Here is a 72,089-nt window from a genome sequence, read left to right as displayed (position 1 = left end):
CCTCCATTATCTTATAAAAAGAGCACTCCTAGGGGTAATATTTTAGGTTTAAGATAGCAATATGACTGAATCGACATTATCAGGTAATGGTATTATAGCTGATGAGATTTAGCATGTTATCCCTGTTAAGGACATGTGTTTTCCATCTAAAGTATAAAGTAAATGCAAAGAGACCAAAAGGGGTGGATGATGCTGTATGTTCCTCATTTGCCCTTTCAAATCCACTTCACACACTTTTCCATCACTATTCTGTGCCCCAAAAAACTGACTTCTAAGAATTGTGGCAATTTGCCTCCCTTATCCTATTGATTCCTATTGGGTTCTTCTAACATGAATCAAAGACCAACCAGTTGAGAATTGTTGGCAGAAGATTGGAGGGTGGATGGAGAGAGCTTGAGTATTAATCCCCCTGTATTTTTTCTGGGTCACAATTTGGCGATGGCTACTTTCTTTCAGTGAAAACTATAGCTGTGATTGGGAGGCCATGTGACTGAATGCTATAGCTTTTGCCAATTCTAACAGCAGCCTCTTCCTTTGCCTCTTCTGATCTAGGAAGCTTCCCACTGTTGCTGCCCCAGGGTACTTCGCCATCCTTCATTGGTTTCTCTTAACTCTGCCCACACCTTTATAAATAGAGCTGTTATTAAGCTCTATCCCTTTTTTATGAATCATCTGTTTCATGTTGAGACCATGACCAATTCAGGAACAGTGACTCATTAGGAGTTTTATGAACAAGTTTGATTTCCTTTCCATTCAGAAAATATATACAATTTAAGTTATGTTTATGAATTATTTATAATAGTTTATTATAAAATTTGTTTTATAACAAATAAAAATTTGTTTTGCATTTTAGTTGTATATCATAAAACTCTTAAGGGCAGGGATTTTATCTATCTTGCTCACTGCTCTATCCCTAGCACCTAGATGAGTACATAGTTCATAAAAGGAACTCAATAAATACTTGCTGAATTGCATGTATGAGCTATAACATGAAATCTAACTGACCATTCTTTTCATAAAGACACAAGCTAAAGAACATTTAAATATAACAAATCACAGCCAGAGTTAATTTTTACAACCATATCAAGTTCTAAAAATCTCTGTATGAATGAGATGATCATAGTCTCTCCTTTCCCACTCATCCCAACTCCTTGGGCATTAGAGTTTCAAGGATATTTAAATCTCTTACCAACCCATTCAATATGCAGCTGGCAACACTAAGGTCAAGAAGGATTTATGTGACCCACCAAAGCCATTGAATGACTCTCTAAGTCAATGACTTCAGTGACTTTAAGAGCTCAAGTCAAGATGCACAGCTCTATGCGGGCCATGGTAGCTCAGTAGGCAGAGTTCTTACCTGCCTTGCCGGACACCTGGGTTTGATTCCCGGTGCCTGTCCATGCCCCCCCCCCCAAAAAAAAAAAGAAGAAGAAAAAGATGCACAGCTTTTAGGAATTTTCCTAAAAAGGGAAACTGACAAAACTTGTTCCTCTACGGAACATATTTTGATAGAACAAGAGGAGAGAAAGAGGGAGGGAGTGTGGGAGTTGATGACCTTCTCTGGTGAGGTGCTTTCAAGGAGGACATGTAAAAACATTGGGAATGTTGAATACAACTTTCTCCAACTAACAACTCTTGCTGAAGGCTATCCCTGAACTTTACCTCTCATCTTCCTCAAGCCAGTGAATGAGTGGGGCCGCTCTCTGCTTAGCCTCTTTAGATCCATCAAAACCTGGCTCTTGACCAACTGGAAGCTTGCAAGTAAATTATTTCATCCCTGCTTCCTGCCTTCCAAATCCAGGCTGATGGTACTCAGGGTACCATAGAGCATCTCAGAGGGGATTAATTAGGTTTGCAGAATGACTCTTACTATTTTTAAAGCTTGACTTTCAGTTGACTTTAAAGCAAAATAGTTGGCAAAAATGCCATATTTGGTTTTGAGAAGCTGGCATGAGTTGGCCCAGAGAGGCCTTTTTTGATACAGCTTTCCTCAAATGGAGAAAGCCTTGGACCACTGTGAGTACCTGATTTCTTGAGCTTCATTCCTATGTCCCTTTGAGACTTGAATTCTGACCTGGGAAGGTACCTGCCAAGACTTGGGTTTCAAAGACTCCATCTGTGTATATGTCTCCTTCTTTTAATCTTTTCCAGAAAGATGGTCCCTGGAGTTTTTGTTCCTCTTCGGCTATCTTGGGCTTTTCTCTGGGTTCCCTAGATTTAATAAGTTCTTTTTGGTTGATGTCTATAGCTAATTCATTTAAAGTGATAATGATGAAAAATTAGTAAAACATGAGAAAAACATATTATATTTAAAAAAGTCAGTGTATAAACTGATCAAATACATGAGATGATCACAACCATGTGAAATATGCTCAGGAAATGCTAGCAACAATACTAGCCTGTGGAAAGTAGGAAATTTTTTACTTTTTATATTTTAGAAATAATTTTTATAAAGAGTAGTATAACATGTATAGTAGAAAAATTAACTTCATTTAAAATATACAAATAAAATAGATCTAGCATTTCATTTGCAATTGCATAGTTTGTGCACTGCTTAGGGCACCTGTTGAAAGGGGTGGACTGGGGCTGAAATCTAGACTTGTGGGCTGAGGCAAGTGGGTGTTCCTTCCAGGGGACTACCTCTTTCTTTCTTTCTAATTTTTCTGCCCAGAGAGGTACCTTTTCTAATTCCCACAGAGACTCCAAAAAGGCTACTGGAATCTCTGGATATGGAGCCAGTGAGTAAGCTGATTAGTCTCATAATGGGGAGCTTGGGAGCCTTGGGTAATTTCTCTTATTGGGACAATTGCATTTTATTTGTCCCCCATTTACAGACGTCATTGAGAAGCCCAGAATGACTACTGGATGACTGTGCTTTATTGGTTCCAAATAGACCTGAGAGGTTCAAATCCAATCCCCTCTGCTGGAATGTTACGCCAAACTCATTGGCATCTTGAGCTTGATTTCAGCAAAATGACGTAGGTGTTCTTGACTCATTCGGCTAAAGATTCCCTGAGTAAGTGTTGTTCTCAGAAGGAAGTAAGGTTGATTCCTATCTGGTGCAAGTTAATCACAAATTTCTTAGCCCTGGTTTCTCAAACCGAGTCCTGAAAGATGTTGGTGTGTTTCATACACACACACACACACACACACACACACGCACGCACAAAAATGATGTAATTATAATTGATTCTAAAGTTTATATAATGAAATATTAAATAAAATGTTTCTTATTTTGTTTGGGATCCTAAAGGTCAAGGACAACACAGTAGTTCCTAAGTACTCCCACATGCTAAAGGGATGGAATTCTAGGGATGTAAACACATATCTCCTTGTTTTAGCCCAATATCCCTTGCAGCTTTGGTATTAGTGAATGTGGGTTAGGTAAAAGGCATTGAAGAGTGAAGGCTTTTCAGAGAAAGAACTTCAGTGAGCTGTGAAGCCCCACTTCCCTCTCCACCATAGAGCAGGGTCATGCTTCCCCCACATCACCAACCAAGTGAGCAAGCCTTCAAGAGGACATTTGGAGAACTTGACATCCATTCCCTGGAGTTGAGGGATACAGAGCCTGGTATCTGACTCACATTTGAAAAGTCTGAAGATGAGAGCTGGAGCTGGAGTTTCCCCACATGGTGGCCAAGAATGGAAAGCTACTCTGGAAATGGCTTGCATTTCTAGAGTTTTGTGGCGCAGGGTTGTGCGCATGTCTCTGGAGGGTTGGATGCGGCCACCTAGGAAGAGAGTCTTGCTTGGGAATCTTAAAAGGGACTCTCCCGCAAAATACCACCTAGTAGAGGGCAGTAAGGTGACCAAAATAGAGGAGATGGCCAACAGAAACGGAAACAGAGGCAAAAGTTGTCAAGAGAAGCCCCAGTGACCCAAGAATTTTATTAAGAACCTACAAAGTTACCCAAAGAAAGAGTCGCTTTTGGACATCCGTTTGTCTGTAGGGCTACCATATGAAGCTCAAACAGTACTTGTCAGACCAGAGATTCTTACCTCTCAAAGCTACAGAGGTTTCAAACAACAGCTGGTGAGCAGTGGAAAAGATAGTGTAAAGTGAAGAAATAGGACAAAAAAACTGCATTTCCCTTATCATCTCGGTTCTTCAGCCTAAGGTAGATCTGAGCTGGTGGCTCAGATCGTCTAAAATTTGGAGTTTACTTCTAATACCAGAGGAAAGACTCTTTGTTAATAACAGAGTTAGGAAACTATGAGACCTGCCTGAGATTTCATTCAGAGACAAGGAGGAAGTAGTCAGGATCAGAGGCTCAAAGGAAAAGTGGTATGAAAGAACACAGTGAGTTTCTGCTTGAATTTTACTAAGTTCAGTTTGTTCGATTGACTGGTTATGGATATCTAAGTGTAAAAGCAATCTGAATTTATACTTCCATTAGCACACTGTTATAGAATAACCCCTCACCATTCTGGTTGCTAGATATTATTTCATGTCAAAATGTCTCCCTCTAGTCAGTTCTCAGCTTTTTCCATGGTATTGCAACAGTCATGTGGAAGAATACGTTCCTCTGTTCCCTCCACCCCTTTCCAATATTCTTCTTGTTATTTTCTTGCCTTTTCTGTTGTTGGGTCTGCTGCTTCCTTTTCTGTTGTTGGGTCTGCTGCTTCCTCTGAGATTGATGCTAATGAACCCCCCCCCCGCCCCCAACCTCAGGGAAAATAAACCATTTTCATCACAGCTAAAGTAAGTATCCCTCTTGGATATTCTTTTGGCTTCTCGGGGACAAGAAATTAGATCCCTTGCTTGAAACAAGGGATCTATTTCAGAAACTCACCACTTCTTTATGCCTCTGGCTCCAGTACTGTCTCCAGTTGAGAATTCCAGCAAAAACAGATGCCCCATAGAACCACTTCTACCTAACTGTCCCCACGCATCCAGGCACCATGCACCTCAACCATCTGGAGAATTCCAGCCCTCCCACAGCTCCATTCTCCACATCCCCAGAGAGGGAGAAGTCCCTCCTTTCTCTATTCCAGACCCACTTCATTTCCTGACCTGGGCTTAGCTACTTCCCCAGGATAGCCAGCAAGGAAAATGTTAATTCCCTTCAGGAGAATGCCCCACCACTAGACACTACTGGGTAACTGGCCCTGTGAACCTAGCAAGACAATTACAAAATTTATTAGGGTTTAGATGATCTGTGATCACTTCTTCACATAAGAAAATGTTAAATATGTGGAAGAGGACAGTCTGAACATGGCCTGCTTCCCCTTCCTGTGACCCACACAGAAACCCTCTGCTCAGAACTAGACGTGTCAGCCTGGTAACTAGGACAGATGATGGATGTGGGCTGACTTTGGTGCATTCCTTCCCCTCCTGTCCTAAATATTTAAGGAGAGGGCTTTGGGTAAGTGTGTGTGTGTATATGGAATATGGCACCTAGTGAACCCACTGCTCCATCTGTCCCCTTTGGGCAGGGAGCAGGGTCCTTCCACTTGCAATATAAGAAGGATACACATTTACCCCCTTCCTGCCTTGGCTGCAGATAGGAACCCACGGGTCATGGAAGACCAACAGTGCGCATATCGTCTTTGTTATGCATATTGTCTCATAAGAGCAACACGTTTTTGTGACAATATTCAAATTTTATTGCATATAAATATTTATATGACTCCAATTTATTCCCCATGGAACTGTGGCAGAAAGAAGGAAGCTTTGAACTAACAGTGGAGTCTCATGTTCCTCAAACTGTGTCTGAATCAAACAAACAAAGACAGACTGCTCTTCCAAGTAAATCAGACAATTGCACTCTGTCACCTCCCAGCCCCTGTTGGCATTCCATCAATGCACAAAAGTTGTGACAGTGTTCAAACTGTCAAATGGCTTAACAGGTTTGGGAAATATTGCATTATCAGATTGGAGGGGGTGCCAATAAGTCAGGAGTAGAGTAGGTGGGGGATGGCTAAGTTGTCTAAAAAGTCATGTGCCCAAGGGGCCTCTGCCTGCTAGGATCTGAGTGGCAGAGAGAATGAGCAATTAGAGTTTGCCTTAGCAGTTAAGAGTGTAGGAGTTTCAGGAGGTGCCACAAAAGACTGTCATTTATCTTGCTGCCCAGGAGGTGTGGACAGAGTTCCAGTGACCTGCAGGGAATGAGTTATGTTTGTCTTTCTGCCTGAAGGCTCCCATCAATTATGGGCTCTATAAATGTAAACTAGGCACCCTGCTGGGGAGAAGGTGAAAGGGCTTCAGGAATTTCTCTCTGTGTTCTTGCTTATTAGTGAGGATGTAGCAGGCCCAGTCTGGATGGGAGACAATCCTATAAGGCAGTCAAGAAAAAATAGATTTAAAGGAGGCAGAGGAGGAATTAAAACCAGTGTCTTGAGGTTGCCTAGAGAAAGAGTGCAGTGGAGAAGAGTGAATGAAGGAGAAAGCTTTGAACCTGGAGTGCTGGCAGGTCTGAAGCTCTACTTGCAGAAGCTAAAACTGTTCCTTCTGAGAGAGCTACTGCACTCTTGCTTGGATAACAGTAAAGGAGTAGGTTCAAGGAGGTTTGCAGGTTGGTCCAGGTCTTGAGCTCTATGTGGGTGGCTGTAACGGGGATTGGATGTGCCTGATCTGGTGATGAGCTGAATTCCTGCAGTGACTGAGCACCTGCCAAGAGGTGTTAGACCCAGCGATCCCTACCCACTTCTCCAAGGAAGTATGGGCAAAATTGATCCAACCTTAAGCAGTCTGAAATATATTTCTGGTATTAATACTTTGATGTCTGGAGAAGAAGACAGAAACCCTTAAGATGCAGGATATTGACATTTTTTTTCCCACTAAAGGATGATAATTAGAACAGAAAAGAAGATGTGGGAAGTGAACCTTATAAAAAATTAAAAAGAGAAAAACAAAACAAAACGAAAACCAGGTCGTGGCCTTCTGGACTGTGTTTTGAAGTACTAGAATAACGAGCTAGTTAATGCTGGAGGCTACTGGAAAGAAAGGGTTTTGTTAAAAGGAAATTTGCTCCTTGGATCAAGGGGGCTTTAAACTGAAATTTGAGAGGGATGTAAAAAGGTCTCAGACAAAAGTATACATCAGGAAACTGTGCGAAATGAAGGGCATGCTCTAGAACAGTTATTACCAAATGCAAAGGGCTTCAATTTTCCATGAGGTTAATTGATGTTCAGCTAAAAAGGAATTCTGTAATCAAGGGAGAGTGGGAAACCCAAGTTACCCAAACCTAATCAGGTTTCTTTAGGGAAGGACTTCTCATGCCAGCATGTGGGTTGAATCTTTGAGAGGGGGTTAGAGAACAAAGTGTTTCATAACTTTTTTGACCATGGCATCTTTTTCCACTGACACCTTCAAACATATCACATACACATACTTGCAAGCTAGTGACCGATAGGGTCAGTGGAAACATTGACCTGGAAGAACGTTAACAGTGCTTTAGAACCCTGTCTACTCCAACATTCCACAATTTTACAAATCTCTGTGTAGTTTTATTGGTATCTGAGAAGGGTCAATAAATAAAGGTCACTGCTTTGCCAGAGTTAGGAGTGCATTTAGAGATGAACAGAGATGTCAAAGAGATGGCCATCCATTAACACCTGTATTACCAATCAAACCTGAGTGGAGAACAAGACTTCAGACTTTTCAGCTTTGTGGGCTTGCTCAGCTAAGTGTGAACTCAACCCACTCAGTCATAAGGAGGTCTAGAACAGTGGACCCCTGGGCCATTGTCTACTGCATGGCCAAGAACTTACCAGAACCCATGCAGGTGAGCAAGTCTGCCATACAGGTTAAGTATGCTTTCCCAAACTCAACAATTAAATATGCCTCACCTCCTTCAGGGTGAGAAGAGTAAAACTATAGAAGGAAGCAACAGGAGTGGAAGAAAACTTCTCTCATAAAGTTCCCATCACCCAAAGAAAAATTTAAAATAGTGGGGAAGAATTTGGAACAACATTGATATCCTATGTGCTGTGTCCTGTGTGACCATGGGAATGACACCATGTGAACTGGAGACATTAAAATAGGAAAATGAGCAAGATCTCATGGGTGTCTGAAGCCCATCATAGTATCTGGTGCATTACATGGACTCAGTCAATATTTGCCAAGTGGGTAAATCCATGAGATTTATCTGTTTCTTCCAGTGTGGTCTGCAGATATTCTGATTAGCCTATTAAGGCCAGTGCACACTTCAGCGCACACTGGTTCATACCTATGGACCTCTGTTAATTACATATCCAGAGCTGCATGCAGAGAAGAGAAAACATTTGGTGAGCTAAGTATGTCCTTAGGAATAAATTGATGATCAGAAGTTCAGTGCAGATTCCAAGGACCCTCTGGGCAAGACAGTTGGGAATCATGGCCGTGATACTTGGGAAATTCTGGAACCTTTGCAATATTCTGCCATAATGTATTTTTCCTCTAACAGCTCTAGCCATTTTTCTTTGTTTCCATCATGGTGAATAGTAAAACTCATAAAAGTTGCATGAGTTTATTGTTGGAAGCATCCAGGAGGAGGGGAGCGAGGGAGATTCTTCCCATTCTTCAACCAACCTTGGGGAAAGGGACACAGGGATAGAGCTGGAGGTGGGATTAGAGGAAAGGAAGAGTGGAGTACAAAAGCTAGTCTGGGCCAGAGAAGGGGGCCTGGCCTTCAGCAAGGTTTCATGAGGGTGGGACTCCCACTAAATATGAAATATGAGGATGAAATTTGTTTAAGAGAAATAAGTCTGAAAGGTGGGTTTGTGGAAGAGCAGCTCCATCCAGATAATAACCCCCTGGGTGAAGAATTCAAGCTTGAACATGGAAGCCAGGGTTCTATCATAGGGAATTCCAAACTTTCTTATGCAACAGGTGTCTTCAAGATGCAAATTGACTATAAAACCATCAGTTACTTAATAGATAACAAAATTTGCATTTTACATACACCCACTATTGGTTATAAAACGATTGTGAATTAGTAAAGCATAGTAAAGCATAGTAAAAAAATCATTGCCAACATCCCCCACTCCCTTTTATTTTTTTAGGTCTGTGGTCTCTGGTCTTTTACCCAGGTATATGCTACATGTAAAACTGCAAGACTGTGGGCAAGGGAGTCTGTTGCAAATGAACGGCAAACAAAGCTGCACTGAGATTTTCTTTTGCAACATTTTCTTAACCAATTTATTATTTCTAGATTGCTTTTTTTGGAGGAAAAACAGCTTTGTTATTTTGACTCTAAAAGTCTATTCCAATTTACTTCTTTCCTAAATAAACAATTGTTCTCATACCACAATTTTCTGACAGAAGTTGTATTTTCTTGGGAATACAATTTTCAGGTTTTATAGAACAAAGAATCTCACAAGTCTGGTAATGCCTGAGGCTCCTCCTTTTCTGTTCTCCATCTTCCTGTGGTAGATATCTCTTCTCTGGGAAATTCTCCCCACCTCTCCTCTAAGGATGGACCCTCAGTCACACTGGGTTTTTATTGTGCATTTACATGTTGACCACTCCCTCCGGACTAGATTTCACACTCTTAAAGGCAGGGACAGCAGAGTGTTCACTGTTTACATTACACCAAGCACAATGAAGATTTTTCAATAAATACTTATAAAATGAGTGAATTGACAAAAGAGAGAATTTTGGTGATTTTAAAACGGTAAAGGAACAGATGAGAGATGGAAGACAATGGAAAGCCACTTCCACCTTTAGGAGGTAGAACTGGACAAAGCACAAAACCTAAGGAGCCAGCAGAAGCAACAAGTCCCCACCAATATACAAGAAATTGGGCAAAGAAGTCCAAACAATAAGCAGACATTTACCTCAGTTCCGTACAGCATGCCCTGCCAAACTAAAGAAATATAGCAGTCTAGAAAAGCTCATTTGGTCAAACCAAGTAGTGAAGTGTCTTCAAGTGATTTTGAAGAGATGCAAAGGTGGGGCCAGGGAAGGGGAGAGGAAGACAAGTTCCAATCAGAGGGAATGGCATGTAAAAAGCAAGGAGAGTAAAGACACAATGAACCCGGTTCTGCCAGAACAGGAATGAAATGTTCTTGAGAAACTGCATATGGTGAAAAAAATCACGTTATAAAACTATCATTTCAATGGGAAAAGAAGGTTAAGGCTTAGAGAATGGTAGACTCAAAATAACAGATGATGTGATTTCTATATAGATTTCAAAATCTGCAAAGAATTAAGATCTTATACCAGCGGGGATTTCAGCTAGGCAGACAGCTGCTGGAGGTCTAACTGTGAGAATATACTCACTGGTAAACTGTTGGAAGAGTCTAATGATCTTTTCATTTTTCAGATGCTGTGGTAAACAATAATGGGGATGTATACTGTGAAATTAACAGAGATGGATAAAGGACAAGTTAGTGATATAGAGGTAGGGAACTTTACTGGAGGCTTCCTCTTTCTCCCTCTCTTCTTCCCTCCTATTCTCCTATCTTCCTTCAGCTCTTACTGTGTGCAAGTGCCAGGGAAGTAAAGGTTAAGAATAATAACATTCCATTCATTTCTGTCCTCAAGGAGTCAAGGCTGGGGGAAGAGAGCTAACAAAACAAAACTGCAATGTAATATATGAAATAATGTCATAGGGGCTCAAATTGTGACGTTATAGACAAAAGTCAAGTGTGTATGGAGACACTGGCAAGTGGGCTGATTCCACTTTGAAATAGGTCTATTAGAATGTATCAGAGTTTCTACTTAGATAAGATAGGTGAAGAGATTTCACAAATTCCAAGTCGATGGGGACAGCTTAGGAGAGTTATGGAGACATGAAGGACATCATGGTGGATATGATGGAATGATGAATGGTGTGGCGTAGCTGAATTAAAAGGGATAAAGGAAGAAGCCTGACATTAGGCTGGAATTGTGCCTTCCCTTGTACATGGTGTCAGTGTTAGATACATGCGAGTTACATAATCAAACCAATGGAAGTATTTGAACAGGAATAGGAAAATGATGAGTTTTGCATTTTTAGCACAAACAAATGACTGAGTTGTTAATGGCATGGAAGGAAACATTGAACATAATAAAATAGTCTGTCTTACCCTTTAAGACCATTGATTTTGAAAAGGTTCAGAATAAAAGATAGGAAGGGTCTTGTATCTTCAGATGTGAAAAGAGATCGTTTGTTAGGAGATACTGCAAAATGAAGCTCTGAACACATTTTTTAATTCTTTTTTTTTTTGGCATGGGTAGGCTTTGGGAATCAAACCTGGTCTCTGGCATGGCAGGTGAGAATTCTGCCACTGAGCCACCATTGCACTGCCCTTTTTATTCATTTTTTCAGCAAGGTTTTACCAGGTAACAATAATTTGCAAGGGACTGCCCTAGTTTCTGGGGTTATGAACAAAATAACTTAATTCCTGCCTTTGTGCAGCCTACAGTCTAGAATTTAACACCTGTGGCCTGTTAGTTGGCTGTCAAAAGAATTGAAGCACAGGATTTAGCAGTAAATATTTAGTGAGGGAAGGAGGCAGGGAGGAAAGGGGGGAAGGTGGGAGAGAGGGAAGGAGGAAAGAACGGAGAGGGTCAGATAATCTCTGGCAGTGAGGCAAGGACATTCTTCCCCAAAGCAGAAAATAGCCAAAGAAACCTTTACATCTTTCAGTATATGTCTCTGTAGGCCGTTTTCTCTTATTTCCCAGCAAAACCGTGGCTGAAATGGCCCCTCCCTCCATCCCAGGGCAATCCCACAAGCTCCATTACATTCACTCCACGTGTGCAGCATGAGATGTAAAGGAAGACGGCCATTTCTGATGGAGCCACTTATTCCACTTTGTAGTCCAATAGAGGCCTAATGCAGCTTGGGAGGGAGAGAAGAGTTCATTACTTCCTAAATTAGTATTACTGGCTGGCTTTTCCTTTTAAGTCATAGGTCTGCTTAGTGATTTTTTTTTTAATCTATGGTTGGAATATATGAGCCAGACTCACTCTGTGATTTGGAGTCTATGCATGTGCAGGCCCACTGCATCCTCTTTCAGAAAATTCCTCTGCATCTCCCCTTTAGCAACCACCTTCCCTCCAGGCTAGATGAAAAGGGTGTTTCTTTTCATCCATGTGTGTAAGGCAAATGCAGGGAAACCAGTTGGACACTTTCATCAGTGCGAGGTCCTTGGGCAGTAGGCAGAGCTGGGGGTTGTTGCTGGCTCCAATAGGGAGGGAAAAGGCCGAGAAATAAGGATTGCCAGGCACAGATGCTGTGAAAGTGTTTTTTTTAAGAGGAAGGTGCAGAGCACACCCGAGCTGTTAGCAGAGGAGGTTCTGGCATTTTGTGAAGACAGTAAAAATATCCTCCTGGTGTTCAGGAGTCTCAGAGATCTGATTCCATCCTAGTGAGTTCATTTCAGCTCTCACCTCACCTCGGAGGTTCTCAGGAGGGCAGAGACGTCAGGGGAGGTGACCCAAGCTCTGAGAGTCAATTCCCTGCCGGGCTCTGTGCAAAGTGCTTTTAATCTGCAGGCTCGGCTAGTCCTAACAGCTCTGTGAGGAAAGCCTGATTAGGAAAGCTCAGGGCACTGAGGCCCCAAGAGGGAAATAACTTGAACCAGGTCATTGATTCATTTGACAAGTACGTATTGTCACCTTCTCTGTGTCAGGCTTCGGCTGAGCACAGGGGATGCAGTGGCTAACAAGACAGAAAAAGTTCCTGCCCTCAGAAAGCTTTGTGAGATTAAACAACTGGTTTCTAAACAAACAAACATAATTGAGAAAATGATGAGCGCCATGGAGACAGTGAATGGTGTAGTGGGACTGAGAATGACTGAGGATTATTTTAGATGCTGTGGGTAGGGAGAACCTCTCAGCAGAGGTGACATTTGAGCTGAGGATGCATAATGAGAAGATGCATGAGAGGACCTGGGAAAGGGTGTCTCAGACAGAAGGAGTGGAAACTCTGAAATACCCTCCAAGGGAATAAGCTTGCTTTGCTCAAGGAACAGAAAGAAGGCTCATGTGGCTGGAGCCTTTTGAGAAAGTCACAAGTCCCCTCACTTAGGGTTTGATCAGAGAAGCAGACATATTGCAAATGTGGGAGTTTGAATTTATGCAATTGTGGAAACTGGTAGTTGGGAATTGAATCATGTCCTTCAAGAAAAACATGTTTAATTCTTAATTATCGGTCCTACGGGTAAAACCTATTTGTAAAGAGAATCTTTGAAGTTGTTTTCATTAGTTAAGGTGTGCTCAAACTGAAGGAGAGAAGGCCTTAATCCAATATGGATGAAGTCCTTATAAGCAAAGGAAATTGGACCCAAAGAAGTAGAAACCAGGAGCAGGAGAAGCCAGAGAGAGAGACTGCCATCATCAGAATGCTACAGATTTGGAAGAAAGCATGGCCTTACCAACACCTTGATTTGGAACTTCTAGCCTCCAAAACCGTTAACCAACAAATTCCTGTTGTTTAAACCAACCGGTGCAGGATATTTGTCGTAGCAGCCATTGCAAACGAAGACACTGGTTCAACAGTCTATGTAAACCTGTTGCTTCTGCTTCTGAGCAGGCTTGAAGTCAGCAGAACAGGCTATGGGGAAGAAGAGATGAAATGAGGGAGGGCAGAGATTCATGTGACCTTTAGGAGAAGCTGGCATCTTTTCCTTAGGGATTATGTGCACTGCCTGGGATTTGGAATAGCTAGAAGAGGAGATCCAGCAGGAGCTAGAGCTGCTGCTGCTGCTGCTGCTGTGTCATTAGCAGTAGATCAGCAACAACGTATGTGTGAGCTGCAATAGGAAGTGGGCTCAGTACTAACCTTCAAGGCATTAATAAAAAGATGCTACTACTTTATTTCCATTTTCCTAATTGCATGCCTCTGGTGGCCAAAGTACCCTGGAACTATATAGAGAATTCTGGGAACCCTAGTTCTAGCTCAACCAGGTTGACACAATCCATTCCTTGTCAATTTGACATCCATGTATATTTCTTGCATCCATATTTAACTTCCCAATAAAGACAATAGCAAAATAATGCTTCCATCTAACATAAAGCCACTATCCTATATATATACGACCCAAACCACACTAACTCTTGCCCTATCCCACCCCCCTAAAGGATCTAAAGTCCTTTATCCATCTTTGGGTGATGTTCAATCTTTTTCTGCTAAAATGCATTTCCCCTTTGCTATGCTGTATCTCAAATATTGATTTCTCCAATGTAAACATGATACAGCTTAGGAGTAAGGACAAGGCTGATGCTTTTTGATATCTTAGATGGGGCTTTGCACATTGTAGGTGCTCAATGAATCAATGCTCCCAACATGGTGTCTTAGTATGTCTAGTGGACATTGCTCCTGTCCTAATTCATATCATGGACTCCTTAGGGAGAGGTACAAAAAATCTAGTCCATACCGTATACTTGCTGAATTGACACTGAATTTAAAAATATGTGAATATTCAATTTAGGCCAAGATGGAAAATCATAGGTATTCTCATTACAATCAAACACTTTATTTTTATTTCAACTTGATTCATTAACCACTCCTGGGTGCTTCCTCTGGGTCAAACATTGCTCCAGAAGCTCCATGGGCTCTAGGATATAGAAGAAGCACTCTTTGGCCTTCAGAAATGTATATGTCATGTGGAGGACTAAAAGGGACTATGACACATTATAAAGTAGCAATCAAAAATGTCTTAGGAATATAAATAATGAAGATTAACTCTATCTGAGGGATAATCAAGAAGAAGGGTCAGCAAAGATACTAAGGGAAGAGATGGGTAAAGGGGATTCGTGCTGGTATGAATCTGTCATGTACCTCAGAAAAGCCATGTTCCTTTAATCCATCCCTGTGGGTGCAGACCTATTGTGGGTGAGACCTGGTGCTTAGGTTGCTTCCAGGGAGATGTGACCCAACCCATTCGATGGGTCTTAACCCACTTGTTGGAGTCCTTTATGAGAGGATAAAAGGCTGAGACATTTACAGAAGAGCCTCGGGAGAAACAAGCAAGGAGACCACAGAAGACAAGAGACATTTTGGAGAGAAGGTTAATGTCACCTTAAACCTTCCCATGTGACAGAGGAACCCTGGATAAAAGAAGCCCTTCCCTAGAGAAGGTATCTTCCTCTTGATGTCTTAATTTGGACAATTGCATTGAGCTTCGAACTGTAAACTTATAAATAAATTCCCATTGAAAAAGTCAATCCATTTCTGGTATATTGCATTCTGGCAGCTTTAGAAAACTGAAACAGGGTATAACATGAATAAAGATCCTCAAGTGAGAATTACTGAGAATGTTTAAAGAAAAGAATATCAGAATGCCTGCGACTTTATGTATGCAAGGTGAAAGAAGAGCACATGTGTGAAAAGGGTAGAAATAGAATTTGAGACCAGGCCATGGACAGACAGAAATGCCATATTGGGAAACATGGACCTTTGCTGTGCAAGTGATGGGGAGCCACTAGGGAGCTGGGAAGGAGTGTAATGTGGTCAGATCTATACTTGGAATATTTCTCTTTCCTTCCTTCCTCTTCTCTATGTGGTCTCCCACTATATAGACTCTTCTATGTGCCAGCCAGCATGCTGAGCCGAGAGCATGCAGAGGTGAATAGCATGCAGCAAATGCCCTCAAGGAGCTCACAGTGTATATACAAACTATGAAGTATGATAGAGAAAAGAATTCCAGGCTCTCTGACTAAAATCTGTACAGGGTCCCACAGGGATCAGAGGAAGGGATGGCCCATTGTTCCTGGGAGCACGTCGGGGTCCATTCAAGGATAGAATGAAGGAGAGGTAAAGTGGAAGCAGAGGAGGACTGTTCATTCATTTATCTGGTGAGCACCTGTTGAGCATCAACAATGTGCCAGGTATTTTTGCGGATCCTAGAGATAGAGGTGCATGAGGCAGATAAAGCCTCCTGCTTTTATGGAAATTGCATCACAGTTGAAAGAAACACACTATAATATGAAAATCAAATAATAGCAATAACAATCTAATAGTAGTAATCAACATTTCTAGAGTTCTTATTATATTCCAGATACTGTTCTAAGTGCTTTGGATCTATTGACTTAATCTCATAAGAACTTGTGAGGTTGCTATTATTATTTTCCTCCTTTCACTGATGAGAAACTGAGGCTTAGAGGTAGAGGTTAAGTAATTTGCTCAGAGATATACAGCTAGTAAGTATAGAACTGGGAATTGAACATAGACAGCCTAACCCCAGAGACTGAAGCTTTACACAAACAGAGCCACCTTACCTCCCCACCAGTAGGATAAAGAATTTTCAATGAGTGTTATGAACTGCTATGAAGTGTCATGAAAGAAGAAACCAAAATAAGGTAATGGGGTGGGAGTGATAGGATGGGTTGAGGTGATGCCTTGGTAACAGGGTGCTTCTTGAGAATGTGATATTTGAGTGATCTCTGAATGATGGGGATGATTTGGCTGTGAAATGATCCCAGCAGGAGGTTCTAATAGCCTCCACCGCATCACTGAAAATGCAAAGAGGAAAAAAACAACACAAAATGCGGTTTGCCACCTGGTTGAATGTGAAGGAGTCAAGGCAGGGCTGAGATACTTTCAAAGGAGGCTTGAGCCTGAGTGGCATAGGGGAGGATGCCAGCACTCGCCTGCTTCCCCACATCTCCCAGACGCCTCCCTGTTGTGAAGTAGCTGCCCTGGACCCAGCCTCCTTTGAGTCCCACCATGTCCAAGGCCAATATTCATTGGCCAAGGGCTCTGGCTGTGAGCTTAACAATACACACAGGCAGTTTGGGCTGTGAGTGGGTAAACGAGCATTACCCAGTTCTGCCAGAGGTAGGAGCCAAGTCTTGGGGAGCAAATATGTAACTGGGTGTCTTTGGAGTGGACGAGGCTCTGGAGCCTGCTTTTTTGACAGCAGATGGTTAAGGCATTCTCTGGTGGTCAGAAGACCAGAAGCCTTTTCCAAAAGGCTGCAGGGGAGGCCAGGTCTTTGGAAGGAATTCTGGCTAAGTTTCTGATAAAGCAGATGGAAATAAAAATTGCACTTAGAGCCTTGGATCAGGAATTTGGAAATCTGAGTATTTACACTGTTTCTGCCACTGACTCCCTGTTTGATTTTGGCTGTCACGTTCTCTTTCTGGGACTTTATCGCCTCTGTAAAAATAAGGGCATTGGAATGAATGAAGTCTCAGGTTCCTGGCAAATGGCTCATCTCTGGGGGTCAAACAACCAGGATGCGGGCTGAGGGCAACTTCAAAATGCAGCTGAAATAAAAAACAGTGTTCCAAACAATTTGATATTCCAATAGATCAGCAAATGTACCCATTCCACTATCAGGAGGGAAAAATCATAACTTTGTGGGACTTCTTTAGTTTTATTTTGAGATTTAGTGCAGTTTTTGAAGGTAAGAAGTATGCACCAGGAGGTCTGGAAGTCCTGTCACCTTCCACTGCTGAGCATCTCTGAAGGTGCCAGCCCACCTTGCTTCCACCTGCTCTTGCCCTCACCCTTACCTGCCTGGCCAGGCTGCATGTTTTTGCCAAGAGGTTTAAAAAGCACGGCACTTAGGGATGGTACCCTGCCATGCCATTTGGCTGGAGGAATCCCCATGGAATTTTTGTTGTCGTTTCCCTCCCAAACCAGGCTCAGTACTCAAGATTCAGAGCCAAGCTTAAAGAACGGAATCGGAGAGTGGGCACGCTCTGACTCCCAGGGGATGTGCTAGCAGATGTTTTTACAGATCCTGCAATGCTCGCTGCATTTGTTCTTCCAACTTATAGGCCCCTACACAACCCAATTACAACTAATGTGATTCTTCAATTACAGGGGTTGATGGCCAATTGGCCACTTGGCTAATTAACTTCAGTCTTAGCAGACCAGGGGAGGGGTCAGTAGTGGAACCAGTCAGCGGGCCCATCATCAGCAGATCATTTCTCAGGGAACCGAAAATAGCTAGTTCAAATTTGGATGCTGTCTCCTTGGGCAGGGTGATGTAATATAATTTCCATGTAGAAAAATCATAAACGGTTAGTACAGCAGTAAAGCCCAGGTATGATCACACGTGGTAGGAAATTTACCAAATTTTAACTATAGTTTTAAACATTTACATGCCATTACTGACAAAAGCTAAAGGAACTTTTTTTTTTTTTTACCAACTCTTCATAAAAATGGTTTTGATCAACTAGAGAGAAGCCTGATTATCTGTCTACTTTTTCTATAGGATAATGCTCCACAATTGTGGCCACAGGGGGAAACGATCAGAGTTTGCTGCCAAAAGTTTAGGACGGAAAGAGTGCTGTAGACATGACCAGATAATTAGTAAAAACATCATGTTAATTAATACAAATACAACACATGGATTTGTAAACTGGGGCATCTCCAGTCCAGTATGTGGCACACAAAGATCGCTGTTAAATGATGAAATGATTTTATGGTGTTTTTATGTGTCCCTTCCTTTTAAAAAAACATTTTAAATTCCATTTTAAACCTACTGTTGCCCATTCCCCACCCCCTCCCACAGCCCGCATCCCCACCACCCACCAGACAGTCCCGGGTTGATCCAGTTCAAACCAGTGCACATACTATGGGGCTTACTTGGGACCAAATTCTGTGGATGTGGGAATGAAAAACAACAGATAAGAACAAGCCCCAGAGGAAGACAAAAAAAAACCAAAAAGGCAACGACTCAGTTTGAAGGAACTAAAGCCTCCTTAGTTACCCATAATAAGGATGACAGTAACGCTATAATTATCACTACTAGTAATTCTCGATGAGAAGAGCAATTGATTGTGAGTTCCGCAAAGGCAGAAGCTGTGCTGGTCTTGTAAACTTGGTGAATCTCCAGCATCTAGTCCAGCTACTGGCACATAGTAGGTCCTCAACAGATCACTTTTGAAGAAATGAAATAAACAATGGATGCTTACTATATGCCAGGAATTGTGAAAACAACTATTCATACCCCATTTCATTTAAACCTCACAACAATCCTATGAGGGAAGTGATGAAAGTATTCTGCTTCACAGATGTGGAAACTGAGGCAGGTGGTGGTTATGCCACTTGCTGGAGGCACCATATTGAGCAGTACTCCATTTTCCAGGATTGCTAAGCCTTGGTGAATTGCCTTCCCTTACTCATGACCTATCCCTGGCCAAATCCCAGCCAATTTGGCCGGAGCCTGGGAACCCAACTTCTCCTTCTGGTCTTTGGGCTAATCTTGGAACTTTCCTGCCTACAGATACAGGTATTCTGGAATGAGAACTGCTAGTTCCCAGGTGTGCAGTCATTGGTTGGGCTTACTACCTGGCCTGCCTCCTTGGCTGGCTGAGTAGGGTCTGAGCTTAGAGTTCGTCTGGCTGCCAAGAGTGAACCCATAGAGCATGGCCAAGCTGTTCTGCTTAACACTGCTAAATTCAGCTCCCTTGCCACCTGCCTGAGTGGGTTTCTCTTCATGTCCAGATTTCTCCTCCATCTTGCCCACCACTGCATCTTTAAAAGCTTGCTTATAGCACCGTACCCTTATAGCATCATCATCAGTGACTGGACTGTGAACTTGCAGAGGCAGGGGCTGTATGATATTTCTCCCTCCTGATTTCCTGTGCTCTGCATAGAATCCTATACATTCCCATAGTGCCAGCTCCTTTTTGGCTCAAATCATGGTTCTGCCCTTACTGGACATTGATCCTGACCTCTCTGGCCCCACCTATCAAAAGAGGGTAATACATTGTGTTACTGAGATACAACTCTATTAGATATGTAAAGCAGTGCCTGATGCAGAGTAAGGCTATACAAATGCAAATGGTTATTATTATTCTTACTGACCATACAATCAATACCTTCTTTCTTTCCTTTTTAGGGTGTTAATCCATGCAATACATTTTGCAATACAAAAACACTGTCTGGTGTTTATTTCTGACAGTTTCTTATTGGTAATTACTGTTGTCTGAATTACATTTTATAAACTTCCTAATCTTAAGGACTGTTAGCAAGGATGTTAGTGGCATTAAACTGGTTTGGGTTACAGACCTCTTCAAGAATCTGATGAAAATTATAGCTACCCCTGCCTTGCAAATGCATATGGGTCTATAGCCACAAAATATTACCTACCAATTTTAGGGGTTTCACAGATGGGCTATCAGCAAGGGCTCTCAGGTCAAGAGTCTCTGGCTTGAGCTCCAAGTCTGGCTCTGCCACTGCTATGCTGTGTATTAGAGGGTAAACAGCCGTCTCTCTCTGGGCTTTTGCACAATTAGGGAAACTAGAGGCTCTATAGATCTTTCCAACAGGTATATTCCACATTTTTCATCCTTTGCTTTGCCAAGCAATAATTTCCTTCTAAATTCCACTAGATTGTATTGGGAAAGAAATACCCCAGCTGATTGCATTGCAGCTAAAAGCTTCGTCTTCCCTTCATAGTGTTTTTTAAAATATGATAGACAGAGAGAAAGTTTTATAAATCTCCAGCAAATCCAGAGCTTGGCTAAAACTCCCGCAAGGTGAGGCCAGAAATGCAGCTTGCCCTCCAACCCATCATGGCTGGAAGCAGGATCCCTCACTCCCGTATTCTAAAAGCTAAAAGAGAGCACCACTGTGTATTACCTCACCCCAAAACAGAGGTGGGGTCAGCACTTGTTTCTCAGTAGGGCCGTCAGATCTCAGAGATCTATCTTCCCATTTTGAGATGCTCTCCTTATCCCCTGGGATCCCCCAAGAGTTGTGGAAGGCTGGGGGTGGGGGTAGGAGGTTGTTTCAAAGTCTGAGAAAGTAAAACCATGTGCTTAGAAAAGGTCACCTGCTTTATGTACTTTCTTCCTAGGATCAACACGCACTTGGGAGGTGGAGAAGGTGGAATGATAAGTTTAGAAATTGGAGGCAGAATAATGGACTTACATAGGCAGGTGACCCCTGAAAAGGCATCTTCAGGCTCATGAAGGCTGAGTTAGCTTCTGCTAAGGAAGCACCTTGTCAGCAAATGCACAGCCAAGGTTTACCATCTGTCTTGTATATACCAGGTATGAAGCCCAGTGGAGCTTTTTTAATAATAATATAGGCAGCAATTATAATGGCCAATATTTATTGACTATCTATGTGCAAAGCACTAAGCGAAATGCTTGACTTGTGTAATCTCATTTATTTCTTTCAAATGCCGTGGGAGATTGGTTCTGTCATGAGTCTGATTCTGCAGATAAAGAAACTGAGTCATAGACAGGGTAAGTGGTTTGCCAAAGCTAGCAAGTGGGGAGCCAGAATTTGATCCACATCTATTTGACCCCAGAACTCTTTACAGTAGTTAATATTAACTTCTAGATAAGGAGTCTAAAGTTTATAGTGGCCACCAGACAAAGGAGGAAATGACATTTTTTCAGCACCTGTGGTAAATAGGACCCTCTGCTGAACCCTTAACACCTGTTATTGTATGTAATTTCCAGAAAAACTACCTGAAGGTGTTTCTATTTCAACTCTACAAGTGGGAGGTTGAAAAAGGTTAAGTTTTCAAGCACTGTGCAACAAGTGTCTGAGATGGGATTCTTTTTAGCAAGGTTTGCCTTTCTTCAATTTCCATGTTTTAGAGTCAGATTGCTAGAAGTGAAAAAGCTAAGGGAGGTAGGGAAATTAAAATTGCAAAAGTGGTCTAAGAGGACCCAGCATGGAGTTCTGAGCTCACTGGGCAGGGGGTTCAGGCCGAGCCAGTGAGGCTGATGGAACCTGAGGTGAAAGGAGTGACTGGCTGACCCAGCTGGAGTTGACAGCAGGGAGATCTGGCACTAGAAAAGGAGGTAGTGGAGCTAAGCCTGGTGAAGGGCATTGCAGGGCAGGGAACACATGCATGCGTTCCTCGGCAGGAAGAGCTTCAGCATCCCGAGCGCTCTGTCATCGAGTTTGTTCTTTCTTTCATTTGTTTGTTCATTGATTGATTGGTTCATTCATTCCTCAACTATTTTCTGAATGGTTAATGTCTATCAAGCCCTGAACTGCCAAGTGGTGAGGGTTAATCAGGATGTCCTCTACTGATAGACTTCTGACTTTCCCAGAAACACCCAAATCTCTGTCTCAGAACCAAAAGCCATCACCTCTGCCTGCTCCCTTGGTAGGTTTCTGGGCAAACTCTGCTCCTGAGTTAATTGTTCCTTGGTCTCTGTGGCATGTTTGCAGTGTTTGTGCTTGGTTGAGGCATTCTACAGGTGTGATTTGCACCATGATTTCTGGTAAGGGAAAAAGCAGAGACTGGGAAAGTCTGGCAAGCAAAGGAGCATGATTTTTGGAGGGAATAAAAGTAGGAATGATAAAATAGATGCGGTGGAAACATGATAAATGTCATTGTTTATTAGGGATGATTTGGTGGTAGGGTTAACTCGAGGGGCAGCAGCAGACTGTGCAGCATATGCAGAAGGCTGTGTTCAAGCAGTCCCACTTATCAGGAGAAGTGATAATACTAAAAAAGTACAAAAGCTATGCATTTGGATTTGCTAAAGCTGGCAGAATGCAATATACCAAAAATGGGTTGTCATTTTCAAAGGGGATTTATTATTTACAAATTTACTGTTCTAAGGCCATGAAAATGTCCTGATGAAGGTATCAAGATGGAGATACTGGGTGGGCCACGGTGGATCAGCAGGCATGCCTGCCATGCCAGAGGACCTGGGTTCGATTCCCAGTGCCTGCCCATGTTAAAAAAAAAAAAAAGGCAGCTGGCATCTGGGATTCCTCTGTCACATGGGAAAACACATGGTGACATCTGCTGATCTTTCTCTCCTGGGTTCTGGTTTCAACGGCTCTTTTCAAAAGTGTCTGGGCATTTTCTCTCTCTTATCCTCATAAAGGACTCCAGGAAAGGGATTAAGACCCTCCCTGAATGGACTGGGTCACATCTCAATTGAACTAAAAGGTCCCCACAATAGGTCTACCCCCCACAGCGATGGATTAAAAGAACATGGCCTTTTGTTGAGTACACAATGGCTCCAAACCAGCACACTACGCAGTCAGAAAATCTACTTCTAAATGCTCTAAATGCATGTAGAAATAAAGATCATCCAAAGGAAAAGACAGAAAGCCCATTTATTCAGAGCTTGCTATACAGCAAGGGAAAAAACTACCACCACTTGAGTTTGACAGAGACTCAAAGGCAGGCAAAAAGGTAGGTAACTCTATTGTTGAGAAAGGGAAGCCCTCAGGTGCCTCCTGACTGGAGGCTGTTTGCATGGGGAAGCTGATAGCAGGCCACAGAGAAGCAGGCTATCCTATGCGATTAGTTAGGAGAGTGTATTTGGCTTTATCTGGTTGGTCCTTAGTTGGAAGTAAGGACAAAAATTAAGGAAGCTGTAAGTAATTGATGAACTTCTGATTATTTTGGGTCTATTGTTACAGGGATTCAGGTTTGTAGATAGTGGCCAGTTTCTTGAATAGATTGCTGCATGTCATGAAGCAGAGTTTCTTAGTCCACTTACTGCTGAGAGTGGGTCAGAGTTTCCTGGTCATTATCCATTTCTATATTCAGTCTCTCATAAGTTAGTGTTTGATTTGTAAAAGCTGCTGGAATGCAATATACCAGAAATGGAATGTTTTTTTTTTTTAAAGGGGAACTTATTAAGTTGCAAGTTTACAGTTCTAGGGTCATGAAAATGCCCAAACTAAAGCATCCAGGAAAAGACACCTTGATTCAAGAAAGGCCTGTCAGTCCAGAACACTGCTGTCAGCCAGAAAGGTAAATGGTATGGCTGCTAGTTTTCTCCTCTCAGTTCATAAGGTTTCCCCGGGGGTGTTTTCCTTCTGCATCTCCAAGGTTCTCTGGCTTTGGGGCTCTGTTGGCTCTGTAGCTTTTCCCAAATGGTTCCCTCTTAAAGGACTCCAGTAAGCAATCCCACCTTGAATGGGTGGAGATACATCTCCATGGAAACAATAAAAAATATCCCACCCAGCAATACTGAATGAGGATTAAAGAACTTGGCTTTTCTGGGGTCCACAACAGATTCAGACTGGCACAATTAGTGTGTATATTCCTCACAAAAGTCCTTAGGAGGTGAGTATTACTATTGTCATCTCCATTGTACAGATGCAGAAACTAAGGCGTACAGTGGTTAAGCAACTTGCCCAAGGTGACACATTTAGGAAGAAAGCATCCCTACTGCCCCCAATAAATAGATAATTTGAGTCAGTTGTATGTGCCAGGTACTGTGCTGGGCTCCATCAATTTGCCTTTTTCTATATAACTTCATTTTATCCTCACAACAGCCCTATGAAGTGGGTTCTAAATATAACCTTCACCCCAAGATTAAGAGAGGTGAAATGCATCCTTAAGGAGCCAGAAAAATTAACATGTTTGCTTCTCACAAAGATTCTTGGAAGGTGGGTGCTACTATCATTACCTTCATTTTACAGCCTGTTTAAATCCAGAGCTTTCTGGTAACTGGCCTTTCCATAGGAGAATTCAAAGGCAGCAATGATGGTTTTGTAGAGGAGGGGCACAATCTGAGAAATATTTGATGGGTAAGATCTCTCAGGGATTGTGATTGAGAGGCTGTGGCAGGTGCAGAACAGGGAAAGGTAGGGTTTCTGTAGGGCTTCTCCCAGCTTCTCCTCTTTGCTCTAAAGGAAGAGAGCAGATGCTGGGGTCCTGTTGAGCTGTCTGGGGCTTTTGAAGCAAAGACTGAACTAACCTGAGATCCTGAAGGCTGCCTCTGGTGTACATCCAACTGCTGACTCCAGGCAAATCATTTTTACCTCAATAAGTCTGTTTCCTCATCTGGAAAATAGAGAAAATAAGATCTGCTCTCCATTTACTTCATGTCAGCTGTTTTTCAGATAAAAGACTGAGTTATGCAGAACACCGTGACTCAATTGCTGTTGGGGAGAGCCCAAGCATGAATGACTGACATCTGCAAATTCACTCATTCACTTACTCACACATTCAGTTATGGGATCACAGACTCTCATAGCTAGAAGGGATTTCAAAGGATCTCCCCACCAATTTGCTCAGAGCAGGAATCTCATCCAAAACATCCCCAAGCAAGCCTTGTGTGAATACCTCTAAGGATGGCTTAATCTCCAACTCTCAAGGATAGCTTCCTAGTGTTAAAAAAAAAAAAAGACATCAGTGAAAAAATATCCTTCTGTTTAGCTGAAAGTTGCCTCTCTGTAGCTTCCTTCTACTGTTTTGATTTTTTGTTCTTTTTAAACATGACTATTGATCACTGATGACCTCCCTAGCTGGGTGATAACTAAGCACTATAGAGGATCTAAGGGAAGCAGACATTGACATTGACCTTGGGGAGCTTCTAATAGGATTGAGGCTTTAGGATTCACATTGATAAAGATCTACACAGCAAGTGAGGAGGAATAAGAGTTATCTCAGGCTGGGCCTTAGAGCCCAATGGAAGGTATGAATGGCAAATATCAGGTAGACTCGGAGGAGAAAGAGAAACCAATGTGGATTGAGTGGCCAGGAGTGGAGTACCAGCTGGAAGTGGGACTTCAGGGGAGCCTGAAAGGCAGGCCAAGATTTGAACCAGCAGAGAAGAGGAGAAAGCATCCTGGGAAGGGGGTAACTGCGGGAATCAAGTGCAGGGACGTGATGCAGAGAAGCTGTGTCTTTGTCCTTCAAAATTATCCATACTGTGCAAGGAGGTGAAAGATAAGACTCAGAGGTTTTTTTTCAGATTTCAAATGAGAGAGAAAGCCAGTCAGGTCAGATTGTGAAGGGTCTAGAACGGCAGCTCCAGAAACTGTGGGATTTAGTGGAATATAAGTGTGTCCAGTGGTTCAGATCTGGAAATTTAGAGTCACATTGCCTGGAGAGAATCCCTGTTTCTACCTCTTATAGCCTGTAGCCCAGTGCAAATTCCTTAAAAATCTCTAAACCTCAGTTTTCCCACCTATGATATGGAGTCAATAATAGCACCCAACTCACAGGGTGGTTGTTAGGCTCAGATGAGACACATATGCCAGTCAAATGCTTAGCACTGGTCTGGGAACATTTTGAGCAACTAGTTAGTGAGTGTGAGCTGCTATTGTTCTTGTTGATTTTTTTGATCGTCCCATGAAAGGGCCAAGAGACCTGTTAACTAAAGGAAGGAGGGAGAAACAAACGGACCAGAGGGGGAAATGTGGGTTTGGATCTCAGCTCTGCCACTGACCTTGCATGAGCCCCCTGCCCCCTTTTGCTCCCCTTTCCTCCTCAAGCAACCAGTAAGCCAGGTGTCATCCGTCAAGGATGGTTTTTGTCCTGGCAGCAGCGAAGGCCCATCTCTCGCTGTAGCCCTGTGGGTCTGGCTGCAACGCCCAGCCCAGATATGCGGACCACGAATAATTGTGGCTTGTCTCTCTGTATGAAGCATAATCACGATTCAAATGATCTCTTGTATTTATCTAGCACTTTTTACACCTCATGAAGCTTCCCCATCTATTATCTCACCTGCTTCTCATCATGAGCCTGTGACATAATCAGTACACCTGTATTTATTCTCCTCTCATAAATGGGAAAACTGAGGTCCATTTGCTCATACCCCAGGGCCACTGAGTCTCTTGACTCCTGTCTCTGGACGTATTTCATACCATGGAATCTTTAAAAGACATTATTTTGTAAACTGAAAGTTGTTTTCTCTTTTCTAAATGATGCAATCTATTTAATTTCTCCTCCAACAGCAATTTTTGTCCGTGATTCCTCTAAACCTTTTTCATGATGGTTGCCAAGCAGGACAGATATTAATTTGCCTAATGAAATGAAAACTATCTGATCACATTTTCCAGTTATTACTGTAATATAGAAATTAAAGAAATATGCAAATAATGTAAAAGCAATTCAGTATCAGATATTTCCTTCTTAAGGAAATCCTTAGAAAAGCTGAGGCTCCTAAGTGATTGGAAGGGTTAAGATAGGTATGTATATCCATCCAGCTAAGCTAAAGCTGGATGAAATGTGTTTTTTTTGCATGGTCAGGCACCAGGAATTGAACCCCTGTCTCTGGCATGGCAGGCAAGAACTCTGCCTGCTGAGCCACTGTGGCCTGCCCATCTTTTCTTTTGCTTCATCTGACTTTCTCATCAGCCTGATTCTTCCCCTTTGCCTCTTTCTGGAAACGTGGAGGGCCATTTCTATAATTGTAAAGAGCATCCTTCCCTTTCTTTTTTCACATTCTCCCCTCTCCTCTATGCCTTTCAAGATTATAATGATCTGTCTGAAAACTTGGGTGCTCTCTAGATGAACCTTATCCAATAAAAATACAATGTAAGCTATATATGTAATTTAAATTTTTTTAGTAACCAAAGTAAAGAGAAGCAGTGAAATTGGTCTTAATAACATAATTTATTTAAACCAGCATATCTGAAATACTATCATTTCAATGTGCAGTCAATACGAAAATTATTAATACTTTACATTTTTTCATACTAAGACTTGGAATTTGGTGTGCATTTTACATTTAAAATAAATCTCAGTTTGGATGAGCCACACTTTATGTGCTCAGTAGCCACATGTGGCTAGTGATAACACAATTGGACAGTGCAGGTCTAGACTATGAATGCACAGCACCTACCTAGGTGAGCAGAAATTAACTGGCATCAAGCTCAAGAGGTGACTCCTACAGCCAGTAAGCCAGGTGTTGAAGACCCTCAAATACTTAGAGAACCTACCCATCTGTATCTTTAAAAGTTTGTGGAGCTAAGATTCTTAAGGTGTCCAAATAACATAATTAGTACTTGAAAACGTGGCATTTAAAAATGCAGTTTAGGGACCCTGGGCTCAGCCACTTAACCGGCTGTGTGACATGAGTCATTTAACTTTTCCAAGCTTCAGTTTTATCAACTTTAAGGTAGTACCAATAGAACCTACCTCATAGGGCTGGGTACGGTTTTATTTGGGGTGTTAAAAAAGTTTTGGTAGTGGGTGGTGGTGATGGGTAATACAACACTGTGAGAGAAATTAACGGCACTGAATTTTATATCTGAGGTTAAAAGGAAATATTTTAGGCTGTATATATGTTACTAGAATAAAGATTAAAAACACATAGAACTGTACAACACAACCAGGGAACCCTAATGTAAACCACAGACTTGAGTTTATAGTACAATTATACTAGTATCTTTCATCAGTTGTAACAAATGTACCACACTAATGTAAAGTGTTTTGTACTTTTCTGTGTATAAGTCCTTTACATCCTTGTTTGACTTATTCTTGGATATTTGATTCTTTTATTTGCCATTGTAAATGGAATTTTCTTTTATTTCCCCTTCAGATTTTTCATTACTAGTATATAGAAACATTATTGATTTTTGTATGTTGATCTTGTAGCCTGCCACTTTGCTGAATCCACTTAACTCTACTAGCTTTCTTAAAAATTTTTTTCAGCATTTTCTATGCATAGTATCATGTCATCTGCAAAGAGTGAAAATTTTGTTTCTTCCTTTCCTATTTGGATGCTTTTTATTTCTTTTCCTTGTCTAATTACTCTACTAGAACTTCCAGCACAATGTTGAATAGCAGTGGTGATAGTAGGCATCCTTGTCTTGTTCCAGATCTTAGAGGGAAGTTTTCAACATTTCACCATTGAGTATGATACTAACTGTTAGGGTTTTACATATTTGTCCTTTATCGTGTTGGGGAAGTTTCCTTATATTCCTAGTTTTCCAAATGTTTTTGTCAAGAAGAGGTGCTGGATTTTGTAAAAAGTCTTTTCTGCACCAATTGAGATGATCATGCATTTTTTTCCTTTTCTTGTAGTGATGTGATGTGTTACATTAATTGATTTCTTATATCGAATCACCCTTGCATACATAGGATAATCCTACTTGATCATGGTGTATAATTCTCTTAATGTGCTATTGGATTCCGTTTGGTAGTATTTTGTTGAGTATTTTTGCATATATAATCAGAAGGGCTATTGGCCTATTATTTTCTGTACTTGCAGTATCTTTATCTGGCTTTGGTATTAGGGTGATGTTAACCTATTTTCGATTTCCAGCTTCATTTCATTGTAGTCGGAGAAGATGCACCGTATCATTTCGATCTCTTTAAATTTATTGAGACATGTTCTGTGACCTAACATGTGGCCCATCCTGGAGAATGAGCCATGTGCACTTGAGAAGAATGTGTATCCTGTTGTTTTGAGGTGCAGTGTTCTGTATTTGCTTGTTAGATCTAGTTCATTTATCATATTATTCAAGTTCTCTGTTTCCTTATTAATCTTCTGTCTAGATAGTCTACCCATTATTGAAGGTGTTAAAGTCTCCAGCTATTATTGTAGAGCAGTCTATTTTTCCCTTCATTTTTGCCAGTATTTGCCTTGTATACTTTTGGACGCCATTGTTTGAAGCATAAATATGTATTATTGTTATTTCTTCTTGATGGATTGCCCCTTTTGTTAATATGTAGTGTCCTTGTTTGTTACTTGTAACAACTTTTGACTTCATCTGTTTTGTCTGATATTAGTTTAGCTACTCCACATCTCTTTAGGTTACTACTTGCATTGATTATCTTTTTCCATCCTTTCACTTTCAACCTATTTGTGTCTTTGGGTCTAAGGCAAGTCTCTTGTAAACACAGAAGAATCATGCTTTTTCATTCGTTCTGCCAATCTGATTCTTTTTATTGAGGAGTTTGATTCTTTAACACTGAGTGCTATTACTGTAAAGGCAGGACTTACTTCAACTATGTTATCCTTTGTTTTTTATTTGTCATATCTTTTTGTCTCTCTTTCTTTATTGCAACCTTTTGTGTATAGTTGATCTTTTGTGATACAACTGATTGCTCCCTTTTTCATTTCCATTTATCTGTATTTTTAAAATACTTTCTGTGAAGTTACCCTAGGTTTTGCATTACACAAACTAAGTCTATAACCTATTATTTTGGAGAGATACCAACTTACTTTCAATAGTACACCCATATTCTGCTTCCATATGCATCTGTTTCCCTTCTTTATGATGCTTTTGTAACCACAAACTTTATATTTTGCATGTCTAACAGGAAATAAAATTATTTCTTATTCAATTGTATTCTAACTCTTATAGGAATTTTAAAAATAGAGTTAAATATTAAGTATACTGAACCATTGGGTTTTGTATTTAATCACTTAGTTGCCTTTACTGAAAATACTTCTTCATACTGCTCCAAGTCATGATCTCCTGTCTTTACCTTTCAACCTGATGAACTCTCCCAGTTTTGTTTACCTGTGATTGTCTTAAACCCTCCCTTCTTTTTGAAGAACAGTTTTGCCAGATAAAGAACTTTTGGCTGGCAATTTTTCTCATTCAGTACCTTAAATATATCATACCACTACCTTCCCGCCTTTATGGTTTTTGATATGAAATTGGCATTTAGTCTTATAAGGATCCCTTGTATCTAAAAATTGCTTTTCATTTGCTGCTGTCAGAATTTTCTATCTTTGACATTTTACATTTTGATTGGTGTGTGTCTTGGAGTAAATCTACTAGGGTATATTCTGTTTGTAGTACATTGCTCTTTGGGGGCAGGTACATTTATGTCTTTGATAAGAATTGGGAAAATTTTGGCCATTATTTCCTCAAGTGTGTTTTTTGCCTCTACTACCAGCTCTTCTCCTTCTGGGACTTCCATGATACATATGTTGGTATGCTTCATACTGTCATACAAGTCCCTTAGACATTGTCTGGATTTTTCTATTCTTTTTTATCTGTTCTTCCAACTGTATAATTTCAATTGCCCTATTTTCTAGTTTGCTGATTCTTTCTCCCCCCTTTTCAAATATACAGCTGTATGCCTCTAGTGTATTTTTAAATCTTTTTTTGTGTGTTTTTCATCCCCTCAATTTTTATGTTTCTTTCAAAACTCTAATTCTTTTGGTTCACACATTGTCTTCTTACTGAAGACTTTAGTTCTATGTCCCTATTTAGTTTATTTCTATCCCTATTTTTCTTCAGTTGCTTAAATTGGTTTAGGAGATTTGTTTGAACTTCTTTGATTAGTTGTTCTAAAGTCCGTGTCTCCTTTGAAGTTTTAATTATTTCCCTTGATGCGCATATCTTCCTGTATCTTAGAGGGGCTTATAATTTTTTCCTGATGTGTGGGCATCTGATTATTTTGATGTGCTGACTCTGAAAGCCGGTTTCTCCCTTGTGCTTAGGGTACTGTTGTAGATTGTCTCTGTGTTAAGGCCCTCCTTCAGCACTTGCTCCAGCTTACACTGAATGTTTAGAATTGCTGGTGTTTGTTCAGCTTTCTCAGGTCTTCTGTCTTCATTTCTTGCCCTGGACATGCAGCACAACTTTTAAATTTGTCCTTTTATGTGCAATTGGTTCACTTCCAGGAGAAAGCTTCCATTCATTTGCTCCTTCTCTGGAAGTTCTGAGCTGTAATGTTTGTTTTCATGCAGATTTTCCTCCCCAGCTCCTGTGATTTGCTCAACTTCTCTGCCTTGCTGATTGCTCCCTTTTAATTATTCGGTTTGGGGGCCCTTCCTGCCTTATAGCAGTTCAGTTTTCCTTTTTTTTGTGTGAGTGAGGCTTTTTTTGCCTCCAGTAATTTTTACATTGGGGTGTCCTGCCCCAGGGGACTGTATGGGGTCAGCACCCTAAAACACCTGTGGTTTTTTTTTCAATTTAAGTAGTCCAGCAAGTAGAAATCAGGTTGGGCATGTGCACTGCTCAACAAAGACTCCACCATGGGTTTCTTTGGTTTCCATGTTAGGATATGGAAACCAGATGAAGTCAGTGTTAAAATGCCTGTTTCTTGTTTAGGTAGTTTAGCAATTAGAGACGGGGTTGGGCATGTGCAGCATTTCCTCCATGGGGCTCTTTTTGTTTCCTGGGGGCCCTTTTGTATGCATGCACTGGCCAGCCATTTGGGTTTTACCATTCTTTGTCCTGGGACTATGTGAATTTGGGACCTCTGCTTCAATGTGCATGAGTTTCTAATCTGCTGCTGTGAGTGGCTCTCTGGCCTGTAACCACAGCAGGAGGTGCCTGGGTCAGAGTGCTGCTGCTGTGTGACTCTTAAGTGGGGCTGAGTGATAGGGCAGGCTTCTGACTGGCATTCCTGAGTTACAGATCTTCTACCTTCATTTTTGGTGTTTTAATTTTTATTTTTTTACTTCCCGTTCAGAATTTGTGGAGTCCTTCTACAGTCTTTGTCATCCTCCATAGTTCCAAGCAAAAGAAATTTGTCCTTTTATAGTTGTTTCTGAAGGAAGGCTTTTCAAGGGGATGTCTTACATTGTTATTTTGTTAATGCCACACTCTTTCTCTACGGCTTTTGAAGCTGCATTTTCTTGATTTGGCACTTACCCAACAAATGCAGCCCTTTAACTGATTTCTCCAGTTTTGAGGAAGGGTATGTCTCAAGGGTACTCCTCTGTTACTTTTGCCCAAAACAGGTTAGAAGGATGGCCACTGTAAGAGTCAGGCCCCCAGTGGTCTGAAGTAGCTTATTAAAAGTGGTAATTAGCAATTAAACCTCACACCTTTGGATCTTTGGGGACTAAGTCTCTATAACCAGCAAGCTGCCCCAGGATCCAGAGTTGAGGACTCCACTGCTGTTTACTGTGAGGCTTGGGGGTGGGGAATCATAGTCACTGCCCAAAGAGTGAAATTCCCCAGTATTTACCACAGTTTATCAGCCTCTTCCTCCCACTCTTCCCTGATGCTACTCAAGTATTCTACTAGAGTCCATAGTTTCAAAATAGTTGATTAGGATAGTTCCTACCAGTTCAATAGTTGTTAATGTTATTGCTGTCCCATGTGATTGTGAAGCGTTTATGATCCTCTTTCCTAATTGCCATATTTGGCAAGTCAATGCCACATGCCAGGTACCTGAGGTTGTATTAATCTGCTCTGGCAAAGATACCACCTCTTGCACAGCTCCACCAGGGCTAGTACTTGGCTGAGATTGTGGAAGGCTATGCCATTCTCCAGGATCCATCTAGCTTTTGCCAGATTGACCAACTAAGTAGAGATATGATAGGAACCATACTTCAGATCTTTGAGACTATTACTTATCTCTGCCATCTTCCTTGAGATACAGTACTGGTTTTCATTTACTATCTTAGCTTAGAGGTTTCAGAGGGTTATGATTATCTTTCCCCATTATTATAGCTCTTAAAATTCATGTAAAGAACCCAATATAGGGATTATTCCAACTGCCAACCACATCAATCTCAATATACATTCAGGGAAAATGACTACTGGGTACCTAGCTGACCTAGTGGACTCACTGGAAGTTGGATTTCGGCCACAGCTCCATTTAGTACCTGATACCTAATACCTTCATCCTCCACTCTAATAGGAATTCATGATGACACTTCAGCCCTGCAGGTATTGGTGTCCACTCAGGCTGTATGTACAATCGTCCTTGAAATGTGTTGTATTTCTCTTTCTCCAGTGTACGCCACTAGAGGAAATGGTTACAGTTCCCTTTACTATATTGAATAGTGTTCTGTTCAAACTCATGTGTGCTCAGAACTTCAGAGTGTGACCTTATTTGGAAGTAGAGTGTTTGCAGATGAATTAAGTTAAAAGGAGGTCATAATGGATTAGGATGGTCCTTAAATTCACTCTGACTAGTGTTTTTATAAGAAGAGGAAATGTGGAGTCACAGACATAAACACAGGAAGATGGCCATGTGAAGACAGAGGCAGAGATTGGAGTTACACTGTCATAAACAGAAGAATGTCTGGGCTCCCTGAGTTAGAAAAGGAAAGAAAGAACTCTCCCCTAGAGACTTCGGAGGTAGTGTGGCCCTGCCAAATCCTTGCTTTTGAACTTCTAGCCTCCAGGATTATAAGACAATAAATTTCAGTTGTTAAAAACCACCCAGTTTGCTGTGCTTTTAATGGTACTACTTTTCCTTTGGCATAGGACTAGAGAAATTTTTTACAGGGAATACTTGCTAGAGGGTATTCTCCTAGGAACCAGTCATCTCTTCAGTCATTGGGTTCTAAATCTGAAAACTGTTTCAGATTCAGAAACTTAGCATGAAATTGTGACTTTTTATTGCAATGGCCATTCCAAGCCTCCTTCTCAACCATTTTTACTCTCTTTTGAATGTATATTCCCTTTTATCATTCCTGATATTAGTCATTCGGGCTTTTTTTTCTTGATTCAATTTTATTAGGCTTTTTAATGGATCAACTTTTGGATTTTTTAAAGGTATGTTTACCTTTTACTTCATTTATTTCTATCCTTAATATTATTTCTTCTTCTTTCTAATTTATTTTCTTCTTTGGTCAATCTTTTGAGAAAGATATACAAATCATTCTTTTTCAGTTCTTTTTTCTCTATAAATGATGCAGTTAAGGTTATAGATTTCCCTCTAAGTAAGGAAATTGTTTTCATTAGCATTCAATTCAAAAAATTTTATTTCCATTGTGATTTCTGTTTTGAAAAGGATTATGTAGACACATACTGCTTAATTTCCAGTCAATTGGGATTTTCTGGTTATTTCATATGCTGATATCCAACCAATTTCCACTGTGGCTAGAGAATATTCTGCTTATATTTTGTTCATTGAAATTTGCTGAAGCTTGCCTTGTGGTCTAGCATATTGTCAATGTTGTAAATGCTTTCCCTGAGTACACTTGAAAAGAAGTGTATTCTGTAGTTGCTAGGTGCATGTTTTATATTCTTTATTACCTCTAGAATTAATGAAATATCTTTTACTTCCAGATTACCATACTGGATGTTGGGAGTAAAAAACCTTATTTAAACAGCATAGAACATATTCTTAAAGAACTTATGATCTAGTTTACATCATGAACTTTGGGAAATACATTTACAAAGCAAGTGAAAAACATCCATCATCTAACAAAAACACAACTCATATTTTGTTTGATATCTTTCAGTCCCCTACCTCTCAATATTTGTGATTAATTTTAGTAGTATCTTTAGGGCAAACTTACAGACTACTTTCCCCCACTGTGTTGGATGTCTTTACTCTGTCTCTCTAGATTTCACTCTCCTTAACCCTGCTCTATGTCCTGGAAGTCAGGTGGTATGGACAACGTTGGAAGTTTCTCTCCCCATCAATCTTCCAGTTGGCTTTTGGCCAATGGGTAGCCCTAGAACATCAGAGGGATGGGGTAAAATGACATTGGATTATTTTTGTCCCTATTTTCACCCTGCAGGTTCAACTTGGCCTGACTTTGTTCCTTAGCTGAAGATCATGGCTCCTGTCAAAGAAGCCTTCTCCACATGAATTTCTTCTTTCAGTTACCAGTAACCATTTCTTACCTTGTCCCTGTTAGACTAAGGATGGTAACAACCATGGATTACTGCACTATGTGCAACTCACTGTACCATGCTCACATCCTTGTAAGTCATCCATTTACTAAGCTTGTCTCAAATTATCTTAATTGGAGCTTGCCATTTGTTTCCTCTAGGATTCTGATTAAAACAATAACTGGTATTGGAAGAAGCTCCAGGACAGACATCCTCTATATTGGATTCTGGGATTGGGTTGCTTATATGTTTGCACAATGTGGGGATAAGTTCCTTGCCAAGAGGAAATGATTTCAGGTAACCATGGCAAGAGGTAGCATCATGATTATTCAAATTATCACCAATAGTAGCATGAGAAGAAGTGAAGGTGAACAAAAGATGTTGAGGAATTAAGTGCCTGTGACATTTCGTTGCTGCAGTAACAATGGTGATCATAGATATTGTGAATTGACATGACTTCTTACAATGGTCATAGGGATTATACCTGGAGAAAAGGAAAATTTGCAAGTTGTAAATATAATGTGTGAATAGTCAGAAAACTTTGTTGCCATGTTTGAAGAAATTCATCATTTACTATGTTTGGTGAGAATGAAGTCAAATACCTTTTTTAAGGGTTGCAGAATTTTCAGAACCAATCAAACATGCAATCCACAGTTTTTATGCACTGAAGTGAAAGATACTTGTGGGGAAAGCATGGGACTCTGAGACATGGGATGAGGTTGAGACTGAAAACTTTAAGTCTTTGAATTTCTCACATGTTTTGGACTGCCTTTGTCTACAGAAGCAGCTCCCTCTGTTCCCCCACAGGCACCAATATCATCTTAGGAGCAGTTGTTTCACAAGGTGATGCTGATTATCCCAGGACTCACCCTCAGCATATCTCATTGCCTCCAGAGCCACAGCAGACCCACCACAGCAAGGACTGAGAAATACAAGGCCTGCTCCTGGAATAAAGAGCTTATTCACCAAAAATTTTAAGATCGGTCTGTTTCAGCAGAACCTGGGCAGCATGTGTGGGACTGAATTATAAGGGTGTTTGTCCAAGAAAGGTGAAATACTAAGTTATAATGGGACAAATTCATTGACATGGGGTCATTCATACAGGATTTGGGATTTAATGTGTTGGTTCAAGCTCTGAGACATTCATCATTCCCAAAATTAGAAAACTGAATCTTATAATAAAAAATATTGTAAGTTAATGAGGTTTAAATGCAGAAACTTCTTTGGTGTACTGCAGAGAAGGGAGTCAGTGGTCTCAGGGAGATGAGAATGTTAGAATGGATCTATTATGTGCAGTATGTTCAGCCTGCCCCTAATCATACTGTATGACTGTGCTCTGGAGATTTGGGACTTGACTTTCTGATCTTGATGCCGTACATAGGATCCTAGAGTAACATAAACCAAGTGGTAGCTCTTAGCCATAAGAGTTAAAGTGAGTGCTGGTAACAGGATAGCCATAAGAATCTGTGAAGATAGTTATTTTTTTTTTATTAATTAAAAAAATTAACTAACACAACATTTAGAAATCATTCCATTCTACATATACAATCAGTAATTGTGAAGATAGTTATTGATCACAGTTTACTTAAATAAATAATCTATGAAGGTACTGCTTTACATATACAGGAAAAGTTCTAAGACTATGGGGAACAAATGTGAAAACTTGAGTACTCACAATAGGGATTTTCACCCTCTCAGTTTTCTTAAGCCTAAGCCAGTTTACATGTCCACAGCCTCTCAACTGTGGGTGAGGATTGGGCTTCTTTGAAGAAGGATCTGCAATATTTCCCCAGTGTATATGGTGAGCTCTTCTCCCAAGCTTACTCCAAAGGAACTTGTTGCCCTTTATAAGGGTGACAATGCACTGTAAAAAGGGGAATACCTAGATCTTCATGGTCATTAGATAATGGTTCTTAAGTGATGCTAATACCTAGATACTTGAATTTTCACCCCTTGGTGAAGGGGTCTTATGTAGGTAAGATAACACATGGAGTCTTGGCTTGAGCATGTTTCACTTGGATCCTGTGGCCCAAGAATTGTCATCCTTTCCCCAAATCCAGTATACAAATTGGTTGCTAGTGTCCTGGAGTAAGGGCTATCACAGTAGGAAGGGCAAAGGATAAGTGGAAGTCCCTGCAACTGATGCTAATTGACATACGTCCTCCCAGAACAAAATAGTAAATGAAAGCAATACCATATACAGCAAGGATTAGTGCTTCCATCAAAGGTTTGCAAGATTTCAGGAGTCACGGATCCCACCAGATTCCAATGTGACTTATTTTTTTGGCTGTTCAAAAGGCATTTAGATCAAGAGGATGACAGTAGTGTATCATAAACTTAAGTGATGGTGCTACTCCCAGCTGTAGTTCTGGAAGTAGTGTCTTTACTGAAGCAATTCAACACAGTTTTTGACACATGTAGCTATGACTTAGCAAAGCTTTTTGTCCAATCATATTAATAAGCCAATCAGAAGCATCTTGCATTTTCTTATCAAGTAAAGTAATAAACGTTGTCTTGACCCAGAACTATGTCAGTTTTCTTTTGCTTTGTCATTGCCATCTGGAGGGGCCATGATTATTTACATAGCCTACAGAACATCACCAAAGTCTGCTACATTGATGACATTTTACCAATTGGATCGTTAGAGTAGGAAATAGCAATTAGGCCACACACCTTATTAAGACATATACATGCCAGATGATAAAAGATGAATCTAGTTAAACTCAGACTCCTGTCATATTTATGAAGTTTCTAGGGTCTGATGGCCCTATGATTATCAGCATTATGCCACCAAAGTGAGAGACAAGTTGCTGTGCCTTGCATCATCCACTGAAATGAAAGAATCTCAGCACTTGGTGGGCCTCTTTGTGTTTTTCAGCAACATACATCATGTTTGACCCATTTACTGAGTTGCTGTTAAGGATAACAGTTTTGAATGGGGCTCATAGCAAAATAAGGTTCTTTAACAAGTACAGTCTGTGGTGCAAACTGTTATTGAGCTTTTTGATGCCACAGACACAATAGAACTGGAAATATCTGTGGCAGACAGAGACATTGTATGAGGCCTCTGGCAAGCCCCAAAAGGTGTCTAACTCCTAGGGTTTGTAATGAGGCCTTCTTTTGCTGACAATTATTCTCTATTTGAAAAACAGCTACCAGACTCTGGAAGACACTGAGTGCCTGCCACGAGACATCAAATGACTATGAGACCTGAGCTGTTCATCATGACCTTGATGCTATTTGATATACAGAAACATAAAATTGACACACACAGCAGCATTTCACTATAAAGTATAAAAGGAAAATTTGAGTTTCAGCCTGAATTGTTCTGAATGATACACATAAACTGTACTTATAGGTGGCTTAGGCTCCCTTAGACTTCATATACTACTGTGCTGTCTCTTCCTCAACTCACACCTTTGTCTTTGTGGGGAGTTCCCTATGATTGGTTAATGGAGGAAGAAAAAGTGTGGGCTTGATGAGTCTATAAAGAATGCCAGCATAAGCTGGAAGTGGATGACCACTGCATTTTAGCTGATTTGAAGCTGTTATGTACCTAGAAATGTTACATCCTTTCTCTTGATCCAATCTTGTGGGGCAGCCATATATATTTTTAATCCTGATTCAACAGTGTGTGGAAACCTTGATTGGATTGTTTCCACGGAGATGTGACACACTCAGTTGTAGATGGGACCTACTGATTTGATTTTTCCATGGAGATGCGACATACCTAATTGTGGGTGTGACTTTTTAATTATATGGAGATATGACACTGCCCATTCAAGGTGGGTCTTGATTAGTTTACTGAAGCCTGTTTAAAAAGGAAATATTTTGGAGAAACCTCAGAAGCATCAGAACCAACAAAAGACCCAGACATTTGGAGATGCAGAAAGAAAATGCCCCTGGGGAAGCTGTTCAAAACCAAAGGACTAGTAGGTGCCAACCATGTGCCTTTCTAGCTGACAGAGGAGTTTTGGACCCATCTGCCTTCCTTAAGTCAAGTTATCTTTCTCAGAGTGCTTTAGTTAAGACATTTTTATGACCTTAAAACTGTAAACTTCTAACTTAATAAATTCCCTATTTTATTATTTTTTTTTTAGGTGCATGGTCTGGAAATCTAACCTGGGTCTCCCATATGGAAGACGAGCATTCTACCACTGAACAATAAATTCCCTTTTAAAAAGCCACTCCATTTCTGGCATATTCCATTCTGGTAGCTTTAACAAACCAGAACAGCCCCACACTGGGATGGTTTGTAAGACAGAAATTAAATATTCCAATGGGGAGAACCTTAGGCACTACATCTAGTTGTCCAATTCTTGGGGAAGGAAAGATGACATGAGCTGCAGATCTGCAGTAGCTAATGGTTTAACTGGTTGCTTGGGGGAAAGAAAAAGATTGGAATATTGGGAGCAAAGAGGTCTGTGAAGGAGATAAGGACCCATCCTCCCAGCAAAAGTTGTAAACATTTTTATATCCTGCCAGAGGGTTTCTGTTGCAGAGGAAGTGCTTATTAATCAGGTAGACAAGACAGAATGGTTTGTGGATATCACTTAGTCTCTTTCCCTAGATAACCTGGGGGTTGCTCACTAAGCCTATGTACAATGTGGGAATGGAGCAGGGATGGAGGCCGTTCATGTTCTCAGAATCAAGGACTTACCCTCAACAGGGCTGTGCCCAGCTAGGCCACTGCTGCTGAGGGCTTAACTTGTCAGGATTAGAGGCCAACTCTAAGTTCTGGATATGTTACCATTTATGATGGTTTGAAGCTGTCTTTACCCGAGAAAAAAAGCCATGTCCTTAAATTTAATCCATGCTTGTAGATGTAAACACATTGTAAACATTTTTTATGAGCCTACATGATTAAGGTGTGACCCACCTCATTCAGGATGGGTCTTACTCCTCTTTCTGGAGTCCTCTTAGATGAAATCAATGCTGAGAAAGAGAGAGAAAGCCACAGAAAAGAGAAACTGAAAACAATGAAATATGGAAGGGAAGGGAGAGACAGCAGCTGCCACCAAGTGCCTTGCCATGTTTCATTGGAGCCAAGGATCACCAGCAGCCAGTCCTTGGGAAGAAAGCACTGCCTTGATTTGGATATTTTCCTGGACTCTAGCTATAAGGCAATAAATTCCAATTTGTATTAGTTAGGGTTCTCTAGAGAAACAGAATCAACAGGAACTATCCATAAATATAAAATTCATAAAAGTGTCTCATGTAACTGTGGGAACTTAGAGTCCAAAATCCATAACGCAGGCTGTGAAGCTGATGACTCCGATGGAGGGTCTGGACGAACCCCACAGGATAGGCTCACTGGCTGAAGCAGGAAGAGTGAGAGTGTCTCTTCTGAATCCTTCTTAAAAGCCTTCCATCAATTAGATTAAACATCACTCATTGCAGAAGACACTCGTCTTGGCTGATTGCAAGTGGAATCAGCTGTGGATGCAGCTCATGTGATCATGATTTGATTCCATGAAATGTCTTCGTAGCAACAGACAGGACAGCACTTGCCCAACCAGACAAATGGGAACCACCACTTGGCCAAGTTGACGCATGAACCTGACCATGACACCATTGTTCAAGCAGGACAATTTCATGGACTCTGCTTTAAGCAGCGTAGGAAACCAAAACACCATTCTGGGGTGACTGGCCATCTGTTAAGAGACTGATTTCATTGCATCCCTCTATCATAGAGAGAGTGACACTTTGTTCTAACAGGGATAGGCAGAAATTCTAAGTATGAACTTTCCTTCTTTGGACAAACTTCTATCAATACTCGATTCTTGGAATAGCAGAGTGCTTTATCCATACTATGGTGTCCAAAACATAATTTCCTCTGACTTAGAAACTCATATTATAACAAAGAAATTGTAGCATGAACTCATTTTCATGATCTTCACAGATATTACCAGCTGTTCCATTATATAAAAGCAACTGGATTAATAGAATGAAGAAATGATTATTGAAAGATGATTTATGGCACTATACGGGAAAAATGTTATCTGGCAAGAAATTGTCTCACCAGATGTGATAAATATCTTACAACATCATAGCCAGAATGCATTGGTCCAAGTGGAAGTGGGAGTGCAGTTTCACACTACTATACCTGATAACCCATTTGAAGAACTTTTGCTTCTTGTCCCTGTAACTGTGGAGAGTTGCTATATGGTGTTTAGGGACAACAGAGACTCCTACCAAATGACTGCATTATTGCTTTCACAGCAAAAAGGTCCAAAACTCAGGATAAAGGTCTCACCTTGAACAGTCCCCTGGGGAGGCCACCTGCTCAGGTGAGGGTCAGTGGATGGCAGCTCGGCACACCCTACTTTTCATTGGAGATGAAGGACTAATTGTTGTTGGTCTGTCAGTGAAGCCAACTACTCAGCATCTCTGCATGTCTCTCTTCATGTCAAAGATGAGGGATAACTGCACTGAGTGAGTACTATGCTTTTATACACTCCAGGGGTAGGAGGTTCTTCTAATGAGCAACAGTGGCAAGCAGCCTGGACTGTTTAAGGATTTAACAGTATCCTCCACTCTCTGAGGTCTGTTATGAAATAGAAACATATCAAACACCTGCAGGTATCAAACACAAATGGAGACACACAAATAAGCAAGAGGGGAAACAACAAATGCCTGAATACAGTCTGCAAGAAGGGAAAAGGAGCGAGAGGGCCACTGAGTGTGTCCTTGATTTCCCCAACAGTAACCTTAAGTTTGGTGAACGTGGAAGTACTACCACCCAAAGAGGAATGCTAACTATAGTTATGGCTCTCTGATTCAGAAGCTGAGATTGTCCCTTGGCCTTTTTAGGCTCTATTGTGTTAACAAACCAATAGGAAGAGAAAGTGTCCTTATCCTGGTCAATATGAATAACCCAAACTACCTTGGGAAATTGGGTTGCTGTTACATGTTTAGAAGCTAGGAGATTTGCTGAGGTGTATCTTTGTGCTTTCTTGTCCCATCATCTCAGTCAATGGAAAAATGTGGCAACCTAATAAAGCAAGACTTCCAAAGACCAGATCCCACAGGAATGAAAGTTGGGCCAGGATCCCTGTCTTCCCGAGGTACTAGCAGGATGTAATGAGAATCGGTAAAGGATGGTAGACAAACTGGCTATAATTACCAATTTAGATCCCCATGGCAACCTTAAGTTTCTCTTTTTCACCTCACCATCAATTCCCAGTGTTCCAGTTTGCCAAGCTTCTGTAATTCAATATACCAGAAATGGACTGGCTTTTATAAAAGGGATTTATTAAGTTACAAGTTTACCATTCTAAGGCCACAAAAATGCCCAAACTAAGGCATCCAGAGAAAGATTCCTTGACTCCAAAGAAAGGGCCTGATGGCATCCAGGATTTCTCTGTCCCTGGGAAGGCAAATAGCTGATGTCTGAGGTCCTTGCTCTTGGCTCACTGCTTTGTGCTTCTGATTCCAGTGGCTTCTTGGGACTTGTACTTAGCTTCTCCAGGGCAAAACTCTGAATTTCTTCTCTTAGCTTAGCATCTCCTGGGGCTGGAGATTTCTTCTTTTGAAGTGTCTGTGTCCTGATGTTATACAGATTCTCTAAGCATCTCTATTGGCACTCCAAGCATCTCCAGATGTCTGTGTCTGAGTTTTCTCCAAAATGTTTCCCCTTTTAAAGGACTCCATTAAACTAATTAAGACCCACCTTGAATGGGCAGGGTCACATTTCTGTCTAATCAAAAGGTGACATCTGCAATTGGATGTCTCACATCTCCATAGAAACAACGTAATCAAGAGGTCCCACCTTAAACAGTATGTCTGACCCCACAAAATTGGATTAGGATTAAAAGAATATGCCTTTTCTGAAGTACATAACAGTTTCAAACCAGCACACTCAGTACCTTAATATGAAGAATGCTGGTCATGGTTTAAATAGCAGATGAAAATGGGTTAACACCACTTCACAAATGATATGATAGTGGATGGGATTTGTACGTGTCCTGGGTTGAGGACAAAATTTCCAACGCTATGACCAAGAAAAGTAGATGCTGAGGTTCAGAGGCAGAGGACTGATATTTGAAAATTTATTAAATGGCTGAGATGTGCCAAATAATATGCTCTAGGCTGGGGTTTTAAGGTTAAAGAAAATAGCTCCTAATCTATTTCAACAGTGACATAATCTAGAAAATAAATATTTTAGAAAAGGAAAATGTACACTTACCTCATGATTCTAACATGAAACTTAGCATTTGAAGGTATTTCTTTTCATTCTTTTTCCTTAAAATACTTGAGAGCTTAAATCATACCATAAGGGCAACTGATACAGCTCTTCTCTATTGTACTGAGTATCTTCATTTTATATCTCCTAAACTATTTATGTCCATTTTTATCCCTAGTCTCTGAGAGGCTGATATGTATGGGTGATATTAAAAGGCTCCTTTGCTCTCTGGTGTTAGCCAACAGGGAGTTCTAGCAAGTGATCAAAGAGAAGAAAGGGTCCAGTATTAGAATATTTTTTCTTCTGCATCCTTCCCCCTAAGGTGATTTCAGGATGGTTGTGTCCTTTGGCTTAAAGAAGTCATAGCTTCTAACAAGGGGGACCTCTCCAAACAACTCTCCTTCCAATTTCTGACAGTTGCTTCCTTCCCTGACTTCTTTGGGCCTAGAACCAGCAACAGCTCTTCTTTTATTAGCTTTGGAGTAGAGCACTGACTCTTGGGTTTTCCTATGCATGGTCCATGCCTTTATTAATAGGTTCCTTTCTGAATCTACCTTTCGTAATTCTGAGTGCATCATCTATTTCCTTCCAGACTCTGACTGATGTCTGAATACAATAACAAACGTATGTGACTACATCATTGACTAAATTTCTTTATTGTTATCAATGTTACTGATAATTTGATTATTTTAAATGATAATTCAGTGAAAATCTTCTTCATGGTGCCTTCTCATTCCCTGTTTCTCTTCCCACTCTAACGTTTAAAATATATTTTTAGCTTACATTCTGAAATTTGAAACATAGATTTAATTTATCTTAAAAATATTCAGGTACCTTAGTGCAAACTGTTATGCTTTGTAAAAGTTTTACACATATTCATACTACTCCATTGAATGCATAAGTGTGCCAATTTCTTTGTACCCTTAGCAGCCTTGAATGTTCTCATTCTAAAATAATTTTGTCAATTCTACGGTTTAAAAAATATCAAACTTTATTTCTAATGGCCATTCTCTTAATTACTAGTGAGCTTAACTCTTTTCCCATATATTTACTTATCAGATACCTTTTTCTCTTATGTAAATTTTCTTTGTATGTTTTTGCTCTTTTATTGATCTAAGTCTTAGCACTGTTTTATATTGATTGTTATGATCCACATACAGAAAAATTAACATTTTGTTAATATTTGATGCAACTATCTTTTCAAGTCTCTTTTTGGTCTTTTTGTATTTGTGTGTCAAGATTTTTAAAACTAAATTGTAAGTAGTTGATCTTTTTCATTGTGCTTTATTCTGTTGCTCTATGCTTAGAAAGTTTTTACCTCTCTAGAGATAGAATTCTTATTCACTTCTCTTTTCCTCTAGTTTTCTATGTTTTTTTAAAAATATTTAACTCTTTAATCCATCAGAAATTGATTTCTCTGCATGATGTTAAGTGAGGGTCTAAATAGAATTTTTCTTCCTAAATTGCTAACCAAAGGTCCCAGCACAATTTATTAAATAATCCTTCCTTTTCTCATAAATGTATGAAGTCTCCTTTATCATATATTAAATTCTCATATATATTGGATTATATTTCAAGGCTATCTTCTGTTTTGTTCCACTGATCTTCCATTCTTGTGTCCAGCATAACACTCAAAAAAAGTACTTCTTCAGGTATATTTGAAATAAGAAGACATTCTGGGAAGAAACAGGATGACTGTTTGGGAACAATTGTAAAAATTTGATGTGACAGAGAGGAAATCACACTCCTGAACTCTTATTTTGCTCACCTTTTTTCGAGGAAGTATTTCCTTTAAAATGAAGGGCAAATATTAATTAGCAGGGTAAAAGCCAAACAAAATGTAAAGTTGGAAAAAATTCATTTGCCTTTTTAAAATGAACATGTTTCCTAACCTGGATTAGTTACTGTTATCTTCTCTTGGCCAGGATTTGTGTCGAAACCTTAAGTTATTTTATCTTATTTAATCCTCAAATTGTCCTTCAAGAGACACGTTATTATTCCTATTTGCAGCCCAGCCAAGATTCAAGAGACCCTCAACAAAAAAGGAAAGAAAACAGTATCTCTCACTATTGCAATGCAGGAACTATAATAAGTACCATTTAAATCCTTTAGAAATTCAGCCACAGTGAGTCCCATGTGTGCTTTCTTATTAGTTCTCTCATCACCATGCAGCATCTTACGTTTTTCCTCCTCTCCTGCTCCAGCAATGTGTGATGATTCTCTGTCAAGTTACCACCAATGTTGCTGAAACTTGTCTCTATCCAGCCCAAGGCTGCTGATGTCCCATGTGGAAGGGGATGGAGTTGGGGTTGGGCAAGTAAACGTGAGGGACATGCAGTGGAAAAAGGATAAAAGAATTCAGCAAGGAGTCTGATTGCCTGTTTCATGACATATTAGGAGTAAAGAGAGAATATAGATCCTGATGCTAGTAAAATTAGGAGGACGTCATGAGTTGAATTGCAACTCCCCAGAAACATGTTGAAGTCCTGTCCCCCAGGACCAGTGTGCTCAAATGAAATGAGGGTGGGCTTTAATCTAATATGACCAAAGTCCTTATAAGCAAAAGAAATCAGATCCAGAAAACTAAAACCAAAGGGAGAAGCAAGAAGCTGGAAGTCAATGGAACCCAGAGAAAAGAGAGACATTGCCATGTATTGAAAGAAAAGCCAAGAACTAAGGATTGCCAAAAGTCAGCCCCCAAATGTCACAGTCTTTGGAGAGAAACCACAGCCTTGTGGATGTTTTGATTTTGGACTTTCCTTAGCCTCAAAACAGTGAGCCAATAAATTCCTATTATTCAAGCCAACCAATTGTATGGCATATTAGGGTTTATGTATGTATGTAAATATTAATAAATTTATTTAGGGATTGGCTTACATGACTGTGTGGATTGGCAAGTACATATTTCTGAGGGCAGGCCACAAGTTGGGAACTTTGATGAAAATTTCAGTGAATTCCCCAAGAAACTGGCTGGCTGAAATTTATCAGTTCTCTCATTTAGGCCTTCAACTGATTAGATGACACTTTTTTTTTACTGCTGAAGACAAAATTCTTTGTGGATTAGATATAATCAGCCACATATGCAACCACCGACTAATGATTTTAATCCACGAAATACCCTCACAGTAACAATCAGGCGAGTGCTTCCTTGACCAAACAACTGGACACCATAACCTAACCAAGTTAGTATGTGAACTTAAATATCATACATGGTATTTCTTTTATCAGCTGAGAAACTAAAACAATGTCTGAACTCAATGTTGCAAGCATGACATGTACATAAGTGATATCGTAAAAATCTAAATAACTCTCAGCGAATTAATTAATGGCCTCGGTTATTTGGCTTTAAATTTAACAGGCTACCCAAATTCTGAGTCCAGGTGGCTGTTCAGACGTTATGTGAGAAAGATATAGGTACTAATTGAATATGACTTCAACATGGCCACCAAAAATCCAAGCCCTTCCATCTTCCATTTCAGTTCTTTGTTTAACATATCTGCAGCCACACAAATTAGCTATTGAGAAGTCTTTACTTGTTGTGGTAGGCAGAATTCTAAGATTACCCCCATGATCCTCTCTCTGAATAATTATCTCCTTCGCGACTAATCAGATATCACTTCCAGCATTATATTAGTTTGCACAGCAAAAGAGATTTTGCCGATGTAATTAACCTTACTAATTGATTGGCTTTAGGAAGGGAGATTATTCAGATGGGCTTAGCATAATAACAGGAACCCTTTAAAGGCAGAGAGTTTTCTCTGGCTGGTGGCACAAGTAGAAACCAGAGAGATTCAAAGCATGAGGACTCCTGACCTACCGAACTGTGAGTTAATAAATGGATGTTCTTTTGAGCTGCTTTGTTTGGTAATTTTTTATGGCAGCAATAGAAACTTAATCCACTTGGTCAATGCGACTTTATATCATGGAAATAATAGTGATAATGATGATAATAAAAACAAGATGAAGAAGCATCAGCAGTAGCATTTATTGCAAAGCTGCTATGAGATAAGTCACTAAACAGCCATTTTTTCAATTAATGCTCACCTAGGTTGCAAATTGCTCAAAATAATCCACTCAGAAGTAAAGTTAGAATTTAAACTCAACTGAATCTTTCTATTAAATTATAATATTGCCCGATTCCCCATATTTCAGTCATTGGCTCATCAAATTACTTCTGGTTTTCAATTACTTCGTAGATTTTCCAAATAAGAAGGCTACACACCATACATCATCATCATCACAAGCTCCTCTTTACTAAGGAAAGCCTCAGGGATTTAAGCATTTTCTCCTTTAGAGTTAGTTTCCCCAAGTTACCAGTCAAGGCTTCTCTGGCTATCCTAGCCTTCGGGTCTCTCTAACCTTCCCCATTTCTTTAGCCCTAGCTTTTATCACCATTTACTTAACATTTATTGCCATGTAGCATTATGACAATTATCTTATTTTTTATTTCTAGTTTTTGTCTCCCCCTAGAATATAAACTGTAAGAGAGAAGGAACTTTTCTTTTTTGGTCACCACCATATTCCAAACATCTAGAAAAGTTCTTAATTTGTTGGAGATACTCAATAAGTTTTTGTTGAATGAACCAAATGAATTTCAACTCTTTTTACCCCTCTCATTCAAATTATGTTAGTTTGATTCATTTAAACTAAGTACCTTTGGAATTCTGAATGATTAGTCATTTTATTCTCGATTTGAGTTTTGTGGGGGTCGTGCAAGAGATGAAATGTTGGGACCTGACCTTTTATTCATAGCTGTTAGTGCTCTAGCTATGGAAAGGAAATATCATTTATTAATTCATTGTTTTGTTCTTGGCCCATGTTAAGTATTTCACATTTGTGCATTATCTCATTTAACCTTCATGCTACCTTATGAGGTAGATGCACTATCTCCCATTTAGCAGATGAAGAAACTGAGGTTTGGAGAAGGGACCCCAATATTACATGGTTGGTAGAGGCCCTTGCTAGCACCCAGATACTTCTGAATCCAAATCCTGCCTCTTTCTTTGCACTATAGTGTGGCTTTCTTAGTTTGACAAGTGGCTATGGTAAATACCACACAATGGGTTGGCTTAAGCAAGAAGAATTTGTTGTTTTATAGTTTTGGAGGCTAGAAGTCTAAAATCAGAGCTTCAGCAAGGCAATCTTTGTCTCCAAAGTCTGTAGCATTTTGATGCTGGCTTGTCACAGTCTTTGGGGTTCCTTGGTGTATATCTCTCCCAAGGTCTCTTCTTCCAGTGTCTTTCTCTGACTTCTGGCATTTAAAAAAGCTTCCAGTAATATGGATTAAGGTCTGCCCTGACTCAGATTGGTCATGCAAAAGATAGGATCTTGAAAGATCCTACTCACAAATGAGTTCATACCTTAATTGATAATACACCTTCAAGGGGTCCTATCTCCAAATGGGATCACACTCACAGAAATATGAATCAAGATTAAAAGAAAGTCTTTGGTGGGGTATATAATTCAATCTACCACATGACTATTAGAATATAGCTGTATGATAACAGGGTGCTGGTTTTGTTTATTCCTCTACCTTTAGTGCTTTGCTTAGCACTTATTTAGAGATCAGTGGGTATCTGTTGAGTAAATGAATCAGTCAAACAATAAATCATGCCTCTCTTTAGTTCTGTGTCAGATAGAAATATCCTCATTTTTCATTCAAGTAACTTTGATTTATATTCCTCTATACATGCTTTGGTTCACTCTCCACTTTCTTCTTGGCTTAATAGAGGTATTAATGTGTCAGAATTGGAAGGATTCTTAGAAGGTAATTTAACCTGTTTCCCACCAATGCAGAAATCTTTTATAAAGCAGACATATGGCTGACTAGCCTCTCTATGAACATGTCCAGTGATAGAAGAGATAGAAGATAGAGAATAGAAGAGAACAGGAAGCAGCCTGTTTCATTTTGGGGGAATATTTCTAGTGATTAGAAACATTTTCATTTAATTGAACTGGATTCTGCTATATCATTAGGGATTCTTCATGTTCCAAGGAAAAGAAAGCACAACTCAAATTGGCTTAAAAATAATAAGAATTTATCAATTCAGTAATTGAGAGGTTCTGCGTTAGGGTAAATTTCAAGTACAGTTTGAGTCAGTGGTTCATGGTTCCTGGCTCCATTTCTCTGCAATTCTCTATGCCCTGACATCCATTATATGCCAGTACTCTCCTTAGGCTACTTTTCCTTTAAGAAAAAAATGACAAGAGCAGTTCTAGGTCCTTCTGGCCACATACCCCCATTACTTAGAGGAAGAGAGAAAGACCTTTTTATTCCAGCCATTCAAGCAAAAGGCATGAGGTCTACTCTGACTAGACAGGATGAAACCCTGAATAATTCATGGGGCCAGGAAGATGGAAGATGGTGGTTGACTTAGACCCTTAGGAACTGGGGGGCAGGGAATGTAATGAACGCTGTTGGCGACTCTAAAATCCATTCTACCCTTCCAACAGAAACCAGGTTTTATTCATGTCTCTGCTTGTCTGCCATGCAGCCCACATGACTCAGGGAAACTATCCCATTCCTTGTCCATAGGTAGGTCCTGATTAATCCAATATAATCAATGTATGGAACTCCCCTGGTGACTATTATTAGTGTAGGGGTAGGCCCTGACCTAAGTTGAACCAATCAGACAAAGAAGGAAGACTAGAGTCTATGTTCGAGGAAGCGGCTTTCCTTTTTCCTAGATGGATATCAGTAGGCAAGAGTGTAGCCCTAATTGGCCATTGACAGCTACGTTGTGAATATAACATTGTCAACCTTAGAATGATAATTCCAAGTTATCATTGATATTGTTAGGCTGCAATAGTTCTACACCTGGGCCCCTCCTTGCCCAGATCTCTTGACTTCCAGCTATGTGAGATGGTCATATCCCCAGTTTTCAACCCTGTTTGAGTTGGGATGTCTATTTTTTTTGCTTTGGCGTTTTTTTGTTTGTTTGTTTGTTTGTTTGTTTGTTTGTTGGAAAATGGAAGGCGTCTGCTTTATTCAGGAAGTGCACAGGCTTATATAGGCTGGGAAGCATGCAGGGACACATGTCAGGCTGGGATTGGTGGTTGTTGTTGCTAGGCTGGAGGGCAGATTACCGGGATTGGTCACCGTTGTTGCTAAGGTGGAGGGCAGATTTCAGATTAGCCATTTTGTGTTGCCTTGCAGCAGTCCAAATTATCTTGATTGACACAGGGAGAATGGATGTTGGGGAGGCAACTACAGGTAGGTGCTGCCTCATGGAATTCCTCTGCCATCTATCCATTGATTCTGTTTCCACTACTCAAAAATGTAAGACTTGGTGGACTGCCTACATGGTAGAATATTTTAAAACAACCAACATGCCTACCTTAGAATTCTATTTTTCAGGCTATTATTTCCAGCCCCTTTGATAATTCTCTACATAACATGGTATCCAGACTCTTCATCTTCTGTTCATTCTTTTATGGAAATGAAAATAAGGCTTGCAGAATTGAATACCACATTGAAAATGTGGTCTGGCCTTCTCTGGGCACATTGGGAATATCATGTTCCATAATATATGATTCAGCTTGGTGAAAGGGAAAGAAAACTGGAGTAAGAATGACTGTAATGGATTCAAGTCCAAGAATCCAAGTACTTTAAGCAGATCGTCTAACCAGAATGAGCCTCGACTTTCTTCTTGATAAAATGGGGATAATAGGCTCTGTTTACCTCAAAGTATGGTAATTCAAGTCAAACAAAATAATGGATGTAAAAGTTCTCTGTAAATGTAAAACTACATAAAATAAGAAATAATGATTAATGCAGTTCAGAGATGGTGACAGCTTCCTTCAGCAGTTATATCACACCATTTAATTATACCCTGGCTTGTCTAAGAGGGAATTTCAGGGATCTTACAAGAAAAAATAAAAAAGACAAGATAGCATAAATTAGGAACACAATGTAACAAAAGAAAAAGAAAAAGAGCCATGCAGCCAGGATCAGACTCTGAAAATCTGGCCCAGCCTAGACACTTGGTAAACATCTTTCCATGAATATTGGAGCTGATAAAAAATTTTCCTCTGAGCTTTCTGGAAGCAAATGTGATTATAGAAATTTTGTCTATTAGGCAATTCTCAATTCCGAAGAATAAGAAAAATGTAAAAAAAAAAATGTAACAACTCTGTGGTGGCTTTTCTCGATGTCCTTGCTGAAAAGTCATATTATCATCATGTTTATATTAGTACCTCCAAAATCATGAGTGCATTGGTTACATTAGCAAATCAATAACTTTATGCTTCTAAGAGGTGGCTGGTCTTAGGTCCACAGGTCCAGACTACCCTATGCTCCTCCTTACAGGAGAATACACAAACAGTGAACCCCTGGTAAACCATTATGTTGCACTTTGTGTGTTAGTCTACATCTATTTAATGGATAATTCCTTCTGGAATTTCCCAAGCAAACAGCTGCTGCTTGCCCTGGTGACTTATCATGATCTGCTTTGTCTGGGATGTTTGTCACCTGCACTTAGAGACCTCTGTTTTTGACTTCACTACCAGGTGAAGTAACCATACCTGCCACTGTCCCAGGTAGAGAGAGAGAGGACAGATCCTGGAAGACTCGACAGAGTCTGCATGAGGATGTTTGTTGGAGGTGTGCAGCGGAGACAGTGTAAATCTGCCCACTAGCTAGAAATGAATACAAATCAGCCTTCATTTGTATTCATTTATTCCACAAGCAAGCAGGTTTGAGAGTTTGCGTGGTGTAGCACGGTCCAAATGAGGGGAGAGAAAGATCGGATTCTGGTCTCAGTGTGTCACTCACTTATGAGTGAACTTCGACTAATTATTTGCTGACCGAGACTCGGGGTCTCCATCCATAAGGAAGATTCAGAAACAACTGCCTTCTACAGAATGATTGCGTTGTTAAGGGTCAGACAGGCCTATTGCTGAAACTGAGTTCCACCACTTGCTAACTGTGTAACACCAAGCATGTTACTTAAACCTTGAGCCTCAGTTTTCTGATTTGGACAATAGGAGTAAGGATAATATCTAACTCAGAGAGCCATTGTGGAGATTAAGTGAAGTGAAACCCATAAAGTATTTAATATAGAACCTGGCACATAGAAAGCACTGAAGCAATGTGAGCTATTTGCCTAATTATTCTCTCAGAGGGTTTTTATAAATGGCAAATGAGACTTCATGCATATTTCCATTTGATACAACCCGATGAAGTAATAATAATTATATACGAACAATCAAAAAGATGCTGTGGATTTTAAAGGATCGTTGATATTGAATACCTTCCTTATACCTACCAATATACTGAGATAATAGAAAAGTATATTTCTAAACGTAATAGGAATTTAGACATCATCTGATCCTGCCACTCTTTTATCCTATAGATGCAAATACTGAGGCACATTAAAATAGAATTATGACTTATAATATGGTTTGTTTTATTATTTTTTTGCATAGGCAAGCACCGGGAATTGAACCCGGGTCTCTGGCATGGCAGGCGAGAACTCTGCCTGCCGAGCCACCACAGCCCACCCTACAATATGGTTTTATTTCCATCTACTGCATTTTACATATGAGGAAGCCAAAGCCTGAGAGATTGAGTGACTTGCCCAAGGTCACACAAAGAAGTAGCAAAGTCTAGGGCTATAGTGTTGCTCATATTTACGGCTTACTTTCTATGTATTAGGCACAGTTTTCAGTGCTTTATATCTATCAACTCATTTAATACTCCCAACAGTCAGTCCTATGAATTACTGTTAAGACCTTCACTTTTCAGATGAGAGCATGAAAGCACAGAAAGGTCAAGTAACCAAGGACACACCGGAGGCACAAGTATTAGAACACTGTATGTCTTTAGAATCTGCACACGTCACCACAACACAATATTTGGGGCTTCTCTTTTCTTCAGGCACCCAGGAATTTGAGCTCTATTGGAGAAATTAATGCATAATGACAAGAATAGAGTGCAGGTGGCTGCACACAATCCAGGCATTGGGGAATGAGGGATGGTATATTTGCTAGATGCTTAGGAGCTTGTGGCAGCAAAAGAGGCAACATTTTGCATCTGTTGCTTCTAAGTTTCAGTGTTATGAGAATCTTTCTGATGAAATAAGGGTGGTCCTGATGAAGGTCTTTTGGCAGAAGAGAAGAGGAAACCATCTTGGGTTTCATCTGGACTCAACACCTGGTTCTGGGCCATCCTACAGAGAAGGTGTGTTCTGGCGGAGACCCAGCCCTTTTCTCACTCAGCCGCCCAGGTGGCTCAGGCACATAGGCTGAACTTGAGGCTATGAAGCAAAAAGCTATAACCTAAGACAATCCAAGCTCAGGCTAAAAGAAAATAATGAAATGAAATAGAAACTCAGAATCCAGAGACTGACTGCTTTAGTTCATAATCCAAATAACTCAAATTTGCTTCTTACCATTTAGAGTGACTGAGGGGAAGTTACTTTACTTCTTTTGGCTCTGAGTCCTCATATGAAAAATGAGGATAATAATAGCTAATTCATAGGGAAGTTTCTCAAGTTAAGTGAGATAATCCATGTATCCATGCCTAGTGCTTTGTATGTGCGTGTATCTCAGTATTCCTGGGTTTTAAATAAATATTTTAAAGCAAATAACACCCTTGGCTAAGCTACCAGGGTGGTGTGATGGACCATAGATGAGCATTCAAGTGGGAATGGAGACCACTACCTCTACCTCCATATCCTGGGAAAAAAAACAGTGGAACCAGAGCTTGTGTCATGGCAGCAATAGACAAGGCTCTTTGGACTGCGCAGGCCCAGGTTTTAGCATCAACCTTGTGTGAAGCAACAGCGGGAGATAGGGGCCCAGCTGCTACCTGGCTTCTCCAGCTTTCAATGAAGCATCTGGGAGCAGAGTTGCCTTCTTTGTGCTGATTAAGCATTCTTGGACCATATAGGGAGGACAGAGAGGGTCTCAGTGGGAAACTCTGGGCTTCTTGGAAATCTGAACATATGGGATGCTTGAGAAATTAATTTACTATTAAAAGAGATGTGACTGTATTTGTTCTGCAACTAGTTACATGAAATAATAGCAGGGACTTTTAATGAGCACTTATGATGCTCCAGGCACAATACCAAGCAATTTACATAACTCACCTTCTGTAATCTTTGCAACACAAAGGAGTAGGCTATATTATTTGCATTTACACACAAGACGACAGAGCTCCACAGAAAGAAGTCACTTGTCCAAGGTCACAAAACTATTTTAGCAGGGCCAGAATTCAGACTAAAGGCTTTTGATAGCAAAGTCTAAATGCTTCTCACTGTGAAAGCAGCCATGATTGAAACATAGAGGGAGAAACATTTAGTATGTTTCGCTGGATTAAAGGATGCATATGTGTTTTTCTGAGTTCTCTGGTGTGGAATGAATTGAATGTTCAGCATGTCTTGTCTTCAAGAGCAAAAGGTTAATGGAAAAAGCTGGTGTCTAAATGGAAGGATGGTCCTAACTGGGCTTATGAGTGTACCAGATGAACTTGGCCAAGTCAATTTTCTTTCTAGTCTAGAGAGCAGCCCAGCTGGAAAGTTGGGCACAGCACACTAGCCTTTTCTGAAAATCAGATCTCATAATGGAGCCAGGCTTTGTCCCTGGAAAAGGAATTGCCATACAATGAAAGGCAGCAAGTGTCCTTTTCTAACCACAAGAGCTATTCCAGGACTGTGTGGGACTGTATGAGAATGTCGTGCCAGGAGGCAGTGCAATTAGCAAACCCTGACACTTGCAGCGGCCTCTCTCCTGGGCAATGACTGTGCCTGAGCCAACATCTGCTGGCTTTACCTTGCATGGTCAGGATGAAGGGAGGCTGCCAGCCCTGCTGGCCACATGCTCCATGCCAAGTGCATTTGGCAGGGCCCTGCTGTCCCCCTGAGGGCTGTGTGGCAGTCTTGGGGAAGGGACAGCCGAAAGGCCCCAGGTGGCCCCACAATTGATGCTGATGCTGCCAAAGAGCCCATTGCCTGTAAATACTGACTGTTGTCCAGAAGACAAGATAAGCGTAATAAATAAGATTGAAGTGGACACTGAGCATAGTAGAATGTCCACGTTGCAAGAAAGCCTGCAGAATTTGTTTGTTCAACAGAACTAATGCTATTAACTACCACTGACAGGGAAGAGACTCTGTGCCAGTCCCTCATCTAAGTGCTCTAGGCACCTTATCTCAGTCAATCCTTCCAACAGCCCAGTGGGAAAAGTGCAATTGCACACTCCATTTTACAGATGGGATGACTGAAGCTCAGAGGGGTTAAGTAACTTGACTAACACCACACAACTCAAGTGGAAGAACCCAGATGGAATTAGAATTAGTCCTAACTCTTGAAACTCTCACTATACACTGCCTGGCCCTTATTTCCAACATAAAGTGAATCTTGAAGCACATAGTCTAGGAAGATCATTTCTTTTAAGGGGGACATACAGATACATACTCATCTGTTTCATACATTTTTTGCAATGTTATATATTCACACTCATGACTAGTAACATCACAGTTTCCTAGAGGTGAAAAATCCACATTATAACTCTGTTCAAAGAAGTGTTTCTTGGGTATATTAGTTCTCTATGGCTGCCATAATGATTTCTCACAAATTTGGTGGCTTAAAACAACAGGCATTTATTCTCTCATAGTTCCAGAGGCTAGAAGTCCAAAATCAAAGTGTCAACAAGGCCACATTCTCTCCTATGACTCTAGAAAAGAGTTCTTTATTGCCTCTTCCTAGTTTCTGGTGATGCCCCACAGTCCTTGGCATTCAGTGGCTTGGAGCTGGTCTCCTTCTCCATCTTCACTTGGCCACTTCCCCCTGTGTCTCTTCTTTTCTTCTAAGGATGGAAATCATGTTGTATTTAGGGCTCATCCTTCTCCAGTATACTTCATTGTAACTAATTTACATCTGTGATGAATCTATGGCCCGGAAGACCATATTTTGAGTGACAGGGTATTAAGACATCAGTGTGGATTTGTGGGGAACACAATTCAACCCATAACATTGGACAAAATAAATTCTGGAATTTTAAGCAAGGTTTTGTGTGACGTTGGGCAAGTCATTTTCTTTCTCTAAGCCTTAATCTCATCTCTAAAACCAGAGGCTAGACAGAATCATGTGTGATGCCCCTTGCAACTGCAAAATGCTGTGATTCCTCAGAAAATCTCCCTCCTGGGCCTGTTGAGAGCGATGTGAATGCAGCCAGTCCTGATGCATGGAGATGGAGAGGCTGTATCACCATCTTGCTTCTCCCTCAAAATGGCCCCTCTCTCCTTTTCCATCTGTCCAAACCATCGCACATAGCATAATCCCAATTCATGCACCATCTGTCACCCATGGCCATCTATGAGCAACTGACCTAGAGATAGCTTTTTTTAGCTCTGCCAGTGAATTGGTACCTCCACGTACTGTCTTGTAGCACAACAGGCCTGAGAATTCTATCTTTGCCCGGCCTGGCATGAGCAGCAGGTGTGAGCAGAGGTCCTGTTGTCGGCCTCTGCCTTGAGGTGGTAGTGATGACTGGAATGGCAGAAGGAGGAGCATGGCAATGTGGAGACTTCAGGAGTAGAGAGACATGCTTTGTGGCCGCCGTGAGTGTGAGACTTTGGGGAGAGGGAAACAGACTTAAAGAAGAGCATTTGGAGTTCTTAGAGTCCACTGCACTCCCACACCTTGAAATTTTCAAGTGAGCATTTGGAGTTCTTAGAGTCCACTGCACTCCCACACCTTGAAATTTTCAAGTGAGATATTTGAGAAATATGTGATTGCCATTAATCATCTCTTGGCTATTGGACTCTTTCTTTGCCTGTGACTGTACAGGACTAAGCCACGTGGGATCCTGGGATTCATACAATTTACAGTAATGCTAACTGACCTTGTCTGTGACTGCTTATGGTGGTTTTCCACCGGACTCTAAATCCACCTGCCCCTTACCCTATGCTGGAGATTTGTCTCCATTGATTACATTCCCTTCAGTCATCATGCTTTTGCTTTAACTTTTTCTTCTGTTTGCAATTGCCTTTCTTCCCACCCTCTGGGAGCCAACTTTCTAAACTTTTTTCAAGCATCACCTCCTTTTTAAAGCCTTCTCCTGACATGATAGTCAACTAGACCCAAACACTCACTTCGTGCCTCCACCATGCCCAGGCTAGCTCCCACCACAGACAGATCAATGGTTAGCTCCATTGACTTGCTTATGGATCTGTCACCTCCACCACATCATGAGCTACTAGAGAGCTGAGATGATAGCAGAATCCTTCGTAGTCCCCAGCACTCGGTAGATGCTTCTTTAGCTCATGAAGGTTTAAACTTTCAGGGCATGTAGTGCACAATTTGAATAGGCAAGAAAGAATGATTTGTATTTATTTAGTGTTAACTGTGTAGCAGAGATTATGCCAGTTCTTTCAAGGGATCACCAGGTTTAATCCATCCAATAAGTTTATGAATAACCTTACAAGTTAGGTATTATTATTATCACCATTTTACTTATGAGAAAAAGGAGGCTTAGCAGATTTGAGGCTTAGCTCAATCTCCCACTACTAGTAAGTGACTGGGTCAGGGATTAAAACTGAATTGAACTCATGTATTTGGCCTCACTATTATAATGTATCAGGAATGAGGTAGTGAAGGCGAGAAAAATATATGTACATGAGAACAGGGGACACATATTGCCTAAGGTATAATGATGAAGTACCATTTCTCAGTTTTACATAAACACAGTGCATAAGATGATACTTTTCCTTTTCTCAGGTAACTAACTGGGGAGGATTTGGGTATACCTAAGTAATAAAGTCACGAAGTCGAACTTCCCTGCTCTCCCAGTCCCAAGACTTGGCTGCAGATCCAACGGCACATTCAGTAGAATTTCTTCAGTAGATGTAACTGACTCAAAGTCCTCTATATGCGCTGAGGGAGGGTGCCCTTTTTGGAAACAATCAAAGGTCACTGGGACCCAAGCCCAAGAGAGATGGGCTATCAGGCAATCAGAAAAACTCTATTTTATTAGTTAAGGAAAGGGACATGATATTATGGGAAGAGAATAGTGTTTCAAGCTGCAAAGCCCTCTGTTCCTATATCCTGCCTGTCACTTAGAAACTGAATTTTAAAAAGTCTCGAAAATTCTCTGAACTTCTGTTACTTATTGCAAAATGGAAATGATAATAGCACTTTGTAGTGTAATTTCTTGTACAACTTAAATGAGATAGTATATGTAAAGGAATTAGCACTGTACCTGGTGAATGTGAGATCTCACTCTGACAGATCCAACTTCAAAATTATGGGCCGGATTTCTAAGTGTGCATATGAATACACGTTCATGCATGAGCATATGCAGGCTGCTCACAACAGGGGGGGTTCAGAAAGGCTCTGAGGCAAGACAGTATTGTGCAAGATCTGTACAGGGTTTCCCTTTGAAGGGGAGCAACCATTCCAGTGCCTTAATTCAGGCAGTTTGTGAAATTAGTGAACGGCTTACTTTAGACACATCTCACACACTTCTGTAAACTCTCAGGTGCTTTGTGTATAATACATTCTCAACAAATAATTTATTGATTCATAATTTGAGAACTTGGATGGAACCTGTGGTTGTAGGGGAGTGAATGCTATGGATTGTTCCCTCAACATCTGCTGGCAGCCTCCTTCAAATATTCCTTATGTTGTGCTCAGACTCCCCTATAGCTAGAGTTCTGGGTGTGATTTAGGTTCTGAAATCATATGTATTCAACAAGACCTGGATCCAGAACTAAGTGAAGTGGGGGAGGTTGCACCATGGGGTGCATTCTTGCTGCTGGCGTTGCCTTGCAGCCTTAACATGATTCTGCTGTGAAGAGTATCTGCGGGGCCTTCCTGGGCCCCAGCATTCTTCTTCTTGTAGGGCTGGTGGAGCCTCAGTGGCCAATTCTACAATGTGATACTAGAAATTCCTAGATGCCAATTCTACATCCTATTCTCCGTGTCTTCCAATAAGCACCTGTACTAAATCTTTTTTAAAGTTGTTGGAGGTGTCCTACCACCTACAAGTAATCCCTCATGGATGCAATATTTAGTGCCAGAAATGGTTATAGGCATCAGACTCTCAAGGATGGAAATCTGGGATAGGTTATCGGTGCTGGTGGGTTGAAGGCAGTGAAGCCCTGGTTACCATTAGAGATCAAGATACTAGTAGCTTAAGGTACTGGGTAGTAAAGTAGCACTTAAATGATCATGTGTGATCACCTTGGATGGAGCATCTAATGAAAGCACAGCTTTAGCAAATGGAGGGATAGCTGCTTTGGTTATGCCATTGTCTGTACCTGGCATTTGACAAAGATGTAGAGAATTAAGACAATGAAGGAGCAGTAGGTTCTAGCATTTCATCTCACCTTCCTCCCTCAGCTTGTTTGAAAATCCACATTACTCTCCTTTTTTGGCATTTGCCTAAAATTGGTGGAGGCTTTATGACTGTGCCATATTGTTCTTCCAAATGGAGTCATTATAGTTTTGGATAAATGGGCAGGTGCAGATTTCCACATGTAAGTGAGTGAAAATGGTTCCCTAAAATGACCAAAATTCATTTCAGAGAAAACAAAACTGGTTTTATGGTCTTTATGGATGTGCTCTGCTAACACAGTTCAGTGTTTCCTACCAAGTGTCTGCTCCAAACTTTGAGGAATGCCAACTCTATCAAAGGAAAAGAAGTAAACTAACAGAGTCCTGCTTTTTCTTTTAATCATCTTAAAACACCTGAGGACTCCTGCTCTCTCCACTTTGTCCCTCCAAAGCTGTTCAATAAACCCACACCAGTTGGGAGATTTGGGCTCATTCAACCCTCTCTGGCTGCAGTGCAAAACTAGATGTTGGCTCCGTCAACGAAGAGCCCCCAAAAGCCCTTCTTCACAATTCAGAATTGTGTCTACTAAATATGTACTGAGGTTTCCTGTTCCTTGTGCCAGATAATATTGTCTACCCAAGAACAAATTGAATCTATGCTGTGCAGTAATTGCTAGGTGCCCCCCAAATTGTTGTGTTTGACTATGCAATAGAGATAAAGTTTCTCCAAGGACCAACTCTCAACGTATTTGGCAAGTTTAATTTCATATTCTTACTTAAAAGTTTTTTTTCCTGCATTACTTATTAAAAAAAATTAAAAGTGCTGTAGCCATTTTTCTTCTGATAAGACTTGGGCAGCCACAGCTCTGTCTTCCTTTGGACCCTGGACAAAGCAATTTGATTCTTCTCCTGCATGGCCAGGACCACTCAAAGGTCAAGGCCTCTGCTGGCCCTTCTGTCTTGAATGGAGAAGAGGAACAGGGCTGCTGAATATGTAAATCTTCCCCAGCAAGCAGCATTTTGTTGTCTGTTCTTGGTGTAGGAGGCACAATTACTGGCTGAACTCTAACCCTGGAGCCCAAAGCCTTAGAAAGAGGCACCATGAAATGTACATAAAGAGCATATTGAAGGTTAAAGAAGGAAGCTAAAAAGAATCTCAGTGAAAAGGACTGGCTGTGGCATGAGTTTTTGGTTTTTTTGTTTTTGTTTTTGTTTTCATGTAAAAAGATAGACAGCTTAGCCCCATGTTGAAAGGGAGGGGAGAAGTTTCACTGGCAAACTCCCTAATGAAAACTAGTCTCTAAAATTCTAGAATGTTTCAGGGCTTGGGGTCCACATCAACTGGGTCAAGTAAGCTATTGTATCTTTCAGTGCCATCTGATTTTATACCTGGGTAACATCAGCCACGTGTCCAGCTGCACTGCTGACTTTAAAGCCAGTGGTGCCCAGGACAAGCAGATTAGAATAGTGATGAGTTCCACTATAGCAGAGAATGGCATCTGGAGTTACTGCCTTGCTAATCTGATTGCCACAGCTTGGGGACCTTTCCTTTTCTCTTCTCTGTTCTCCTCATTCTGTCTTAATTTCTGACTGACCGCTCAGTGCCCATACCAGTACTGGAGACTGATCTTAATACCTGGGCTGCTTTTTGTGCTTCGGAACATCTGCTTGTCTGTTTATGTCTTTTGAACCATTGTATTTCCCTCTTCTTGGTAGTGTCCCAGTCATCTTTGTGGAGTGCGTGAACTGCTGGTTCTTGGCTCAGAGCTGTGGTATGTCCCAGCTCTGTTCTAGTCCAAGCTGGGATGAAATTGTGTGCTTCTACCTACATTTCTCTAAGTATTGCCTCTTCCTGAAAATTCTGTTGAAAGACCCCACTAACCAGGTTTGACCCCCAAGATAGTGTCAGCCCCATCAAACTTGCCATGATCTTGGAACATGCTATAGCTTACCCTGAGACTGAATAAGTCTCAGTTCCCTGAATTCGGTTCTCCTCCTCTGAGGTCTTTGCTCTTTCTGTCCCTTCTTGCCCCCACTCACCTGGCTAACTCTTACGTAGTTTTCCCACTTAAGGCCTTCCCTCAGATATCATTTAATCAAGGAAGAATTACCTAGTTCCCCAGTCCTAGGTTTGGATTAGAAATCCTGCTTCTATAACCTCTTGTGTTCTACCAAAACACTTAGCAAGCTGTCATGTAATTGCCCATTCTCTTGCTTTTGCTTCCAATAGACTTTGAGCTTCTTGAGAGGTGAGAATACACGTATTCACTAGTGTACTGTAAATACACAGCAGATGGTCAAAAAGTAGGAGTTGAATAAACGATTTTAGTTACTTTAACTAAATTTTAGTAATTTCGGTTACTTTAACTTCCAGTTACTAAATAAAAAGCATCAGAATGATCCTTCTGACCCTTCACTATTCTGAACCCACTGTTTCTGGGAGTGGGATATGGTTGGGAAAGACAAAAGGAAAGAGGAAATAGAAGAGAGAGGAAAGGAAGAGGATGCTAGGGAAGATGGAGGTTCTCCAGAGAGGATTTTGCCCACTGAGAAGTTGGGAAGCAGATTTAAAGTCCTGAAATAAGAAATAGAGTGGCATCAGGAATCACAGTGGAAGAACCTCAGGAGATGGGCAATTCTCAGGGGTGCAAAGCAAATGAGGTATCTGGTCCAGTCACCTCTACACCAGGGCTAAATATTAGAGGTTCTGGATTTTAGCTCATTAAGTGGGTGATGCCTTCTTCCAATGGGCCATAGCATCTCTGATCCAGCAAAGCACAGGGATAACATAGTATTTCCCTTTAGTCTATAGCCCCCTCCATCCATTTCCTAGGGTATTCCATTTCTGTTTCATTTCATTTAACATTTCTTAGTCTAGGAGCTAGCATCAAGAAAGGAATAAAGATAAGGGCCCTGCTTTTGAGGAGCCCAGACCCTGCTGGGAAAGATGAATGGGAAAATAATCAGTATTTCAAAATAATCAGTTTCAGTTGTTGTTTTTTTAAAAAATAGCTTGGTATGGGGGAGGGGGCAATAACTGACTCTTCACTGGAGAGTCAAGAAAAAATTCCCAGATAAGGTGATAATTTGCGCTAGAACTTATAGAGCAAATAGCAATGCCATTGACAAAAGAAGAGATCCCAAAGGGAATTCAGGTAGAATGAACAGCATATATGGAGAAACTTACACTGTGGATGGTCATGGTGTTTCCAAGTTACATGGAAAATTTCAATGTGGCTGGAGAAGAGGATATAGTGGGGGCCTGGCACAGAGTGGTTAACTGGGTGCTGGGGTTCAGATTATAAAAGGTCTGGGGTGCCACGCTTGCTATGCTAAGGAGCTACGATTTTATCCTCAAAGTGATAGAAACCTCTGTTTGACTCTAAGGGATGGGCACACTATCCCAGTCTGCCTGTTTGGGTAAATGAAATTCTACTGGGACACATTCATTTGGCCATCCATTTACTTATTGTGTCTGATTTCATTAGCTCTTTAAAGGCAGAGTTGAGTATTTGTGACAGAGGACATCTGGCCCACAAGATCTAAAATATATACTGTCTAGCCCTATATAGAAAATGTTCGCAGACTCCTGCTTTAAGACCAGAAGCAACATGGTCAGACTGACATTATAGAAAGATCACTCCAGTAACTTAGTGGGGTTCTGCATAAGACTTCATTTGGAAAAATAAAAGATGGTGTTCCTAAAAGACTTGAAAACCTCCATCCTCCCCACAAACCCCTCTGTCATGTGCAGCGCTATTATGACTTCTTTATCCCCCTCTAGCCATGAGATCATGTTTATGTTTTGTGCTCTAAACCAGTGTGAATTCCTTGAGGGCAAGGCATTTTAGTATTCTTATGTTTTCTTCTTTGTATTCCTGGTGTCTATCTCACCACTTTTAGTTTAATAAATGAATTTAGATGAACTGTTGAGTGACGCCCAGCTGACATGGAGAACTACAATTCCCCCTCAAATCCTCTGATTGCCCCTGTCTGACTGCCCAACTGCAGGTGGGCAACTGCAGGGGGTAATATCTGGTCCTTGGCCATACCTGAAACCCTAGGAATGGTTCTGATTTAGAAGGTTTTTATACTGCCTCCATGTGCCTTGAGAAGATCTATTTTAGGGTCTTGCCAGGCTGTGTCCCCAGGTAGGCGTCTCCTCCGCTGGGGCTCTGGAGTGTAGGAAGCAAGTCGAGGGTTGGGTTTGATCCCTGCCACCAGGAGTGCTTTATGAGGTTAATGGGCATTTGCAAATGAAGATTAAGGACCAGGCAAACAACCCAGCAAGCGATAAATGCAAAGCTGGCTTAATCTTAATGAAATCTGCAACATATATTTATATAAATCATAATAACTCTTGCTTGCCTTCCATGTAATTTGCTCATATGGGTTTGGAATGACACAGCCAATTGTTTTGCCACTGCCTTTGCCCTATTTCGAAGAGCTCCTCAGCAACCTACGCTGTGCTAACAATGACATCCAGCTGGTCCAGTGGGACCTCAGGCCTGTGGAAAATGCATTTATGTTTAACTCTTTATCTTCCTAGGAAAGCCAGAAGTCTTTCTGGAGGTTTTTACCCTCTTGGAATCCCAGAAAGGATGTACTGGAGGGAAACGTGGGTGTGGTGCCTGTTGCTGGGGTTCCCGTTAGCAATAATTTATATCCATCCCATAATAATTCTCCATCCTGGTATCTTGGTGGATTCCAGGATTCCAGAATGGAATTCTTTAATATTCATTGAAGTCATTACGACTCATCTTGCCAACCTGAGGGCAAGAAAGTAGGCTACGGCTAGGTGTGGAAGTGGAAAGATGCTAGCATACCCTCACAGCCTCCCTGGTACCCCACCCACCCTGTGCACTAGTGCAGTCCTCCCTTCTTGTCCACTTAACTTCAGTGTTTCTCTAAATGGTCTAAGGACTCTGCATCAAACCCTGGTTGGGATGAAGCCCACTTCCTGGATGATTCTTAAGCTCATTCAAATTTGAAATCCACTGGGTTTAACTTAGATATTGATGCTTTATTCTTTCACGATAGCCTGGATCTCTCCTGTTTTTAATTTGTCCAGTACTTACTCCTTCTTCTGACCTTCCACTTCTTTTTACCCATGACTGACATTACCATCATCATTTCTTATTCTTTTATCTTTCAAGCCTTATACTTGCTGTTTCATCCAGCTAAACCATTCTTCTCCCATCTCTCTGCATGGATGGCTCATTTTTTTAGTTCTCAATTCAAATGCCACATCCTTAGCATTGCCTTCCCTGACCATCGTATTTAAAGAACCTCCCCCAACTTGATTACTATCTCTGCAGGTTTGAATCTGTGGTGTACAACAGAAAAGTCATGTCTTTTAATCATCATTCAATATTGCTGGGTGGGAGTTTTTTGATTGTTTCTATGGAGATGTGACCTACCCATTCAAGGTGGGGTTGCTTACTTGAGCCCTTTAAGAGGGAACTATTTTTTAAGTTTTAAGTTTTAAGAGGGAAAAAACTTTAGAGCCAAGAGAGTCATGAGAGCCCACACAGCCAGAGACCTTTGGAGATGAAGAACAAAAATGCCCCTGGGGGAGCTTCATGCAACTAGAAGCCTAGAGAGAAAGCTAGCTGTGTTGCCATGTTCACCATGTTTCTTTCCAGTTGAGAGAGAACCCCTGAAGTTCATTGGCCTTTCTTGAGTGAAGATAGCCCCTTGTTGGTGCCTTAATTTGGACATTTTCACAACCTTAGAACTTAAACTTGCAACTTAATAAATCCTCTTTTTAAAAAGCCATTCCTACAAACTAGAAAGCCATCCAGCATTCTCCTTCTTTTCTTGAGAGCATGCAGCACAATCTGCAATAATTTATTTGTCTTTGTTGTGTTATATCCCATGGGAATGTAAGCTCTACAAAGTCAGGAGCCTTATTTGTCTCATTCACTACTGGATCCCCAGAACCTAGTTCAGTGCCTCAAGAAACATTTGGTAAATGAAGGGGTGAACTACTATTGCCTTGTGCAAGGAAACTGGCATAAGTGAAATCAACACACCACTCTGAGCAAATGGCCTGGGGCGACTGGATGACTGGGAGAAGGCAGAGTTGCAATCCTTGCCCTGGCATTCAGAGCCTTGGCCTAGCTTTTTGGCTTCGTCTCTCCCTACTCTCTTATGTGTACCCTGGGTTCCAGCTTGGTACTCTGTATTCCTGAAACACATTTTCCATTTTCTTGCCTCTAAGACTTTCCCAAAACTCTTCTCTCTGTCAAGAACTTCCATCTTCCCATAACAGTGTCATAATTCTATTTTTTTGCAATTGCTGCCTCAAAGTTTCAACCAATAAATAGAGAAATATTGAGAGAGCAAGTGCCTAGTACTGGGGATAAAGGGCTGAAGAAGTTGCCAGTATCTCTGTATGACTTCATCTAGTCACTTCCCTGTATGGGTCTTAGTAGACTCATCTGCCACTGGCTAAGGTGTTAAGAAGTTCCCCTCAGGCTCTTATCACTCAAAACATATTCTGATGCTAACAGTGAACCCTAGGCATTGTCCTAGGCCAGAGAAGAAAGAAATATCTGGAGCAGACTTTCTACATCTCCTCAAATGCTGCCATATAGAAACACTCCACTCTGGTCTTTCATTGTATCTTGTCTTCTTTTGCCTTGATGCCCCCCCAGAGAACTGGGCAACATTTAACATTGAGCAGAAATCGATGCAGCCAATTTCTGAAAAACAAACAAACAAGCCCAGAGTCATGTTGAGGGTGATAATAGATTAACAGGACCTTTGGATCAGAGGAGTCATTAAATATTGGGTTCCCCTGAGAGTTTCCAGGAAAAGAGCTTCTAACACCAAGTTCAGCCTGCTCTGAGCAAACGACCCTTCACGGGGGTCGTTGCTCTGCAGGAAGAAAGTTTGTCTGAATATGAAGCTGTGAAGAGGACTGTGGCTACAGGAGCACTGTAAATCCACAAAAGCACAATAAAAAGCAAATAACAAACAGACAAAATATTTGCAATACCATAAAATCCTATATAGGGATGTAAGGGCCCCACCCCCTGCCCGCCCGTATATCCACATCCTTTTAAGATACCTCAGAACTGAGTGAGAAAAGGCCTCTAAGTATCCCCCCAAAGCCAACAATCTATTTAGGATTTGTGGACAAACAGATTTGGACTTGAGTCCTGGGCTCTCCTTTTATTGACTGTAGAATGTCGATCACACTGCTGAACTACTTAGTTTCTTCTTCTGTCAAAGGAACCATAGGGAGGATTATTAGATAAAATACGTGAAGTGCCTGGTAGTGTGCTGGAGATGTATAAGTGGTCCATAAATCACGTTTCTTCTCCTTTTGTCTGTTGTTCAGGTCCTCACTCAACGCCAATGTTGTCATCTTCCCTCCCCCCACCCCCCAACTCTTCAGTCCAGGTGTTTGATGGAAGGCATGAAACTCTGCTCTCTCCCACAGGACAAATTCATCCCTCCAGTCTTCTAATCTTCCCTCTTCATGTTGCCTCTCCCTTCAGGGCAGAGCTTTCCACACTCTATCAGGATTGAGTGCATCCCAACATCCCTCCCAAAACTGAGAGTTACTTAAGGAGTTTCAGGTTGCATTGTTTATTTTTGTACCCCTATCACCTAGCAAAGTGCCTGGCACCTAATAAGTGTCCCAATTTTCTATGGTTAAAAAATTAGAAACAACAAATGAGAAGGGGAGACAGTGACAGTGGAGATACAATAATTGATGGCTTGACAGAGAGGTAAAAAGGGGCATACAACTCTATTATTTACATAACTTGAATATATAATGACTGAAATTCATAGGAAAGAAATGACTTTTTGTTCTTTATATACATGCATTCCTTCAACAAATGTTTATTTATCATTTACTTTGTATGAGACACTATAAGAAAGAGCTAGTATGAACTTCTAATCTAGCCTTCTTCAACTCAATTCAATTCAATTTGGAATGGATGGATGAGGAAGTCTCTACAAATCTGAAGATATCACCCTTACCTTCAAATAGCTCTAAGTCAGATTGAGGGATGATTAAAAGTCAAGGAGTAATTATATATTTAAGATATTCACCTAACTGTATTATTCTGTCGTGTCACTGCAAATATTTTGTCAGTTTGCTATTTGCTTTTTACTTTGTTTATGTGGATTTCAACATAGAGAAACTTATAATTTGTATGTAGTCAAATTTATCAATCTTTTTCTTTCAGCCTTGTATGTGTGTGTGTGTATGTTTAAGGGTTCTGATTATTTCTATGTTGGTGGATGTTTTTATGCTAAAGGCAATTTCTATTCAATGAGAGTATATCAAGTTTTTAATAAGAAACAAGTTTTTTTCCCATTTTGTTAAGAAAATTTTATAAAGCCAAACAAAATATATAGAAATTGAAAAAAGAGCCTAGTTATTCAGGAAGGGTGAACTTGTGTTCTCAGCCTTCCTTTAAAGAAAGCAAGGGAATGAGTATTACTTCAGGAGTGATTTCCATGAGAAATATCAAGCTAAAAAATAAATTTTAACCTTGGAGGATTGAAAATTAATTTCTATAGACCGGCATCTTTCCTAATAATTTTTCTAAATGAGGTATGGCATAAAAATGGGACATGTATAGAGAGTGGGGCATATTCTTCTAAGAGCTGTGCCACCATAAGAATGGTTGGGAAGGAAAATAATCATGAATATTAACACATGGTTCAGACTCAATTAACATTTACTGAGATCTTTATAAAAGACCTCATTTAACTGGCATAACAATGGTGCGAGTTCTCTTTGTTTATTCCCATTTCATAGATGAGAAAACTGAGACACAAAGCTATTTTCTCTGAAACATGTGGCTAGTGAGTTGTACGTTTGAAATTCAAACCTACATCTCTAGATCCTTTGTGACTGCAGACCCTCCAGAAATTTCCTTATATGGAGACTGAGACCCCTCAAAGCTGTCAGATAATGCCCCCCACCCCTTCTCAAGGAAGCAGATGAAGCACATAGAAGTGGCTGTGTTATCAGTTCTTTTTAAGCATGGCATCCTGGATCTGGATGCCCCTTCCAGAGACGCACCACCCCTTTGCCACAAAGGAACAAAACTTGTAGCATTTGCAACCTCCTACTTAATGACCCTTGGTTTGCAAGCATGCTCACTTGCCGGTTTTGTTTGTATATATCCATCTTAGAGAAATGTGCTCCTTTTTGGAATCCAAAGAAGAGAACAGATGAATGTGATTGGATTTTGCCCATAAGGAGTGACTTCCTGAAACTGTCTCTTAGAGAGGTGAGACGTCTGTAGGCTGGCCGTCCCCTCCTCCTTCTGCTGAGTGAAAAAAAACAGCTGGGGCCACTTATGCAGTGGAAGGTTCCCACCTTCGTGAGACTTTTGAAGAAAGGTATTATGTGGAACACAGATGTTTACTTCTGTGCCCTCTCAAAACCCCACTAAATTGACAGTAAAGAGATTTGTACAAAGCTTAAAACTTCAAGGACAAAGAGAATAGGAAAGGACAACAACTTTTGGATGTTGGAAATCAGATGGAACAGAGAAAACTTTACCTAAAACAGTAGTAAAAGCAATTGCAATATCTCAAAAAGGCTTTGAAATGGCACTCAGGTCAAGGCAGATGTGGGATTGAGTATGAGGCTGCAAAAAGGAGGGGGGTTGGAAGCCTAGCGAAGGAGTTAATACTCTGTATTAGTCAGGGGATTATTGCATTCTGGCAGCCTTAGCAAACCAAAACATCCCCCATTCCTACCCCTCCTCTGGCAGAATAGTCATGCTTCCAATATGAGGATAGTGAAAGAGTAAAGTTGGGGAGACCCTGGCCTGTAGAATGTGAGGCTTAGCTGAGGGCGGGCACCCTTGGAAACATGGGTGCTGAGTGAGAATCTGTATCATAATCTCATGACTTTTGGGAGCTAGAACATTGAAATAAAGACTATTCTATACCTGTGTGCAGGAGATGTAATGATTTATCTTTGGGGAATCTGGACAAGCCATATGAAATATTTCAAGAAATATTTCAAGGTCTCTTAACCACATGGCCAAGTGGAGTTGTCCAGGATATGAGTCTTGCCCACGCACACAGAGCTTCCAGCCAGTTCTTCAGTGCTTCACTCTACGAATATGAATAGAAAGCCAAATACCACCAGACATTTGAGGAAAGTGTCTACAAAGAAAAGAAAGGAGAAGAAAATGAAAGGAGCAGAAAAGAGGAAGAACAAGAAAAGACAGAGGAACTTGTGGGAAACAGACACTGCCAAAGAAGACAGCAACAATAACAACAGATAATTTAAGTCTCAGACAAAAGAAGTCTGTTCCAGTTCACCATAGCCCTGAGACCAAAGGACAGTCCAGACAGAATATTAAATGTGTGTTTTAATTAGGAACTTATGGAAAGGAGAATAGTGCTTCCCAATTCTTCAGTTGGGAAACTGAAGACTGCACTCTGCCCAAAATCAGGGGTGAGAAGAGGGGCCTTATAAGGGTCAGAGTCCCGCGAGATTTGGTTACAATGGAGTCTAGTAAGAGTTGTTTCTGTGCCCTGATGGCACAGGCTGTAGGGGACCCTGACCCCTGGGTTGTCACAGTGTCCATAGGAAAAGTGCAAGACCCTGTGAAAAGGAACATTCAGAGAACCAAAAAGAAATCTTGAAAATTGAAAATAGAATAGAAATGAAAATACTCAACAACTATGGAGAATAAATTTTGAGTAACTATCTCATAAAAGATATCAAAAAGATAAAAATGGGAAATAATAGAAGTTCTAGGAAAAGAGAATATAAAGTAGAGAGTAAAGGTATTAAAGAAGTAAAATAAGAAATGATACAGAATCAAAGATCTTGAGTTTCCAGAATAAAAGGCCCCTAACAGATGCACAGCCAGATGGATGAAAAGAGCAGCACAAAGGTGAATCATCACGGAATTTCAGAATTTTGGAGACAATAAGAAGACCCTAAAGTTTCTAGAGACAAAAGATATGTCATGGTCAAAGTACCAAGAATCAGAATATCATCAGACTGCACAACAGCAGCAAAAGAAGATAAAAGATAAAGTGACAATCCTTTTGTGACTCTGATAGAAAATATTGTCCAATTTATGATTCTATACTCAGCCAAACGAATCAATCAAATGTGAGAGCATAACAAGTTATCAGATATGCAAGCTTCTAAAGATATTTGCCTCCTCGGCAGTCCTTCTCAGGAAGCTATTTGCCACCAAAATAAGCAAGCCGAGAAATAGAAGATGTAGCACTTAAGATAGAAATCAAATGGCAGACAGCAGAAAAAAGGAGTTTCAAGATGATGGTGAGTTTCTCTGGGAGTTACCAGTCTGAAACAAGAAGATGGTAGATTCAGAAGCGAGGTCACCAGTAAGATGAAGTTGATAAACACTATATGTTTGAATGTATTAAGTATATTGATACAAATGGTAGGAGTTTGGGGATTTGTGATAGGAACATCACAAATGTGATGTCATGAATGGGAAACACGACAAATGTGATAGGGACAAATTATGTAACTAAATTTTAAAAAAGCAACTCCAGGGTCAGTGCAGAAGGGAAATGAAATCAGAATATCCTATATGGCTCAGCTACAAATGTAATCAAACAGTTATGGTGATATAAATGAGGGATAAATTATATTTTAATAGTGGGAAGTCAATGTGATGACCAAACTTGGGAGGTTAAATTCTTGAAATATAAGCCTATTATTTTGGGATATGAAAGTCAATGCTGAAAAACACAGCTAATAGAGTTGAAAGGGACTGTCTCTGGGGAATGGGAAGGTTAAGGTGGGGAGTACAGACAAGGACAGTGATATGATTAATAATAAATTCAATAGAACTATTCGGCCTCTTCAATAATATCCACATATACCCTTAATAGAAAACACCAAGAGCAACATCCATAAATAGGCAGGGTGATGCTGGCTCATGCTTTGCATTGCATTTGATATGAAACAGAGTTAAAAGCAGAAGAGATTGTCATGCAACTTGTCTCTCATGGGAATAAAATAAGAATCAAATTTGGTTTGGATCTGAAGGGAGGTGGCCCAAATTTGATAGCTCTTAGAACCCCAAAGTTATAAGTGCAGAGTAAAAACAGACACATTGTTTAATTCAATTCTCATGTGAATCCATTATCATTATAGGGAGATGGGGATAATTTATCTCCATTTTACAAATGAGGAATCTGAAACTCTACAGATTAAGTGACTTGGCAAGGGCACCCAACTCTTGAAAAGCAGACCTGGGATGCCTACTGCCAAGTTCAGCACTCTTTCCAATTTTGCCGTGTCTGTTCCTCTAAAGGACTGAGCCTGAGTCAAGGCTGAATTATTGATACAGATAGCATACTGCCCACAAGGTGCATTTACCAAACAAGTGTTGACTAATCACCCACATTCACTGAAATGCTTATGCGACATTCCATCTGGTGGTTCCTAGTCACTACCTATGTATCCTGGTGCTAAATCCCACAGAAAAATTGGTAAACTAAGGCAGCTCAGGCACAGCCAGGTTTGGCTCAGGGTAAGAGGCTTCCTTAGAGGTCTATGCTCTCCCTGCCGGGTTCTACTACTGGTTATCAATTTGTTGGATTTTTCTGCCTGTT

This window comes from Tamandua tetradactyla, chromosome 7, assembly GCF_023851605.1.
Source record: "Tamandua tetradactyla isolate mTamTet1 chromosome 7, mTamTet1.pri, whole genome shotgun sequence".
NCBI classification, from domain to species: domain Eukaryota; kingdom Metazoa; phylum Chordata; class Mammalia; order Pilosa; family Myrmecophagidae; genus Tamandua; species Tamandua tetradactyla.
Note: the sequence above shows the minus strand (reverse complement) of the source record.